General features: G+C 48.5%; 2 protein-coding genes, 1 long non-coding RNA gene and 1 other non-coding gene across 4 annotated transcripts; 1 reads left to right on the forward strand and 3 right to left on the reverse strand.

Moving 5' to 3' along the window:
• Window positions 1-312: 312 nt before the first annotated feature.
• Window positions 313-38,556, forward strand: CATSPER3 (cation channel sperm associated 3). Its single transcript, XM_058279062.2, has 8 exons — window positions 313-741; window positions 2,216-2,369; window positions 27,824-28,063; window positions 34,851-35,033; window positions 35,305-35,445; window positions 35,807-35,926; window positions 37,256-37,413; window positions 38,366-38,556. Exons 1-8 carry the CDS (start codon window positions 641-643, stop codon window positions 38,475-38,477), a joined length of 1,209 nt encoding a protein of 402 aa, XP_058135045.1. The 5' UTR covers window positions 313-640; the 3' UTR covers window positions 38,478-38,556.
• Window positions 29,615-29,717, reverse strand: LOC111759822 (U6 spliceosomal RNA). Its single transcript, XR_002793697.1, has one exon. It is a non-coding gene; the product is annotated as a U6 spliceosomal RNA (small nuclear RNA).
• Window positions 38,557-53,579: 15,023 nt separating the features above from the next.
• Window positions 53,580-58,883, reverse strand: PITX1 (paired like homeodomain 1). Its single transcript, XM_058279084.2, has 3 exons — window positions 58,660-58,883; window positions 56,098-56,330; window positions 53,580-54,130 (listed from the first exon to the last, which is right to left on the reverse strand). Exons 1-3 carry the CDS (start codon window positions 58,826-58,828, stop codon window positions 53,588-53,590), a joined length of 945 nt encoding a protein of 314 aa, XP_058135067.1. The 5' UTR covers window positions 58,829-58,883; the 3' UTR covers window positions 53,580-53,587.
• Window positions 58,884-64,572: 5,689 nt separating this feature from the next.
• On the reverse strand, window positions 64,573-65,652 carry LOC139437048 (uncharacterized). The gene is made up of 3 exons (XR_011646619.1): window positions 65,566-65,652; window positions 65,065-65,111; window positions 64,573-64,919 (listed from the first exon to the last, which is right to left on the reverse strand). It is a non-coding gene; the product is annotated as an uncharacterized lncRNA (long non-coding RNA).
• Window positions 65,653-70,394: the final 4,742 nt, after the last annotated feature.

Here is a 70,394-nt window from a genome sequence, read left to right on the forward strand (position 1 = left end):
TTTAACCTCTCATCTCAGGATGTCTGGTCTGTCCACCAGATGATATGGAGCATTTCAGGTAGGCTCTGAATAAGCTTGTCACCTCTGATTTTCTGTTGCTTTCCACTTGCTCAGCTGGAGTTCCATTCCCAGACTCTTCGCACCTAGGTGTCTTCCTCAGTGACTTCAGAAACAAATTCAGCTGTGGTTGACCGTGCTGATACAGTACACAAGAACAAGTTGGCTCCTTTGTTGCTTTCAGGGGGCCACCTTTCCCAACTCCTCTCAACATTGTAAAAGAACCTTTACATTTTTAATCTTCCTCTCTTTATTTCCCCTAACTGGGCTTTGGTGCTGTAAGATTGAAGGCATGCTGTTGGGGTTCCTGGAGATGGAAGCCCAAAGCTCCACGTTTGCTGGCTGCTAATAACCCTTTGGCCAAACTGAGATGCTTACCATCTTTCTGGGGGGAGAGGATCTGCTGATGAAACCCTCTGGGGCATACCTCCCACAGGAGTCTGCAGGCTAGTAACACTACTAGAATACCCCCAGAGTGACCTCATAAAGCCAGGATTCCCTTCATGAACCCTTCTCTGCTGCCTCGTAAGCATAGATTCTCTAAGAATCTCTAAGCAAAGAATAAAAGTTGAGAATTTGGAAAATGTCTCAAACCTTTCATCTGCAGAACCGCTCAAGAATCGTTTCTGGTTCACTGTTTGACACCACATCGAATGTGCTCTTTGTGAAATTCAAGCGCTTTAAGTAAATATCCTCCATCTTCATTACTTGCTAAGAAATGTACAAATGGCAGTGGGGGCAGGGCGTCATTGTCGTCTTAACCTCTTCCCACAGGCTGTCCTCCGCTTCCCAAATTAAGGCACACATCCTTGAAAATCTAGCTTCTCTGATTGGTGAAATTGGTGAGAGTAGAGCCAACGTTTAATATCACGCCTGGCTGGTTAAGTGAACTATTCAGCCATGCTGTTATTTAACCTGTAGACTGAATGACTAGTTTGACTAAATTTTGTCCTTCAGTAGTAACTGTGTTAAATAATTAGAAGACTTTTTTGTGGGGTGGGTGGGTGGTGGTGGTGGTTGTAGATGGTGATAAAAGTATTTGCAATCTATTATTTTTAATATTATGAGAATGGGTTGTTTTTTACATATAATGTAAAAAAGAGTAATACATGCTCAGAAAAATTGGAAAGCACAGATTTATATAAACAGGAGAAAGAATCACCTATAACCTCACCACACACAACATTTTAGCAAGTCTTCTGTGCATCTTTGTACAGTTGAGGTAATTTTGAGTAGAGAAGTTTATATTTTGTTTTGTGTTTTGCTTACCAGTAGATCAGCTAGATCATGACAAATGCATAGATGTATTTTAGTATCTATATAATATTCCATGATATGGATATGCTGTAATTTATTTAACCAGTCCTTTTGTTAGGCTTTTAAATTGTTTCCATGTCCTCACTACTGTGAATAATGCTGGGATGACCATCATGGGCCACAGTAAATATCTATATTTCAGATTGTATTCTCTTGGCATAGACTCCTATAAGAGAAATTACTGGGTCAGAGGATACGGACAGTTTAAGGCTTTTCTGAAGGGTTGTGTCAATTTACCTTGCCCTGCCAGTTTGTGAGAATCCCTCACCCAGTATACTCTTGCCAACATTAAATATTTATATTAGTCTTTGCTAATTTTATATTTGCATCTCCTTGCTTAGTAGTGCAACTGGGTATTTCTTTCATGAATCGGCTGTTTGTGTGCTTGCCTGTTTCCTTTTAGGATGTTCAGTTTTTCATAACTGATATGTTAGCTCGCTATGGGTGATTATTTGGTTATTATCAACTTTTTCCACCAGACTGATAATATTTAGTTTTGCTCACCTTGCATCTCTAGTACCTACTGTATTGTCTGGTACATAGTAATCACTCCAATAAACATTTTTTTTGGATGCTCTTTTTTCCCTGGAGAAGGAGTGGTGACCATTCCTTTTCAGAGGTCCAGGAAGAGGGAAATGAGCAATGGAGTGGGGACAAGCAATTGATAATCCCCATATTTCAGCGGTCATTCAGTCAGCATTTCATTGCTATTTGAAAGTATATGTTAATTTATATTCACAGAAGGGGAAAGCAAACCCCAGTCCCTACAAAAAGGGGTGTATTGTTTGGTGATCTAGCTCTGAGTTAAGATAACTGTACCTCTCATTCAACTTTTTGACAGGAGGAAAGATACTCAATGTCGAGCATTTGTGAAGAGAGTCACAAGGAGTCACCTCTTTAAGATAATTATGATCAGCACGGTCTCAATGAATGCCTTTTTTGTGGTCTTGTGGACCAATTATAAAATAAGATTTCGTTTGTTCAGACTTTTCGAGGTAAGCAGACAAAATGGACTCATCTTCTTTTGTTTCACATCTTTATTTCTGAAAATGTAAGAGTTTTAAAGCATTTTGTTTCAAGGAAATTTTCTGTAGAAAAATTTTAAGGACCTTCAAAATATACTTTCCAGTTTGACAAGATGGCAGCAGTAGCAGTGGTGATAGACTTTTTAATTACCTGAATCCGTTCTTAAAAACAGAGCAACAAGATAGTGAACCCCAAATCCATGGGCAACACTTTCAACAAAATGTTAACAAGGTATCCTCACTAAGAGCCACAAGAACTGCATGGTATTTTTGTCTATATGGGAAGAAGCAAAGGGAAGCCAATAAATGTTCACTGAAAGGTCTAATGAGCTGACATGAGATCAGGAAGGGTATTGCCTAATCCAATACTGGGTGAGTGCAAAAGGTTCTGAAGGGGCTAGATCATTCCAGACGCTATGAATGTTTCACACTGATCAGCCAGGGCCACATTCAAGGAAAAGAACCCTTTATTTAGGAGAAATACTGGAAGGAGAATAAAAATTGAGCAGTTTAGAGACATAGAGATGAAGGAAGAGAAGGTCCAGATAAAATTGGAGAAGGGGAACAAAGCCAGGATATCTCAAAAAGCAGGCTATCATATTTTTTAAACACAACATGAAAACAACAGAAGAGGGAGCTCTATGAATTAGAACAACCCCTACTTCTAAAAGTTTATGCATAACTTAATTTCACATAAAAGAGGGCAATAGAAAAGGATTGAGGTAAAATTCCATACACAATAAGAAAAACAAAGAATAAGATGAAGAATAATATTCCTTTAGGTAATGAAAGCCCAAAGACAGGCCTATAAGAGAGATAAAAACTATAATTTAAAAAGGTAATATTGAAGAAAATGATACAAGATATGAAAGAACTGATGTGAGGTAACAAAACTCGGGAAAAAGAATTAGAAATAAAAGAAAAATCATTTTAAAAATGAAAAGTAAATTATACTAAGAACAACAAAGCAATGGATAATAACTTAAGAAAAATAGCAAAATGGAGGAAATTTTAAAAAAATACAGGATAAGGATACAAGAGACAATGATGGACATTAAAGATGGGGGGGGAAGTCATCCAACACAAAAGTAATAAGAGTCTCTGATTTTAAAATAAAGACAAAAATAAAGCAAAGGAACAGAAAAAAAAAAAAACAACAACACTGAAAACTATAATCCAAGAAGTTACCTAAAATAAGAGATTTGAGACTATCTGTTGAAATAGAACACATTATATACCTAAGAATATGGACTCAGACAAGCAACACCAAAACATATTCTAGTAAAATTATTAGACTTTAAAGAAAGAAGGGGTGGAGGAAATGGTAAGCATCTAGCCAAAGTGGCTTATCAGAAAAAATTAGATTATCATCAGTCTTTTGTTTTTTAAAGACCAATAACTGTAGTGGATATAGATAAAAAAATCTTCATCAAACTACTAACAAATCTAAAGTACAATGTTAAAAATTGGTAACATCATAACCAAATGGAGTTTATTTTCAGATATGCTAGTTAGTTTAACATTTGAATCAAATAAATCCAGGATATTAAGAGATTAAAGAGGAACAACAATATTAGTCTAACCCATAAATGCAGGAAAAATTTTGGCAAAATTCAACAAAATTTAGCTAATCAGGCTAAAAATTTCTAGCAAACTAGAAATAAGAGACAATTTCCTAAAGGATGGCTACCCTATCAGACTTTTCTACAATAATGCTTTATGCTTAAAGAAAATGGAGTAACATAATAAAGATATTTCAGGCAAGTAAAATGAGAACCAAGGATCTAGATCCAGGAAAGCTTATTTTCAAGTGTGAAGGGCACAAACTATTTTGAATATTCGAAAACATCGGGAATATTGCTCTCATGAGCTCCTCCTGAGGAATCTACTAAATAAATTTCAGCCAACCAAAATGACTGGAGAAACATCGGTGCTAGAACTGGCAGTGAACATTAAAAACATAGTTATTTGTAGAACCAAGACTAATTGTGAGTTTAAAAGAAGAGAATATAGCATATAATGAATATATTCTCTGAAAATGAAGATATGGTATGACTATTTAAAAGTGGAAATGGGAAACAGACTTCACATCATTACAGAAAACACAATAAATTTGGAGGAAAAGAAGTATTTTTAAGAACAAAAAGGGGGGGGGGGGAGATAATGGGAAGAACCACTGCAAAAAATTTTAAACATTTTCTTTTTTTCCCCCCCATGATCTCTTTATTATTTTTTAACTGTTACATTAAAAAAATATAAGAGGTTCCCATATACTCCCAACCCCCCTCACCCCACTCCTCCCATATCAACAACCCCCCCACCACCGCAGCACACTCATTGCACTTGGTGGACACACTGGAGCACCGCTGCACCACATGGATAACAGTCCACATTGTAGTTTACACTCTTCCCCAGTCCACCCAGTGGGTTATGCAAGGATATATAATGTCCAGCATCTGCCCTGCAACATCATTCAGGACAACTCCAAGTCCCAAAAATGCCACCACGTCACATCTCTTCTTCCCTCTCCCTAATCAGATTTGTGGTGTTACTGTTAGCAGTGTTATTTTGAGATGTAATACAGAATAAAGCAAAAAAGTAATTATGGGATAGTTAAATTCTGCCAACCTCTGTGTCCTTGAGAATCAGAATACTCAAGAGATCCAGATATAGTACAGAAGAGGTTAAGTGAAAACCCTGTAGCTCTGCATTTGAATTGGAAATACAAATTCTTGAGGTAGTTCATCTTTTGTCTGTTGAAAGACCTAGAACATTGACCAGTGCAGTAGCAATTATGAATCCCTAATGCCCAGAATTTTGTGTTGAAATACCATTTCTCAGTGAAAGAAACTAGAGTTTCTTAGAAAATGGCTGATTCCAGGTCTAGAGCAGGAAATATTCAAGATGAACCAAGAATATCTTGTCATATATATAGCAATGAAGCTACCAAAAGACTACTGGTTTCATGTCAAAAGGACTCAGGAAACAATACTTAAAGATGCTCCTGCTAGCCAAAGATGGGATATTTTGAGCTTCAATAAGGGTAATGATTACAATGAATTGAAACTCATCAAATATCTTCATTTAAGATTTTAAAAAAAATTTCTCTCTCCTTCCCCAACCCCCAGTTGTCTGCTTTGCTCTCTGTGTCCATTCGCTGTGTGTTCCTCTGTGACAGCTTCTATCCTTATCAGCGGCACTGGGAATCTGTGTTTCTTTTTGTTGCGTCATCTTGTTGTGTCAGCTCTCCATGTGTGCGGTGACATTCTTTGGCAGGCTGCACTTTCTTTTGTGCTCTCCTTTTGTGGCTCTCCTTACGGGTTGTACTCCTTGCGCGTGGGGCTCCCCTACATGGGGGATACCCGTGTGTGGCACGGCACTCCTTGCGCGCATCAGCAGTGCACATGGGCCAGCTCCACACGAGTCAAGGAGGCCCGGGATTTGAACCGCAGACCTCCCATGTGGTAGGCAGATGCCCTATCCATTGGGCCAAACCCGCTTCCCCAATATCTTTAAATCTATGATTTTATAATGATACAAAAATAACCTCAACTGGTCACTTGGATGGTGATAGAGAACTTATCCTTTATCTTAAATTAAGATAAAGATTCAAGAATTCCTAATCTTTCTTATATGAACTATATTGCTGAGTAACCACAAAGTAGAAGAGGGGTATCCTCTCTTTATAGAAGTGTTCATGTTAATAAATGAAAAAGAACTGAGAGAATAGCACCATTTTCAACTACCAATGAATTAATGGACCTAGCCATTAAACATCAATTGCTGCTAATGTCATAAAAAGACTGATGGTATTATATACTTTCCTTGAAAGCAGAGCACCTATTATATTGCCAAGGAGATCAAACCTAAATTATATCAAGCCTTTGACCCGATCTGCCTACTTGCAGGCAATACAGAAGAACATGCTGAGCTGCACCATTAATGTGCAGTCAGCAAAATCCAGACAGGGAAACTCTACAGGTCAAACCATCTGGATTCTTCAACAGATAAATTACAAGGAAAGAAAAAAAGAAATGGTAGACTTAAAAGACATATCAAATAAAAAAAATATTTTTTAATGGCCAAGACTAAACTATTAGTCCTAGGGTTATATACACTGGTTTTTATAAAGAAATGCAAGGATGCAATTACAGAAAAATCAAATCAAGATAGTTGTTAATTTTGGGGGAGGGAGTTGTGATTGGGAAGGGGTACATGAAAGGTCTTCTTGGGTAGCTGGCAATGTTCTACTTCATAATCTAGGTGGTAGTTTCAAGGGTGTTGCTTGTAATAATTCAGCTATATATTTCATGTGGTTCCGTATCTGTATTATTTTATAATAAAAAGCTAAATATGCTCTATTTATTTTTATGGTGAACAAGATTTTCCTTCTTGGTGGTGATAAGGTTTAGTATCAGCATAATGTGTTACAGAGGTGGTGGAATACCCCCAATCAATGTCTGCGATGTGTGTGGAGGGGACTAAGTAATCCACTTGACATCACTTCTGTGAACATGTTGTTATGGGTGTTCCACAGAGTTTGGTCATGGCCTATAGGACATCATATTAGGGATAGAATTCAGTGGGAGTCAAGGAGAAAGAAGAGTTGAAGAACTTGGATCCTCAGAGTGCCTTTCACAGATCATATGAGTCACTAAGCATGCTTCGGTAGGGACCCTAGTTTGCAAGCCTGGGGGAAATTCTATGCTAGGAAAGAATGCAGACTTGGGCATCATATAGATTTAGGTTCAAGCCCTAGCTCTCCTACCTTCTTACTAGCTGTAAGAATTGGGAAAGTTAGTTAACCTCTTTGTGGTTCAGCTGTAACATTAGTAAAATGTTAATAATCACCATACAGGATGGCCATTGAAAATAGCACATATGAAAGTACCTAGTTGACTGTGAAACTGTGGGAAATTATTAGCACTCTTGGAGATCCCCTTGAAGGTACTGGGGAAGACCTGAGACAGCCTGGGAAGACCCATCACCTCTGGCTAACCTTATAGCTCTGTGCAAGCAGAAAATGAAGGATAAGGCAGAGTTGTAAATTTCCAGAGCATTGGACACATGCCCTGATGCACAAACAGAACCTCTAGGTAAAGAGTGGGAGATTTATTGATTCCAGGCATTTAAGGAAATCTCTGTCCAACCATTAGCTGCGCATTAAGCTAACTGTGCAGAGACTTCAGTGACCACACATGACAGAGTATACAACTTTATAGAATTAATTCAGAAAAATCACTAAACAGCAGCAACAAACCATGGACGAGTTTGATTTCCAGAGTTGCCACATTGTATTATTTTTAAAAATTATTTTTTATTTTTTAAAAAGATACTTAGATTACATAAATATTACATAAAAATAGAGGGGATTCCCATATGCTCGCTCCCTACATCTCCAACATTTTTCCACATTAACATCCTTCATTAGTGTGGTACATTTGTTAAAATTGATGAACACATTTTGGAGCATTGCCACTAAGCTTGGATTATAGTTACATTGTAGTTTACACTCTCTCCTGCACAATTTTGTAGGTTATGGCAAGATATATAATTGTATCTGTCATTGCAATGTCATTCAGGACAAATCCCAAGTCCTGAAAATGTATCCCCCATCACTGACACCCTGCACCAATGATCCTCCCTGTCATAGTTGTAACCCTACTGTGATCCAAAACTTCTTCAAAAATGAAGCCAACAAAATAACCAAATACAATTAATAAGAAAATGAAATGATAGTTATAAAAATAAGAAATGAAGTATAAAAAATAAAAAAATGGAATAATAAAAAATAATGAAAAAATATTAAATTTTTTAAACATTGTTTTTCATCACTGTAAGATCTGTTGTCTTGTATGTACAGTGACATTTTCTTCCATTTATTCCCCCAGTTTCTTACTTTTTTCATTTTGCCTTCAAAGAAGTTTTAGTTTACAGAAAAGTCACATACAGAATATAGGGGATTCCAATATACCCAGCATCCTCCCCGCTCTCCCCTTTCCCCTATTAATAACATTTTATATGTGAATGGTTCATTTGTTACAATTAATGTACAAATATTGAAACAGCTACTAACCATCATCAATGGTTTACATTTTGGCCCATACACTTTTATACATTTTGATGAAATTTAATACTTCCTGTATCCATCATTGCAAAATCATGTAAACACTTCCCTTGCCCCCCCCCAAATGCCCCATGTTCCATCTATTCTATTCCTCCCTTTCCCTCCTCTCCATTATATTACTTAAAATGTCCAATTTTCAACAAAAATATTTACAAGGCATACAAAGAAACAGAAATATATGGCCCACACCCAAGAAAGAAAGGAATCAATAGAAACGATATCTGAGGAAGCCCATATATTGGGCTTATATAACAAATATTTGAAATCAGCTATTATAGATATATTTTTTTAAAGAAAGGGAAACCATATCTAAAGAACTAAAGGGAAGTATGAGAATGATGTCTCACTAACTAGAGATTATAAATAAAGAGGAATTAATATAAAGAACTAGGGAAATGGATGTGGCTTAACCAACTGGGCTCCCATCTACCATATAGGAGATTCAGGGTTCGATGTGCAGGGCCTCCTGGTGAGGGCAAACTGGCCCACGCGGTGAGCTGGCCCATGTGGGAATGCAGCCCCACAAAGGAGTACCGCCCTGCATGGGAATGCTGCCCAGCACGGAAAGCTGCCCTGCACAGGAGTGCAGGCTGGTGCTGAGAGCTGGTGCAGCAAGATTATACAAGAGACACAGAAGAGGGAAAATAGGAAGACATAGCAGAACAGGGAGTTGAGGTAGCACAAGAGTCTAATTGCCTCTCTTCCACTCTGGAAGGTCCCAGGATCAGTTCCTGGAGCCACCTAATGAGAATACAAGCAGACACAGAAGAACACACAGTGAATGGACACAGAGAGCAGACAATAGGGGGATTGAAATAAATAAAATAAAACTTAAAAAAAAAAAAAAAAAGAACCAAATAGAAATTCTGGAGTTGAAAAGTACAATAACTGAAATGAAAATTCACCAGAGAATCTCATCAGCAGATTTGAGCTGATGGAAGAAACAATTGATAAACTTGAATATAGGTCAGTTGAGATTCTCCAACTGAGGAACTGAAAGAATAAAAAGAATGAATATAAATGGACAGAGACCTGTGGGACACCATCAGGCACACCAGCACACTATGTAATAGGAGTCCCAGAAGAAGAAAGAGACAAGGGGCAGAAAGTATATATGAAGACATAATAGCTGAAAACTTCCCAAATTTCATGAAAAACTTTAATCTGGATTTCCTAGAATATAAACAAATTCCAAGTGGGATAAACTCATATCCAGACATATCCTGCACACCTCAATCAAACTGTAGCAAGACAAACACAAAGTATTTTGAGAGGAGCAATAGAGAAGTGATTATATGTACAAAAGATCCTCAGTAAGATTAATAGATTACTTCTCATCAGAAAGGTAGTGGGATGTTATATTCAAAGAGCTGAAAGAAAAAGACCATCAACTAAGAATTCTATATCCAGAAAAACTACCCTTCAATATTGAAGGAAAGAATGTAAAATGGTGTAGCTGCTGTGGAAAAGTTTGGTGATTTCTCAAAAAAGTTAAACATAGAATTAATTACCATGTCACTTGATAATTCTACTTCTAGGCATATACCCCAAAGAATTGAAAATAGACTCAAACAGATTCTTGTAAACCACTGTTTGTATCAGCATTATTCATAAGAGCCGAAAGATGGAAACAAATGAATGGATAAGCAAAATGTGGTTTAAAAGTATAATGGACTATTATTCAGCTGTAAAAAGGAAGGCAGTTCTGTTAGGTGCTTCAACATGGATGAACCTTGAAAACATACTAAGTGAAATAAGCCAGACACAAAAGGACAGATACTGTATGATTCAACTTGAATGAAATGTCTAGAATAAGAAAATAAATGAGACAAAAGTAGATTAGATGTTACCAGGAGCTAAGGGGAGAGGGAAATGAGGAATTATTGCTTAATAGGTACAGAGTTTCTATTTGTGGTGATGAAAAAGTTTTGATAATGGATGGTGAACATTGTGAACTTAGTTCATTAATACCACTGAATTATATCAAATTATACCAAAAAAGGTTACAATCAGAAATTTTATATATGTAAGTTACCATAATAAAATTAAAAAAACTGAAGGAAAGCCAGTAAGCACATGTAAAGATGCTCAACATCATTAGTCATTAGGGATATGAAATCTAAAACCACAATGAGTTACCATGTCACATCCACTAGAATGGCTATTTAAAAGACAAACAAACACAATGAGGATGTGGAGAAATTGGAACTTGATGTATTGCTGGTGGGAATGTAAAATGGTGCAGCCACTGTGGAAGCAGTTTGGCAGTTCCTCAAAAACTTAATCAGAGATTTACCATATGATCTGGCAATTCCACTCCACAGTATATACCCTCAAAGAATTGAAAATAGGAACTCAAATAGATACTTGTCCACCAATGTTTGTAGCAGTATTATTCACAATAGCTAAAAGGTGGAAGAAAACCCAAGGGTCCATCTAAAGATGAATAGATGAAAAAAAAAACAACTGGTATACATATAATGGAATATTATTCAGTAGTAAACAGGAATAAGGGGGGAGCGGATGTAGCTCAAGCAGTTGAGTGCAGACATGGGAGGTTCTCGATTTGGTTCCTGGTGCCTCCTAAAAACACAAAAACAAACAACAAGCAAAACAAATGAAAAAACCAATTCAGGGAAGCCAATATGGCTCAGTGTTGAGCACTGGTTTTGCACATACAAGATCTTGGGTTCAATCCCTGAAGCCCAGTGTCTTAAAAAAAAGGGAATAAGGTTCTTAACAGTTGCTGCAACAAGGGTGAACCTGGAAAACCTTAGCCAAATGAAATAAGCCGGACATGATTCTACTTACATGAAATATCTGGAATGAGCAAATTCATAGAGAAAGAATATTAGACATTAACAGGAGCCATGGACAGGAGGGAATGGGGAGTTATTGCTTAATGGGTACAAAATTTGTTTGTGGAGATGAAAAAGTTTTGTTAATGTATGATGATGATTACAGTACAACATTGTAAATGTAATAAATGACACAGACTTGTACACTTAAAAATGGTTAAAATGGCCAATTATCAATCAAATTCATATGGAAGGGCAAGGGGTTGCAAATAGCCAAAAACGTTTGAAAAAGAAAAAGTTGGAGAATATGCACTTCCTTATTATAAAACTTACTACAAAACTACAGTAATAAAAAGTGCAAGGTACAAGTACAGACATGGAGACCAATGGAATGGAATTGAGAGTTCAGAAATAAACCCTCACATCTGTGGCCAATTAATTTTTAAATTTTTTTCTTTAGGAGGCACCAGGATCTGAACCTGGGACCTCCCATGTGGGAGGCAGGCACTCAACTGCTTGAGCCACATCCACTCCTTGCTCATTTTTTTTGTTTTTGCTCATTGTCTGCTCATTGTTTTTGCTTGATGTCTGCTTGTTGTTTGTTTTCTTTAGGAGGCACCAGGAACCAAACCTGGGACCTCCCACATGGAGGCAGACACTCAACTGCTTGAGCCACGCCACTCCTGACAAATGATTTTTCACAAGGGTGCTAAGTCCACCCAATGGGGAATTTCTTCAACAAATGGTGCTGGGAAATCTGGCTATCCACATGCAAAAAAAAAAAAAAAAGAAGGTGGAGTCTTTCCTCACACCATATCCAATAAGTAACTAAAAATGGACCAAAGATCTTAATAGAAGACCACAAATTATAAAACTCCTAGAAGAAAGCTTAGGAAAACCTCTTCAGGACCTTGTGTATCCAATGGAGTCTTAGATTTCACAACCAAAGCATAAGCAACAAAAGAAAAAACTAGGTAAATGAGAGTTCATCAAAATCAAAAATTTTTCTGCATCAAAGGACTTTATCAAGAGAGTGAAAGACAGCCAACAGAACAGAAGAAAATATTTGGAAATCATATCTCTGGTAAGAGTTTAATATCCAGAATATATAAAGAACTCCTACAACTTAACAATAAAAATATAAATACCCCAATGAAAAATGGGAAAAAAGACTTGAACAGACTTTTCTCTAAAGAGATATACAAATGGCCAATAAGCTTATGAAAGGATGCTGACATCATTAGCCATTATAGAAATAGAAATCAAAACCACAACCAGATAGCATTTCACAATCCATTAGAACAAGTGTTGGAGAGATTGTGGAGAAATAGGAACCTTCATACGTTTTTGGTAGGAATGTGGAAAACAGTTTGGGGTTCTTTAAAAGTTAAACATATTACTACCATATGACCTGGCAATCCCAATTCTCAGTATATACCCAAAAGAATTGAAAGCAGGGACTTGGACAGATATTTATACACCAAAATTCATAGAAACATCATTCACAATAAATGAAAGGTGGAAGCAACCTAAATGTCTATTCAGCAGATAAATGGTTAAACAAAATGTGGTATGTACCTACAATGGAATATTATTCAGCCTTGAAAAGAAATGAAGATCTGATAAATGCCACTACATGAATGAACCTTGGAAGACATAGTGTTGAGTGAAATGTCAGTCACAGAAAACAGTAATTTATGAATCAACTTACATAAAGTGGCTAGAATATGAAAATTCATAGAAACATACAGTAGAGTACAAGTTATGGGGGGGAATGCATAATAGGTACAGGGTTTCTATTTGGGGTGATGGGAAAATTTTGTCAGTGGATGGTGTTGGTAGCACAACATTGCAAATGTAATCAGCACCATTGAATTATACCCTTGAAAGAGGTTAAAATGGGAAATTTTATGTTATATATGTTACCACAACTTAACAAAACAAAACAAAAACGTGAACTGTGCAACACAAACAGTGAAACCTAACGTAAACTATGGACTTTAGTTAATAAAATAGTTATAATAATATTGGTACATTAATTGTAACAAATATACCGCACTAATGCCAAATGTTATTAAAAGGAAAAATGGTGTGTGAGTGTGTGTATGGTAACTGTACTTTCTGGATGATTTTTCTGTAAACCCACAATAGCTTTAAAAATAAAAAAGACATGAGACTAAAGAGACAGTGACAAATTAAATTCAACATGTGGGAAGCAGATTTCGCTCACCTGATAGAGCGTCCGCCTACCACATGGGAGATCCAGGGTTCAAACCCAGGGCCTTCTGATCCGTGTAGTGAGCTGGCCCATGCACAGTGCTGATGTGCACAGGGAGTGCCGTGTCACACAGGGGTGTCCCCCACCTAGGGGAGCCCCACGTGCAAGGAGTGCACCCCATAAAGAGAGACACCCCATGTGAAGAAAGTGTAGCCTGCCCAGCAGTGGCACCGCACACATGGAGAGCTGATGCAGCAAGATAACTCAACAAAAAAGAGACACAGTTTCCCAGTGCCACTGAGAAGAATACAAGTGGACACAGAAGAACACACAGCGAATGGACACAGAGCTAACAACTGGCAGGGGGAGGAGGGAAAGAAATATGTGATCCTGGACTGGATTTGATAATGAGGAGGAAAGCTCAAAAGGACATTATTGGGACATATAAAAAGTTGGAATATAGACTGAAAGCTTTCTATCTGTACTTAAGGTGGTTATATAAGTGAATACCTATATTAGTCAGCCAGTGGGATGCTGATGCAAAGTACTGGAACTCTGTTGGCTTTTATAAAGGGTGTTTATTTGGGGTAGAAATTTACAGTCAGAAGGCCCTAAAGAGTCCAACTCAAGGGAATGGACTTGGTCCAGTGGTTAGGGCATCCTTCTACCACATGGGAGGTCCGCGGTTCAAATCCCGGGCCTCCTTGACCCATGTGGAGCTGGCCCATGCGCAGTGCTGATGTGCGCAAGGAGTGCCCTGCCATGCAGGGGTGCCCCCACGTAGGGGAGCCCCATGCACAAGGAGTGCACCCCATAAGGAGAGCCACACAGTACGAAAGAAAGTGCAGCCTGCCCGAGAATGGTGCCTCCCACACGGAGAGCTGACACAACAAGATGATGCAACAAAAAAAGAAACACAGATTCCCGTGCTGCTGACAACAACAGAAACGGACAAAGAAGAACATGCAGCAAATAGACACAGAGAACAGACAACTGGGGCGGGGCGGGGTGGGGGGAAGGGGAGAGAAATTAAAAAATAAAAAGAGTCCAACTCAAAGTACCATAAGAAGTACTTTTTCATCCAAAGTCTGTTGCCATGTGTTGTTGCAAGATGGTGGGTGACATCTGAGAGGGTTCAGCCTCCCTCTTCCCTCTTAAGGCTCCAGTCCAGCTTCCTTCTAGCTCAGCTGTAGGAGGGTATAAAACTCTTCTCTTCCTGGGCTCAGCTGCTCTGGTTTCTTGACAAGGTCAGCTGTAAACTATCACGCAAATGGCTCAACTCTCCCCAGGGCTCCAGCATCAAAACCAAGTTCTCCCTTTTGCTGTCTTTTTCCGTGTGTCAGCTTTTGTGTGAGTCTGTTTTATCAGCCCATCAAGGAGGTGGGGACTCAACACTGCAAGCCCTGATGACATGGTGGAATTAAAGCTCTAATCTTAACATAATTTAAAAAGTCATCTCAGCTGAATCTAATAAAATCAAAGGGTATCGCACCCAGAGAAACAGACCAGTTTACAGACATAATCAAATATCCTTTTTTTTTTTTTTAAAAAAAGAATAAGACCCTTGTTCTTAGTAAATGTTCATGGGAGTATTAAGTGTTCAAGGAGCATGATGTATAACTTACTCTCAAACCTTTAGAAGATGAATAGATGGGTAGATAAATAGGTAGGCAGGTAGGTAGGTAGGTAGATATGGCAATTGTGACAAAATGTTAAAAGTTGGTAAAACTAGGTATTTGGGTGGGAGGTACTTGGAGTTCTCTGTATTGGGTTGGTATTATTTTTGCAACTGTCCTATAAGTTTGAAAGTATTTCAAATAAAAATTTTTTAAAAAAATTAGGTGAGGAAATGGATGTGTCTCAAGCAATTGAGCTCCCACCTGCCATGTGGGAGGTACCAGGTTTAGTTCCCAGTACCTCTTAAAGAAGACGAGCAAGACAGTGAGCTGACGTGATAGGCTGGTGCAGTAAGCTGACACAAGATGACGCAACAAGAGACACAGGAGGAAAACATAATGAGAGACAAAACAAAGCAGGGAGCGGAGATGGCTCAAGTAATTAGGTGCCTCCTTCCTACACGGGAGGTCCCAGTTCAGTTCCTGGTGCTTCCTAAAAAGAAGATCAGCACACAACAAAACAGCCACAGCAAATGCAAGCAACAAGGGGGTGGGGAGAAATAAATAAATAAAATATATCTTTAAAAAAATCAAGTGACATTAAGATATTCCCAGATAAATGAATGCTGAGGGAGTTTGCCTCTAGTAGACCTACCTTATAAGGCATAACAAAGGGAATCCTTCAGGAGTAAATGAAAGAACATGACAGTAACTGGAAGCCATACAAAGTAAAGGTGAGTAGATAGGTAAATACAAAAACCAATATTGGGTGTAGATGTGGCTCAAGCAATTGGGCGCCTGGTTCTTGGTTTGGTTCCCAGTGCCTCCTGAGGAAGACAAGTAGACAATGAGCAGATAGACAAGGGAGCCATCTCAGGGAGGGGGGAATTAAAAAAACCTTTAAAGCCAATATTATTGTATTTTTTACTTACAACACTTTTCCCTCCTATATTACTTAAAAGACTAATGCGCAAAACAAGTACAGATCTATATTAGTGGGAATATATTACATAAGGATATAATTTTTTGAGGAAAAAATGGTCTTTATTTGAATGTGACATTATTGCCCATATATAAAATCCAACTAAATCTATAAAAAAGCTACTAGAAACATCAAATGATTTCACACTTTGTCTGATACATGATCAACATAAAAATCAATTTTATTTCTGTTTCCTGGGAATACACAATCAAAAGTTGAAATAGGGAAGTGGATTCGGCTCAACAGATAGAGCATCTGCCTACTACATGGGAGGTTCAGGGTTCAAACCCAGGGCCTCCTGACCGCTGTGGTGAACTGGCCCATGCACAGTGCTGATGCGCACAAGGGAGTGCCCTGCCATGCAGGGGTGTCCCCATGTAGGGGAGACCCCCGTGCAAGGAATGTGCCCTGTAAGGAGAGCCGCCCCTGCTTGAAAAAAGTGCAGCCCGCCCAGGAGTGGCACTGCACACACACAGAGCTGACGCAGCAAGACGACGCAACAAAAAGACACAGATTCCCGGTGCCACTGACAAGAATGTAAGTGGACACAGAAGAACACACAGTGAATGGACACAGAGAGCAGGCAACTGGAGGTGGGGAGGGGGGAGAAATAAAAGATAAATCTTAAAAAAAAGAAGTTGAACTAAAAACTAATCCTTACAATAGCATTGAAAATATGTGATATGTGTGGATAAATCTGACAGAATATGTGAAAGGCATGTGCATAGAAAATATAAAATAGTACTAAGAGAAATTTTAATATACCTAAGTAAATAGATACCTTCTTCATGGGTCAGAAGACTGAATATTAAGATGTAAATTCTCCTAAATCTCAATCAAAATCCTGGCAGCCACTTTTTTATAGAAATTGCCAAACTCATTCTAAAATTTTTATTAAAACAAAAGAATCTAAAACAGCCAAAACTAATTGGAAGAAGAATAAAGTTGGATGAGTAACATAACTGATTTCATGATTATTATAAAGCTACAGTATTAAAGACAGTGTGGTCTTGACATCACATATATAGAGAAATAGACCTACACATATTTAAAAAACTGATTTTCAACAAAAGTGAAAAAGCAATTCAGTGGAGAAAGGATAGTCTCTTGAACAAATGGTACTGGAATCATTAATCATGTATATGTCAAGAAAATGAACTTCGACCCTTACCTTCTACCATATACAATAATGATAATGGATCACAGACCTAAACATAAAATCCAAAACCATAAAGCTCCTACAAGAAAACAAAAGAGAAATCTATTGTAATTTTGTAAGTTTTAGATATGACACCAGAAGTACAATCCACAAAAGAACAAATTAATAAATTGGACTTCATCATTATTAAAAGCCTTCTGCTTTTTCAAAGACATTACAAAGTGAATGAAAAGGCAAGCCACAACCTGGAAAACTAGGTCTGCAAATCCTATATCCAATAAAGAAGGTATACAAAGAACTCCCAAAACTTAATAATAAGAAAACCAATTGTGGTTTGAAACTGTATGTATCCCAGAAAAGTATGTTTAACAATTTTTTTTTCAACTTTATTTTTAAAGAAGTTTTAGATTACAAAAAAGTTACATAAAAAATGGATTCCCATATACCCCACCCCCTCCCCTGATGAGTGTGCTGCAATGATGGGGGAGGATTGTTGGTGTGGGAGGAGTGGGGTGGGGGATGGGGGTAGACAGGAACCTCATGTTTTTAAAAATGTAACCTTTTTTGTGATGTATGTATCTTCAAAAAAATACAATTTACAAAAATGGTGGGGGTGGGGAGTGGGTTATATGGGAACCTCATGTTTTTTTAATGTAACATTCTATGTGACATATTAACTTTAATAAAAAAAAAGTGTTAATAAAAAAATGGATTCCTATATACCCCACCCCCTCCCCCTCTCACATTTTCCACTATTAAAAAATCTTACAGTAGTGTGGTGCATTTGTTAGTTGATGAATAGATATGAAACATTCATACTAACCATGTCTATAGTTTACATTAAGGTTTACACTTAGCATCATAAAATTTTATAGGTTTTGACTATGTATAGTGGCCTGTATTCATCATTCCAATATCAGGCAGAACAATTCCAATGCTCTAAAAATGCCCTATATTCTACCTATTCCTCCCTCTCTCTCCAAAGAACCTCTGGGGACCACTATCTTTATATCAATATTACAAGTTCTTCTGTTACTACCATAATAATAAGTCTACTTTGGTCCATGGTTGCATACCCCCTTTATATTTGTTCATTCCTCCATCTTGAGGATTTTGGAATGGTGTTGCCTACTCTGGTACAGATTGGGAGGGGGATTAGATCCTATGGGGCAGATGGAAGGAATTGTTTTGCTTGCAGTTTAGATACACTTTGCTTTTTGGGATGGGGGTTTTTCATTATCATTTTGCTGATTGTCCTGGGTGAGTCTGATGAACTGGAGAGTAGGTGTTGGCTGCAACTCTGCTGAGATTCAGGGCTCAACCAGCATATGAACAGACCAAAGATTTAAGTCTCTGGGACATTTTATGGATATGGTGCTAATTATAGGTTCAAATAAAAGGCATAGAAGAATCATGCATAGGGAAACTATAAATGAGTCTAACTGTTACATTGGGGAAATAAATTATCATATATTCCAACTTAAGGTCCACCAATGGGGTGCCCATTTCATGGGGTTGTGTGCCTTGCCTAAAGTATCCATGTGTCTCTAGAGTCCTTGGGAATACCTGTTTGAGGCTTTGCTTACTGTAGCAGTTAGTAAGATCTGCCTGAGATGCACATAAGCGTAACATTTGGAATGACCTCCTGACTCACTTTGAAATCTCTTAGCCATAAAAACTCTTTTGTATTTGATTTTCCCTCCTTTTGATCAAGGTCTTTTTCCAAATGCATTGCTAGTCAGCACTTGGTAATAATCCCTTGATGCCAGAGAGGCTTATTCCCTGGAGTCATGTCCTGCACCAGGGGTAAGGTAGTGAGTTTATTTGCTGAGTTTGGCTTAGAGAGAGGACACATTTGAATAATAAGGAGGTTTTCAGAAGGTAAGTTTTTTTTTAACAAATCAATTCTACTGATACATATTAATAAAGCATACAATTCATACAAAGTGTACAATCAATGCTATTTGGTATAATCAGATAGTTGTGCCTCCATTTCAGTAACAATAATAAGAAATAAAAAACTAACGAAAAAATTCTTCACCCCTAATTCTCTCTATGCTTTTCCTGCTGTACATAGCTGCTATTTCTGGCTATTCTTGCACAGTTAATTATTTGTTTATTAAGCAGTTTTATGGAGATATATTCATATACCATCTATCCAAAGTGTATAATCAATGGCTTTTAATATAATCACAATGTTGTGTATTCATCACCACAAAAAATTTTAGAACAATTTCATTACTAGGAAGTAATTCTTAGGCAATAGATATTATTAGGCTAAGTTTCAATTTTTTCCCCTTTATTTTCTTTTAAATGTTACATTAAAAAAAATGAGGTCCCATATACCCCCCACCCCACCCACACCACCCCTCCCACATCAACAAACTCTTCCATCATTGTGGCACATCCACTGGCACCTGGCAAATACATTCTGGAGAACCGCTGCAGCACATGGACAGTGGTCCACATTGTAGCCCACACTCTCCCCCAGCCCACCCAGTGGTTCATGACAGGACACACAATGTCCAGCATCCATCCCTGCAGCAACACCTAGGACAACTCCAAATCCTAAAATGCCCCCACACCATATCTCTTCTTCCCTGTCCCAACCATCAGCAGTCACCGTGGCCACCCTCTCCACATCACTACTACACTTTCTTCCCTTACTAATCACAATAGTTCCCCAGCAGAACACCAGTAAGTCCACTCTAATCCATACTCTATTCCTCCATCTTGTGGACCTGGGATGGTATGTCCAGTCCCCTTCTACATCAAGAGGGGGTTTAGATTCCACATGGATGATGGATGTAATTCTCCTGCTTGCAGCTGTAGGCACTCTTGGCTCCCTGGTGTGGTGGTTGACCCTCTTCACCTCCCTGTCAGCTGGCCAGGGTAAGTCCAAGAAAGCAGAGGGTAGGAGCCACAAGTCTACTGAGGCCCAGGGCCTGGCTGTCACAATGACAGTTCAGAGATTCAGGTCTTCTGAGTATACACTAACCCCAGTGCCAACCACAGGTCTGGTAAAAGTAACAGAAGAGGCATGTGTAGAAAGGTTATGTCTGAGTCCAACTCCATCACACTCAGGAACACAAACTCCAAAGTAGGGCCAACTGACATGGCCCTGAACTCCAGAGCCATCTGCCTTGACCATAGAACCTGTGGGTTGCTGCAGCCCTCAGGAGACCCAGCACCTGGGTTTCCATCTACCTTGGCTGTTTCTGGTACCCTGTTGAGGTGTGCATAAGCATCATCCCCTGATGACCTCCTGACTCTTTGTTGGAGACTCTTAGCCATATAAACTCACTTGTCCTTTCCATTTCCCCCTTTTTATCCAAAGTCAAAAAAGCTGTTTTGAACACCTAATATTACATGTAGGCTAAGATATTCTGCCAGTCTGAGTTGACCTATTTGTTCATGGTCTTTTTGTAGTTACATCATCAGCTGGTGCTTGGTAGTAATCCCTTGGTACCAGGGAGGCTCATCCCTGGGAGTCATGTCCCACACTGAGGGGAAGGCAATGCATCTACATGCTGAGTTTGGCTTAGAAAGTGGCCACATTTGAGCAACATGGAGGCTCTCAGGAGGTAACTCTTAGGCACCCCACAGCTATAGGCCTAGTTCATATTTCAGGCACACAGGCTCATAATTGGAGCTATCAGTATCAAAGGATCATCGTTGGACTATCCATCTTTATTGGTCTTTGCCATTGCACTTGGGGGATTGTTTTTGTTCCATTGCAGAATGTGATAGAGCTCCCCTGGTCAGAAACTCAGCATTCTCTCACCTGTCATTTCCAACTGAAACCACTATGAAAATATCCAAACCTTTCTATGTACCCTGTATACATGCCCTGGAGAACTCCCTGCCAACCATGTGCCTACCACCAATAAGGTTCGTAAGTATAAGCATTAATATCAAGGACTTGGCATATTGGTCTGTTTTTTAAAATTAAGTACTGCCTATGTATTCTAGAGATTTTTGTCAACCTATTAGAGAATGTAGCAGGACTCCCCAGGATAGGAATTTAATATTTTGTTGGTTATTGTGTGGGTCTCCACTAAGATAACATCCTATGAACATATGAACACATTCTTATTCCATGGAGGCATGCCCCAGGTGAACCCTTCCCCACATATCTCCCCACCACTGACACCATGCAGTGGTGCCATAATTTCTGAAAGAACACTCCTACAATTGTATCCTCAACCATGGTCCTCTACCTCCCCAGAGTTACCCGTTCCTTCCTCCAGCCCTCCCCCTGGCTCTCTATATAGCCCAACCACCCCCAACCCTGCTCACATTCACTCCAGCATCATTGATCCCATTCACATTGCTGCAACCCCATCACCTCCATCCATTGTTAAACCTCCCCCATCTACCTTATCATAGATTCTGCCCAGATCAAGCATCAGCTTATCAGTCTTTACTCCTTTTCTGTCTCCTAGACTTTAACTCTGTGAGTCTGATCAATATCCTTAGTTCATATATGTCCTTTAGTGACTGGCTTACTTTGGTCACCATAAGGTCTTCGAGATTCATCCCTGTTTTGTATGTATCAACACTTCATTCCTTTTTTTTTTTTTTAAGATTTATTTATTTATCTAATTCCACCCTCCCCTGGTTGTCTGTTCTCTGTGTCTATTTGCTGCGTCTTGTTTCTTTGTCTGCTTCTGTTGTCGTCAGCGGCACGGGAAGCGTGGGCAGTGCCATTCCTGGGCAGGCTGCACTTTCTTTTGCTCTGTGGGGGCTCTCCTTACAAGTGCACTCCTTGCGCATGGGGCTCCCCTACGCGGGGGACACCCCTGCGTGGCACAGTACTACTTGTGCGCATCAGCACTGCGCATGGGCCAGCTCCACACGGGTCAAGGAGGCCCGGGGTTTGAACTGTGGACCTCCCATATGGTAGACAGATGCCCTAACCACTGGGCCAAGTCCGTTTCCCAAAAATATATTTTGAAATTATCAAATAATTCATATCATTCAATAAATGATATATTATCAACTAATTTGATTTAGGTATTTAAAATTTAAATTTGTTATGACAAGATACATAATGTAAGATAGAGTGTAAACTAATGTAAACTATATTCCACACTTAGTGGTGATGCTCCAGTATGTTATCATCAACCACAACAAATGTACCATACTAATGAAGGATGTCATTTATGTGGGAAAGTGTGTGATGGTAGGAGTGGAGTATGTGGGAATCTTCTATACCTTTTAAAATTTAATCTTATTTTTTCTTCTTTATTTTCTTTTAAATGTTACATTAAAAAAATATGAGGTCCCCACATACTGCCCACCTCCCTCACCCCATTCCTCCCATATAAACAATCTCTTCCATCATTGTGGCACATTCACGGCACCTGGTGAATACACCCTGGAGCACTGCTGTACCACATGGACAGTGGTCTACATTGTAGTCTGCACTCTCCCCCAGTCCACCCAGTGGGCCATGGCAGGACACACAATGTCCAGTATCTGTCCCTGCAGCACCACCCAGAACAATTCCAAATCTTGAAAATGCCCCCACATCATATCTCTTCTTCCCTCTCCCTACCATCAGCAGCTACTGTGCCACTTTCTCCACATCAATGCTACAATTTCTTCCATTACTAATCACAATATTTCCACAGCAGAACACCAGTAAGTTCGCTCTAATCCATACTCTATTCCTTCATCCTGTGGACCCTGAGATGATTATGTCCAGTCCCCCTCTACTTCAAGAGGGGGCTTAGATTCCACATGGATGATGGGGGCATTTCTCCTGCTTGCAGCTGTAGGCACGCTTGGCTCCCTGGTTTGGTGGTTGACCTTCATCACCTCCCTGTTAGCTGGCTGGGTTAAGTCCAATAAACCAGAGGGTAGGACTGCAAGTCTGCTGAGGCTCAGGGCCTGGCTGTCACATGGACAGTCCAGAGATTCAGGTCTCCCGAGTATACACCAACCCCAATGCCAACCACAGGTCTGGTAAAAGTAACAGAAGAGGCTTGTGTAGAAAGGTCACATCTGAGTCCAACTCCATCACACTCAGGAACACAAACTCCAAAGTAGGGCCAACTGACATGGTACTGAACTCCAGAGTCATCTGTCATGACCATAGAACCTGTGGGTCTCTGTAGCCCTCAGGAGAACCAGTACCTGGGTTTCTATCTACTTTGACTGTCTCTGGTACCCTGCTGAGGCATGCATAAGTGTTACCCCTCTGATGACCTCCAACTCTTTTTTGGAGACTCATAGCCATATAAACTCATTTGTCCTTTCCATTTCCCCCTTTTATCCAAAGTCAAAAAGCAGTTTTGAACACCTGATATTACATGTAGGCTAAGATATTCTGCTGGTCTGAGTTGACCCTTTTATTCAAGGTCTTTTTGTAGTTACATCATCAGCTGGTGCTTGGTAGTAATCCCTCGGTGCCAGGGAGGCTCATCCCTGGGAGTTGTGTCCCATGCTGGGGGGAAGGTAATGCATTTACATGCTGAGTTTGGCTTAGAGAGTGGCCACATTTGAGCAACATGGAGGTTCTCAGGAGGTAACTCTTAGGCACCCTGCAACTGTAGGCCTAGTTCCTATTTCAGGCATACAGGCCCATTATTGTAGCCATCAGTAGCAAGGGCTCATTGTTGGACCATCCATCTTTATTGGTCTTTGCCATTGCACTTAGGGGATTGTTGCTGTTCCATTGTAACACCCATTCTTGAAACTCAGAACAAACTAGGAAAAAAAGCAAACTTCTTCAACCTGATGAAGATCATCTATGAAAAACCTGTAGGTAACCTATACTTAATGTTGTTAGATGGAATTGTTTCCCCCTAGATTCAGGATCAAAACAAGGATGCCTTTCTCACTGCTCTTATTCAACATAGTAACAGAGGGTCTAGCTCATGTAATCAGTTTTTTAAAAAAGAATAAAACTAAAAATATCAAGGTCAGAAGGGAAGAAGTAAAACAGTCTTTATTCACACATGACATGATCCTGTATCTAGAAAATTCCAAAGAATCCACAAAGAAAAAACTACCAGGACTAAAATATGTGCTCAGCAAGTCATAGTATCATTCTACACAAATCAATGTATTTGTACATACTAACAATGAAAATCTGAAAATTCAGTTAAGAAAATGAGTACATTCAAGTAGAATAAAGAAATTTAACAAAAGTAGTGCAAGTCTTGTACTCTGAAAACTCAAAATATCATTGAGAGAAATTAAAGATGAACTAAACAAATGGAGAGCTATTTCATATTTATAATTCAGAAGGCTCAATATGGTTAAAATGGGAAATTAATCTGTAGATTCCAAATCAATAAGAAAAGGAAAAACAATCCAGCAGAAACTTTGGGAAAAGATAGAAACAAGTAATTCAAAGTTTAAACATGAAAAGATGCCCAATTTTGTTAATAATTATAGAAATGAACATTAAAATGGAAAATATACCATTTCATATTCATTGAACTGACAAAAATGAAGAAGTCTGACAGTAGGAAGTATTGACAAAGACAGAGCAATGGGGGCATTGCTGATATGAAATTGGTACAGTAACTGAAAAACAATTTGGCAATATTTAATGAAGTTGAAGATGCTCATCTCCTACAATCAATAGTTCCATTCCTAGGTATATAACTGAGAGATGCTCTTATACATGTATACAATAAAATGTGCAAGAATTTTCAAATGTAAAGGCATTCTTGGGAATAGTAAAAAAAATATTGGAAACAAGCTAAACATCACTCAACAGGTAACTGAATAAATAAATCATAGTATTTTCATAAGTGGAATTGATGAACAGTAGTGAAACTAAATGAACTAGGTTTACACCTATCAACATGGATGAATCTCACAAACGTAATTTTAAATAAAAAAAGCAAATTGCCAAAGAATACATTAGTGTATACTACTTATATACTGGATGATTACAAATGCAAAGTAATACCATGTAGTTTTAGGGATACATATGTGGTAAAAGTATAAAATATATGAGCATGATAAATTCCCTTCGTGGGAGGGGAAGGGGATTAGTTCCATAGGAGATGTCACCTAAAATGGTAATTCTTTATTTCTTAAGCTGGGTGGTAGGTATATGGTTGTTCATTATATTATTCCTTATGCTTTTTTGTGTATCCTAAAATACATAGTAATTTTTAATTTAAAATAAAGCCGTAGGTAAATGGATACATGTGGAGACCCTAAATGAAAGTACACAGGACAAATAAAAATACCAGCTGCCTTAATGTAATCCAAATGGTTGTGGCCTGTGAGACAATTTCCAGTGACAGCATCTGACATAGATTTAAAGGATGGTGTATCTCTAAAACCTTTCTACTCCCCTCCAAAAACAATTCTATCCTCTCTTCAACTCACCTCAAACTCATCTCAGTTAAAGAAATCACTATTTACCCAGATGCTCTATCTGAAAGGCTAGGAGTCTTCCTTGCTTTTGCTCTTTCCTATGCATCCCTTAGTCCATCAGCAAGCCCCATCATCACTGCTTACAAACCATAGCCACAATTGGTCCTCTTCTTTCCAACACCACCACCATCTCCCGTTCTTATCCAATGCAATCCAATACAATCCAGTGCAATCCAATCCAACCTCATCTCTTGCCTAATGACTACAATAGCCTCCCTACCTAGCCTCCCAATTGCTGTTCTTGCCAGCTCCCCCACAGTCTCTTTCCATCAAGCAGCCACAGAGATTTCTTTAAAATGTAAATCAATTCATATCACTCCCCTTTCCAAGTCTTCCAAGGTTGAGATTAAAATACAACGTACAGGCCTACAAGACCCTACACAGCCTGGCCCTGCCTGCTTCTCCCACCACATTCCCTTCTCTAGTCTAGCCATGCTGACCTTGCTGTTCTCCTTAGGGCTTTTTAAAAAAAAAAGATTTATTTATTTATTTCTCTCCTTCCCCCCACAGTTGTCTGTTCTCTGTGTGTCCATTTTGCTGCGTGTTCTTCTTTGTCTGCTTCTGTTGTTGTCAGCGGCATGGCAATCTGTGTCTCTTTTTGTTGCGTCATCTTGCTGCGTCAGTTCTCCGTGTGTGTGGCACCATTTCTGGGCAGGCTGCACTTTCTTTTGTGCTGGGCGGCTCTCCTTACGGGGCGCGCTCCTTGCGTGTGGGGCTCCCCTACGCGGGGGACACCCCTGTGTGGCAGGGCACTCCTTGTGCGCGTCAGCACTGAGCATGGGCCAGCGCCACACGGGTCAAAGAGGCCTGAGATTTGAACTGCGGACCTCCCATGTGGTAGACTAACGCTCTATCCACTGGGCCAAGTCTGCTTCCCTCACCTTAGGGCTTTTGCACTCTCAATTCACCTGCTTTCTGGAGCATTTTCCTTTTTTTTTTAGCTCCCAGTTTTTCTTATGGCTGATTCCTAACATCAGCAGGGCCGCCCCTGACCTCCTGTTTTAAAAGAGCTGTTAGGACTGCCCCTCCTCTACCTGACCAGTCCCTCTATCTCCTTTTGCGGTTTTATTTTCCTGTCTAATGCTAAATGTGTATTTGTTTAAGCATTTATTTCTGTCTCCCCAGCTAGACTGTAAGCTTCTTAGGGGCTTGAAGTTTTTTCTTATACTTTGTTGCATTTTTTTTTTAAGATTTCTTTCTTTCTTTCTCTCCCCTTTCCCACCCCCCAGTTTTCTGCTCTCTGTGTCCATTTGCTGTGTGTTTTTCTGTGTCTGCTTGTGTCAGCGGCACCCGGAATCTGTGTCTCCTTTTGTTGCGTCATCTTGCTGCGTCAGCTCTCCATGTGTGCGGCGCCACTCCTGGGCAGGCTGTACTTTTTTTTGCACTGGGTTGCATTTCTTAGTGCCTAAAATGGTGCTTCTTTGTCACATGGGAGGTGCTCAGTTGGAGCTTTTTCGATGAATGAATGAAATTGATTTGGGTGGAAATCAAGATGGCAGTCAATTTATATGACAAGGGAAAATTTGGATGACCCAGAAAGTACCTCTTGGTAAGAACAGAGCCATTGGAGTTCTAGATCCATGAAAAGAATTTGAAGAAAATTGTTCATCAAGTAAAAATGAAAAAAAGAACTTATTTAGAAAGATATTACTTTAGTTAACTAATTTTAATTATGTATGATTAACTAAATTAATAGATTAGCTATAAGTATACATCTGAGTATTTCATCTATATTCCTAAAAGTCTGTGTGTTCAGGTTGGACACAAAACTCTTGGGATTTTCTCTTTGGAAAACCTTACATTCAGGTTGCCCGACATGTGAGTTGCCTTATACAGGGGCCCTCACAGTCACTCTATCTGCCAGTAAGTCATTTCCAAGCACCTGGGGTCACACATAGCCCCAGGTTTAGGACCAAAGAGTAGGGAGGACATAGAAAGGTAATGGAGTCCAGTGCACGGCGAGTCTGCTGTGTGCAGGGACTCTGCCTGGGTTTCTCTCATGTGGGTGGTTTAGGAGAATCCTCCTTCCACCTAATTGGGTGGCCCAGGCAGAGAGAGAGGCAGGATTATAAGACTCTGCAGCCTGGCTGACCTCTCCCACCCTTGCCCCCTCTGCAGATCTCGGAGATCGTCTTTGTGTCCACTTATGGTGCTGAGTTCTTCATGAAGGTCTATGTGGACCCCATTGACTACTGGAAGGATGGCTACAACCTGCTGGATGTGATTATGATCATCATTATCTCCATCCCCTATGCCCTCCGCAAGATCAAGGGCAAGCATTATCCCTTTCTCAACATTGCTGATGGCCTTCAGTCTCTGCGCATCCTCAAGCTTATCACCTACAGCCGGGGCATCCGGGTGAGTGCCCCAGGGGTACCATGGTCCTGGGAGTACAGGCTATAGAGGCAATCTGACCACAACCCTCTGATGAGATGATAATTCTCCTACTATCTCTAGGTTACTGTGTCCTACTCTGTGATAGGTTGATCTTTGCTGATATTATCTCATTTAATCTTTTTTTTTTTTTTACTTTCTCTAAATCAATATTCTTTTTTAAAAAAATTTTCATTTAATCTTAAAACAAATGTAAGATAGGTGTAATTAGCTCCATTTTACAAATGAAGAAATTGAGACAATTAATTGTCCAAGATGAGATTTGAAAGAGGTGGCTGACTCCAGAGGCCATCTAAGCTTTTCCTCTCTCCCATGCTGCAAAATGATTTTTTTTTTTAATGACACTTGGCCCTTTGCACAACATGCCCTAGAGTCTCTGGCTTTTGGGTGGCCTTGGCTACTTGCTGCTTTTCCCAAACAGCTAAAAGTCTACTGCTTCTCTTGATGGGAATAGTCACTTTACCTCATTCAGGCAGCTCTGGAAATGCTTCTTCCACTGAGAAGTCTTCCCAGGTTGCTGAAAATGATGGGGTGACCATGCTTTTTTTGTTGTTGTTGTTGGCTCAGATTGCAGACCAAACCTCAGGGCCAATCCCTTGCCATCGACCAAGCCCTCAGACATTCAGCCTGGACACATATGTTGCCCTGGCTCTCTACCCAATATCCATGCTTCTCCAGGAAGGGGCTAGTATGGTGCTATTTGCCCAGGCACAATATGCCAGCTTATTCTGCTAAGAAACAGATCCTAGCCCAGCCCTGAGTAGCCTGCTATTTAGGGCCTTGGTGCTACACTCCGGGAGCCCCAGGCCTGGGTGGAAAAGAAAAGGGGAATATTAGAGAAGTCCTCCTGTCACACACCCACATCCATTCTCCTTTCTCCTCTCAGGTAGCCATGTGTGTGGATGTGTGTGTTTCCCCTTCCAAACAACATAGCCCATCTCCCCTTTTCTTCTTCATGGTCAAGGTTGGGGACAGAGCTTTCTGAACTCAGTCCCCACTTTCCCTTATTTCATTTATGCCTGGGCTTCTTCTCCTCCTCTCCTGAGTACCTGCCCTTTCTGAGGTTGCCAATGATCTTGTTGCCAAGTCCAGTGGCCATTCCCTTGGCATCCCTCCTGCTTTCCTTTGGTTTTCCTCCAACCTCTTAGGCATGAGTTCTCAGGTAATTTTTTTCTTTCACCCATAATCACTGTTTTCTCAGAATCGTGTCCTGAGTTCTCGTCTCTTCTCTTCTGCTTTCCAGGGGCCTTCACTGCTCATGGTGCCTCTCTCTGACATTTAGACCCAACTGCCTCCTGAACATCTCATGCTTTTCATACTCAACCTGTCTAAACTGGAGCTCATCTCTTCCCACCACCCCCCTTCAAATCTAAGAAATCTGGCTCTTACGCTTATACTTCAATTTTTAGTGATGGATATCATCCTCGTTCAGTTTCCAAGTCATAAATCTGAGTGTCAGTTTTGATTCCTTTCTCTTAAAGTCCTGTGACATAGCTTCCTAAATACATATATACTTAAAATATGGAATGCTTCACAAAGTTGGATGTCATCCCTACGTGGGGGCCTTGCTAATTTTCTCTGTGTCCTTCTAATTTTTGTATATGTGCAGCTGAAGCAAGCATAGCTTCCTAATATTTACTTATTTAATTAAAAAATTTCCAAACACTCTATACCCACCAGGCAACAGCTCTCCTTCCCCCCATCCCTTTACCCCTGGTAACTTCTACTTTCTGTCTCTATGAATTTTCTATTTCTAGATATTTCATATAAGTGAAATCATACAGTATTTGTTCTTATATGCCTTGCATATTTCACTCAGCATAATGGTTTCAAGGTTTATCCATGTTGCAGCATGTCTCAGAACTTCATTCTTTCTTATGATTGAATTGTGTGTGTGTGCGTGTATGCACACACATTTTGTTTGCCCATTCATCTGTCGATGGACACTTGGGTTGTTTCTGCCTTTTAGTTCTTGTGAATAATGCTGCTATGAACATTGACATACAAGAATCTGTTTGAGTCCCTGTTATCAGTTTCCTTGGTTATATACATAAGAGTGGGATTTCTGGGTCATATGGCAATATTTAACTTTTTGAGGAGCCGCCAAACTGTTTTCCACAGCAGCCACACCGCTTTACATTCCCACCTAAATATTTATTGACTTGTTCACTTCTTTTCATCCCAGAGTCATCCTCCTTTCTCCATCATCATCAACCTTTATCTGGACTCTGGCAGTACTTTCCTACTCTACTGAGAGCCCTCGAGCAGAAAAGCCCTAGCGGTTTGGGAAGAATTTTGGTAGTGCCCATCATGAACTCTTCATTCCACAAGAGCCTACCTGTTCCTAGGCTAGAGACAGACCCTAGCCTGTGTCCTAGAAGGCTGGGCATTGGAGGCCATGTCAGGTAGGGACAACAGTAAGGCAGGTGGGCAGGAAAAAAGACTGGGGTTCCGAGAGGTCAGTGCCAGGTGGTGGGCACCTCAGGCTGAGGGGGGATCCCGGGCTTTTCTAGGTGCTGGGCACCAAGGGAGCAGGGCCCTGAAGTGGTACAAGAGTCACCAGAGATAAGGAAGTCAAGGGACAAAGAGGCCCGGGGGATGGTGGGCCGACCATAGAGATGCTGAAGCCCCCCGGGATGACATCAGGATGACAGCAGCCAGTGAACCTGGAGGCAGAGTCCTCAAGACATGAGGGGGCGTGGAAAGCTGGAAGATCGGCTCTGCCCAGGAGCAAGGGCTTTGCCCACAGAGGCAGAGGCTCTGAGGAGAAGGCAGAGAGTAGCCTCCTGCACCTGAGGCCAGTGGGGGGTAAGCAGCCCCCCTCAAGAGAACTGCTGGGATGCGGCATTTAAGGAGGCCAGGAGAGAGGTCACCACAGACTGAGAGTGCCAGAGACCGGTGGGGTCATGGAGGAAGGAGGCGATGAGCAGTGGGCTGAGGGAGAGGAAGCTGGGGCTGTGCAGGGAGGGGAAGCAGAACGGACTAGTGGTGGGTAGAGTTGCCAACTTGGGGGCAGTGACCCAGCTCAGCACCTTGTGAGGCTGAGGGCACTGGCTCCCTGCTGAGTGGCCTGGCCCTGCCTGTGTCCTGGCAGCCTGGTTAGAGGGTGAAGGCCCGAAGGTGCCTGGGGCTCAGGGCCTAGCAGTAGGCAGCCCATCCTTCCTGCAGAGGGCAACAGCGAAGGAGCACAGCCCTCCCTGCTGGCCAAGGGCTTTATTCCAGCATTTGGCCTGGCTTATTTGGTGACCGTGGGCCTCTGCTCGGCTTTTGGCTCTTGTAGACATGCACAGAGATCCATGGGCATGCACATACAACACATATATAAACATATTCCGTGTTTGGCCTCCACGCTTTCCTGTTGTTAAGCAGAACTTTGTAACCCAACGTGGCTCCCTGGGGACCACCAGTTCCCCCTCCACCCACATACATTCTCATCTGAGGCCCTCCTGTAGCCTTTGGGATGTCATGGGATTCCAGATCACGAGGGGCACAGAAGAGACCCTGGAATAAATGCCCTCTGTACCCTGGCCTGGTGTGCTGGCCAGGGGAGCTGGAGGTGCTGAAGGTGGGGGCCTGCACTTCTGTGCTAATTTATATTAATTGAAGTCTAAATGAGCCCTTAACAGAGCGGCAGCCTCAGTGCCCAGAGGTGGCACTCTGGCACATTCTTGGCTCCCATTCCCTGATTAATTAAAACGACATTCTGCCTTCCACCTCATAGCAATAAACTGCCCCATGAGGAAATAATTCCTTGCTGTGTTGCACACAGAGAGGTTCTGTTAGTTGGGCACCTGGGGCCACACCACCCCTGTTCATTGGCATTTCAGCCAGAAAAATAACCTTCAAATGCCAGGCTCTTGTGGGAATTCCAGCCTTCCCTTCCTGCCTGCCTTTCCTTGGAGCTGGATCACTTTCTCCACCTGCAAGTGGCTGCACAAAAGGGCTTCCTTAGAGTGGTCGGGCCTGGGCACCTGCCCTGCCTGCAGGCCCTTGATGCCCCAGAGCTAGCAATGCAGAGGTGCCTTGACCCAGAGCCCAGAGCGGGTTAGATACTCCTCCAAAGAGTTCAGTGTTCTAATTCGCTAAGCTACGGAAAGTAGATACCATAAAATGTGCTGGCTTTAACTACGGGAATTTATTAGCTTACGAGCTTACAGTTTTGAAGTGTGAAATTGCCCACATCAAGACATCATCAAGGCGATGCTTTCTTAAAGATCGGCTGCCAAGGATCCTGGACTCTTCTGTCACATGACAAGGCACATGGTGGCGTCTGCTGTTCTCTCTCTTCGGGTTTCATTACTTTCAGCTTCTTGCTTCCATGACTTTCTTTTTTTCCTGAATTTTATTCTCTTATAAAGGAATCAATAAGAGGATTAAGACCTAAGCTGAATGAGGGGGCTTACATCTTAAGAGCCTATTCACCAAGAGATCCTCCTTATTAATAAAAATAGGCCCACCCCCACAGGGACAGGTTGACTTTAAGAACATACTTTTCTAGGGTATGTACACCTTCAAGCCGTCACTTTTGGGAAGCCAAAGTCAGGTACCACCTGGGGGCTGGGCTGTAGGCCTTGAAAGCCCAGTGCTTTCTCAGGGAAGGACGTTTCAGCCTGTGGAGATCTGGGGAACATCCACTGGGACAGCATTTCCATTTGTTTTTATTTATTTATTTATTTATTTATTTATTTATTTATTTATTTATAGGAGGTACTGGGACCTCATACATATGAAACAAGTGCTCAGTCACTGAGCTATATTCCCTCCACATTTTTTTTTTTTTAGGTTCCAGGACCAGGGATTGAATCCTGGACTTTGTATATGGGAAGCCAGCACTCAACCCCTGAGCCACATCAGCTCCCCCACTGGGACTGTATTTCTGTACTTCTGTGGACCTTGGAACTAACGGGGTCTGCCTATTGTGCTTAAAGAATATGGGGAGACCAGTTGTGGGGGTCCCCATGTGGAGCTTCTTGGAGAGTGTGGCCTTTTCATCTCCAAGGCTGGTTGCTTTTTTTTTTTTTTTTTTAAGATTTATTTATTTATTTATTTCTCTCCCCTCTGCCCCCCCCTCCCCCCCGCCTACCCGGTTGTCTGTTCTTTGTGTCCATTTGCTGTGTGGTCTTATTTTTGTCCGCTTCTGTTGTTGAGAGCGGCACGGGGAATCTGTGTCTCTTTTTGTTGGTCATCTTGCTGCGTCAGCTCTCCGTGTGTGCGGCGCCATTCCTGGGCAGGCTGCACTTTCTTTCGCGCTGGGCGGCTCTCCTTACGGGGAGCACTCCTTGCGCGTGAGGCTCCCCTACACGGGGGACACCCCTGCGTGGTGGGGCACTCCTCGCGCACATCAGCACTGCGCATGGGCCAGCTCCACACGGGTCAAGGAGGCCCGGGGTTTGAAACACGGACCTCCCATGTGGTAGACGGACGCCCTAACCACTGGGCCAGGTCCACTGCCAAAGCTGGTTGCTTTGACCTCTGGTGCACTGATCCCAGTGGGCTAGCCTGGAGAGGGAGGCTAGCACTCAGTGTACCCTTTCCCTGCCCCGTGCAGGCCTGATCTGCAGACCACATCTGATGGCAGCCTTTCTCTTGAGGACTTACCTCTTGAATCTTATTTGATCTTGGGAAAGAAGTTCTCTGACGAGAAGGGAGGAGGCAATTTTTTCCTCCCAGTGCAGCTCTTCTGGAACTAAACCAAAACACTGCTTTTCTTTCCCCAAGTTGATGAGAGAGGCATCTGGTATGAGTTCACTCCTGGCAGCCAGCTGCCAAATCAGTCTACGCATAGAACAGCCCCGGTGCTCTTGGCTATCTCCCTGCTTCCCAAATTACCCCAAAGAGTCAAATGTCACTGTCCTGTGTCCCATCTCTATCAACTACCTCCTTTCCTAGTGTTGAGCCAATAAATTATTTCTGTGCTTTGGGGAATTAGTGGTTGAGAATTGTGGCACAGGGGCAAAGGGCATGAGAGGTTGGTCCCAGCTCTACCATCACACTGGGGTGTGGCCATGGCCAGGACTTTTTGCTTGTGATTCCTCACCTTGAAATGGAAAGAATAATAACACCCATCTTGAAATCTGTCTGTGAAAACGTCTAGGTAGGTCAACATGTATTGAGCACCTACTACATGCAAGACTGCAGAGCAAGGAGGATGAATGAAGAGGAGCCATAGATTGTGCTCCCCAGGAGAAGGCAATAGGCTGACAATTTACAACAAATGCCTGTTCCATGAGGGGAAGACTGAGGTCACAAGATGGGGACCTGCCTGTGAAGGTGGGACCCTGACAGAAGGGGTCACATTTCTCTTGGCTGTCTTCAGTCTCACACCAAGGGTGGCTATCCTGCTACTCTTGGGCCTGGGTCAAAGAACGTTCAGGACTGACTCGCAGCTGAGAAGCAGTAGCAAGACTCCCTGGGATGACCACAGAGCTGGGCTGGGGTTCCAGTAGAGGAGTTCATCATCCTGACGGGAGGCCACCCTGACTAGAGGCAGCACACACACATGTGCCCACAGGTGACTGTGTGTGAGGGCCAGATGCCAGTGGACAACTGTTGCAATGATCCAGCCCTCAGTCTGGGTGCAGTCCTGATTCACTCTGTTCATTCATTCATCCAGTATCTATTGAACTTCCACCATGTGCTGGGCACAGTGCTGCATGCTGTGACAGGTGGGAACAGGGTTAACTCGACTTCTGTCCTCTGGGTACCACCCAGGCTGGAGCCCTTGCTTAGTACCAGTCTCCCTGCCTTGCAGACACTCATCACTGCCGTGGGGCAGACGGCCTACACTGTGGCCTCCGTGCTATTCCTGCTCTTCGTCCTGATGTTCATCTTTGCTATCTTGGGCTTCTGCCTATTTGGTGGACCGGAGAGGGGTGACCTGAATAACTGGGGGAGCCTGGCTATGGCCTTCTTCACCCTCTTCAGCTTGACCACGGTACCATGTTTGGGCATTGGTGGAACAGGGGTGGGGTCGGGGAGCTTGAGAAGGGGCTGGCCAGGTGGTGTGGACCTCACATGGGACCTTCCCCATATAGGGAATCCAGGGACTCGTCTGGGTTCCCAGGAAGCTGAGGCTGACCTTCCAGGGCTCATCGGGGAGGCAGAACCCACCTTGCCCTCAGTGGCTGGGGATCCCCTGGGTAGATGAAAAGAAAGCCTGCCTGATACTGCCTTGGCACTCAGTGTACCCTGCCTGGTATGAGCAGGTTGATGGCTGGACAGACCTACAAGAGCAGCTGGACAAGCGAGATTTTGCTCTGAGCCGGGCATTTACCATCCTCTTCATCCTGCTTGCCTCCTTCGTCTTCCTCAGCATGTTTGTAGGTGTGATGATCATCCACACTGAGGTGAGGCTGTGCTGATCAGGATCGGGTGTGGTTCGGTGTGGCAGGTGGGACCATGGGCCCAGTCCTCAGGGACAACCTGAGCTGTGTCTTCCTCCCGAGATGGAGGGAAGGTGGCCAGATGTGCCCCTTTCTACCCCAGCCCAACTCTTCTCCCTGAGGCACACACTTCCCCTGTGCTGGTGGCCACTGGGACAGTGGGGTTGGGAAGCCACTGCAGCTGCAGTTGGCAGCTTGAGTCTGGGGTGGCCCTGTATTGAGGATGGTATTCCTGCCAAGGGGCCTGAGCTACAGTGCTAGGCTAAGGAAGGAGGGGAGTATGCAGCAAGAGCCTGCGCCTGACCTCCACCCTCTGAATTTCTAGGACTCCATCAAAAAGTTTGAGCAAGAGCTAAAGTTGGAGAGGCAAACAACACTTATGGAAGAGAAACAGGTGATTCTGAAGCGGCAGCAGGAGGAGGTCAACCGGCTGATGCAGACACAGGTGGGTGATTGCCACAGGTAGGTGGACAGACAGGTCAATGGGTATGGTCATAAGAAGGGCCTTTGCACAAGCGGACTTGGCCCAGTGGTTAGGGCGTCCGTCTACCACATGGGAGGTCCATGGTTCAAACTCCGGGCCTCCTTGACCCGTGTGCAGTTGGCCTACATGCAGTGGTGATGTGTGCAAGGAGGGCCGTGCCATGCAGGGGTGTTCCCTGCATAGGGGAGCCCCACGCACAAGGAGTGCGCCCCGTAAGGAGAGCCACCCAGCGCGAAAGAAAGTGCAGCCTGCCCAGGAATGGTGCCACACATGGAGAGCTGACACAACAAGATGGCGCAACAAAAAGAAACACAGATTCCCGTGCCGCTGACACAACAGAAGCGGACAAAGAAGAACATGCAGCAAATAGACACAGAGAACAGACAACTGGGGTGGGGTGAAAGGGGAGAGAAATAAAGAAATAAATCTTTTAAAAAAAAAGGGGCCTTTGGGGCCTAGGTAGAGGCAAGTGGCCCAAGGCATCCATTCCTTAGCTGTAAGACAGGTACCTACTCCCCATAATTTTTAGAATAAGGTTTTATGCTCTGCCTATTTGTATTTCTCTGGACCTCTTGGAGTGTTGAGTCTGTGATTATAACGTCTCCCTCCTTTGTGGGTCAAACTCCACTGACAAGGCCAGGGGTCTGTGCTGGAACCCTCTTGGGACTGAGGGCTCACAGGGTCTCATGGGCCACCAGCCAGGCCTGGCACCAGCCCTCAGAATGGATGAGGACACTGAGGTGAAGTCCCTCAACCTCAGTCTTCTCATGTAGTTTTTAAAACCAAAGCAAGAATAAGCAAAAAAGGCTTGAAACTTTCTGTAGAGTATGATGCAACTGTGAGGTACTGGAGGGATTCTTCCTTTTTTAGCCAAAATGCTCTAAGCTTCTCATGCCAAGCCCTGGGCTCCCTGCTGGTCTTGAATATGCTACTCCTTTCTCCTCATCTCTCCCCAGTCTCTTTTCTGAGTTTGAAACATCTGCCTTCCTGAAGGTCTTGCCTATCTTGGGTGCGCCCAAGGTTTGTCCAGGGCAAGGTGAGGCCATGCTGAGCCAAGCTCTCACCTCTTCCTTCTTGGGCCACCTGCCCTCACGCTCAGTGATGGCTAGCTCACAAGCCTGTCTCACTCAGGCACGAGTCCAGGCTGAGGAGAAGCTGGGCTCGGGGCTGAATCTGTGACTAGGTTCTGGACTCTTCCTGGGGCTGGTCATGGAGGTCTAGGTCTCTGTGCAGTTGGGGAGTCATTTCCTTCTCCTCCTCATTGCTCTCTCATTGTCTTCCTCTCTACAGAAAAACGTTGATTGCAAAAGTTTCAGTGAGCTGGCGCAGATCTTCAAGAAGACTCTGAGGCACTCTGACCCCATGGTCTTGGATGATTTTGGCACTAGCCTACCCTTCATTGACGTCTACTTCTCCACTCTGGACAACCAGGATACTACCATCAACAAGTCAGTCCCCGCCCTGTCTGCCGGGGCCGTGGAGCCAGGCGTCTCCTGGGCCCTGGGGCTTCCTTGGTGTCTGGGCCCTGGTGGGTGTGCAGGGTAGGTAGGGTGGACTGAGACCCCTCATGGAGAGGCAGGATTCCATGAATACAGCTGGGCTGCTGTGCGGACAGGCCCACAGGTGGTGGGAATCTGCCCCTTCTGACCCTCCTGAGTTGCGCCCCGCCCCCCGCCCCCCATATTTAAATGCCTTGTCCACAACATTTCAGGCCCCTCCTCACTGATCCCTTTTCAGGGGGCAGAGAAAAGGGCATTGATGGGAGTTGGGAGCCTTGTTGCCTGGCTCAGTTCTGCCACTAGCTTCCTGGGTGACTCTGGGCAAGTCTCTGCCTCTTTCCCACTTGTCACATGAGGGGCTACTGGATGATTCAGTGAAAAGTGTGTGGAGCTCTTAGCTTGTCCCGGCCTAGGGCTTGCGTTTTGTATTAGTTAGCTGTGGTTCTGAATGGCCAGTGTGAAGCAGGAAAGGGGCAAAACCCTGCAGGGGCTGGTGGACACTGGGGAGCCACAGTGAGCCCTCGAAGGAGAAAGAACATGATAAGCCTGGCTTCTCAACAGGAGTCCCTGGAGGGCTTCATAGACAGGAGAAACTAAAAAGGAGGGGTCAGAGAACTCCCACATGTAGCCCGAGAGTGGGCCAGGTGTTGTCTGGGCATCTCCCCACAGTCACCTCACTCAGAGCCCAGGGGTGTGACATGAGATGAAATAACTTATCCAGGGGCCACCGACAGAGGTGGCAGACCCTGGACTCTAACCCAGAGTTCTTCCCTGACCCCACATGGGCTGGTGTGGTGAATGTGCAGGTGCAAGTTTAGGGCGGGTGGGGCCAGGGCTTGGGGCTGGAGCACGAGCCCCTCCCCTGAGCTCAGGCCCCATCTCTCCTTGCTCCACTTACCAGGCTTCAAGAGCTGTACTATGAGATTGTGCACGTGCTGAGCCTGATGCTTGAAGACTTGCCCCAGAAGTCTCAGTCTTCAGATAAGCAATCCCAGTCCTCAGAAAATCTCTGAGAAGTACCTGGCTGTGGGGCAGCCATGCATGGTGGGCCTCACAGGCTGCAACAGCCCCCATTAAACACAAGCTTTCTGAGTTGGCCTCCCCATAGTGGCTATGATCGTGACAGCTCCCCACATTCAGGGATTGGGTCTGGATAGGTGCCCATGAAGTCTGACTCCCTGGGACTCTCCTACCTGCCTCGCACCCACATACCCAGCCAGACCCAAGGGGTGGGAAGAAAGGCCAGAGGCCACAGCCTGGGGCCATACTGGCTCTAGCCTCCCTTACCCCAGCAGCAAGGCCCCAATGGACCCCCGGGATAGCTGCCTGAGGATCCCAGACTGCCAGGACAGGATACGCCCAAGAAGGACGTCCAGAAACCCATAGAAGTGCAGGGCCCCTTTGAGCTGGTGGGGCCCTCCTGATCCTGGGCCTCTGCAGGGACTGGTGTGTGTGGGTGTGCCTCCGCCCGGCAGAGCTGCGTCTCTCTGGGCACCCAGTGCCATGGAGACCCCACATGGAAGTCTTCTGCGAGTGCAGTGAGTGGTGATGAACGCCGCAGCACTGGCCTACCAGCCCAGCCGCTGGCTTGAGGGTGCTGCCTCCTGGCACACAAGGCCCAGTGGAGCCCCCGCCTCAGCCAGGGGCTTTGGGCTGCATTCCCGCTTATGGTTGAACAGGACCCTTCAAAGGTGGCACTTTCTGCATCATCCCTGGCTAAAAGGATTGCCAGAGCTGCCCCGGCCCTGGCACCACCCTGGTCCAGTCACGACAGAGCCACCCAAAGGCCCGGGTAGGGCAGGTGGCTGGCAATCTTCCCTCAGACTGGCCAGCCGAGGCCCGGCAGTGGCCCCTGCTCCTGCTGCTGGGGAACATGCCTGCGTCTGCTCCTCGGTACTGCCCGCCCGGACAGAGGGCAAGGCCGATTCTGGGCAGGGCTGGGGTGGGCAGTGGTGCTGACAGCTGAGAACAGAAGGGCCTCGCCCCCCACCGGGGGTCAGCTCAGCAGAAAACTCTACCCAGTGTGTAGGTGGAGCTTTCTAAGAGGGTCAAGAGTGGCTGGACAGCAGGGTCCCGTGGGTGGCCGTGCGGGCTCTGGGCCTGGAGGACAGCACCCCAAGGCCACAGGGCTTACTCCTGGCTGGAGGCAGGCCTGAGGCCATCCTGTCCTTGTCTCCGTCCTTCACCAAACCTTGGTCACAGGAAAGACAGATGAGGAGGCCCTTCCCCCGGGGGACCAGGGCCCAAACGTACCTCAAGATCAGAGGGGAGGGAAACGGACTTGGCCCAGTGGTTAGGGCGTCCGTCTACCACATGGGAGGTCCGTGTTTCAAACCCCGGGCCTCCTTGACCCGTGTGGAGCTGGCCCATGCGCAGTGCTGATGCGCGCAAGGAGTGCCCTGCCACGCAGGGGTGTCCCCCATGTAGCAGAGCCCCACACGCAAGGAGTGCACCCCGGAAGGAGAGCCACCCAGCGCGACAGAAAGTGCAGCCTGCCCAGGAATGGCGCCGCCCACACTTCCCGTGCCACTGACGACAACAGAAGTGGACAAAGAAACAAGACGCAGCAAATAGACACAGAGAACAGACAACCGGGGGGTTGGGGGGTGGGGGGGGAGAATTAAATTAAATTAAATTAATCTTTAAAAAAAAAGAAAAAAGATCAGAGTGGGGTGCCAGGGCTCCCCTGAGGTACCCACTTGGCCAGAAGTCCTCGTAGGGGGGAAGAGCAGGTGGAGGTTTGGAGCTGGGCGGCGTCTGGGGCACGTGGCTGAGCGACTCACAGCGACAGCTTCTGATGACAGGGTGGGGGTGGGGTGGAGGTTCAGGGGCTCTGGAGGGGAGCTTCTATCCTGGGACCTTAGCCAGAGAATTCCAGAAATCAGCAAGGCTCTCAGTGAAGCACGGACTGTATGCGTGTGGGTCATAACAACTGATAATGAATTTAACAGCCCTGAGAGTCATTTGTCCTTTCATCCATGCACCGGCCATTCTTTCCTGAGCTGTGCAGGTGCCAGGGCTTCTGTGATGAGAAACCCACAGCCCAGCCCTGACCCTCTCGGAGCTCACGATTGTGTGGGGGAGCCAGTAATCCAGCCAGACCGGATGAGAGAAAGTTTCCCCGAGCAAGTGACAGTAATTGTTTGAAATGCAGAGAGCACGCGCCTTTTAAAAAACTCAAATTATTCCCATTTGCAAATGTTCACACACTCTCAGAGCCAAATTGCCAAATTGAGATCTATGGAAATGATGCCAAGAAGGCTTGCTCACAAGCCTTGCTTGAAACCCATTCGCCCGCTGTGGGAGGGCTCTTGGAGGGCAGGGAATATAGCTTAGCTGCTTCTGGGGTGAACAAGGCTCTGTGCCAATACCTGGGAGGGGGATGTAGGTAGGGCGTCTTTGCCCCTCTTGGCAAGGGAGAAGCTCAGGGCCTTAGGTCCCCAGTGCCCCTGTGGCGGAGATGACTCCAGGCTGCTGGCCTCCAGGCTGTCCAGACACTCTTGACCCTCTTAGAAAGCTCCACCTACACACTGGGTAGAGTTTTCTGCTGAGCTGACCCCCGGTGGGGGGCGAGGCCCTTCTGTTCTCAGCTGTCAGCACCACTGCCCACCCCAGCCCTGCCCAGAATCGGCCTTGCCCTCTGTCCCGGGCGGGCAGTACTGAGTCAATAGGGATTTCCAGGTGCTCTGGTGAGTGCAGCCCAGTTGGCAGGGTGGGCAGGGCCCAGGCAATGGCTCCAATTCACCTCTCAGGGCTGAGGTGCAGCTGACAGGGGGACCTGCTATACTGGGTGCACCAAGGTTGCTCAGGGGATATTAAAACGCATCCACCTGCTGCCACCAAAGAATCCTGAGACTTGTCCTAGGAGTCTGGGAATGAGCAAAAGATAAAAAAAAAAGTCTGCCTCAGGCGGGGCATGGTAGAAGTACCTGCTTTGGAGTCAGACCTGGGTTCCTTAACCAGGTGGCCTTGGCCAATGTATCTGGTCTTTCTAAGCCTCAGCTATTTCCTTTAGAAATGAGCTGATAGAAGCCACCAGATACCAGGATCAAAGAAAATACACGAGAGGGTGAGCAAGGCTGCAGTCGGCTCGTGGCTCGTGCTTGCCAGCGTCAGCCCTCTACCTCTGGGTCAGCCGGCTGCCGAGGGGAGTGCTGGCTGGGGGCTGAGAGGGAGTTGCTCTCATTTGGACTGGCCCCAAGTCGAGGAAAGTATGGAGCTGAGAGCAGGAAGCAGAGGCCAGGAGCCTGCGGAAGGGGGCGGGAGTGGGTCCCCAGAGGGAGCTGGGGTGGATGGGCAGACGGCAGGCCAGGCCCAGAAGCTTGGGGCCCGGGCCCAGTAGGGCCGCCTCAGGCACCGGCCATCGCAGGCAGTGTGGGAGGGCAGGCTGCCGTGAGAGCCCAAGCACAGGCTGTCACAGAGCAGAGAACGGGGAGGGGTGATGTGCAGAGGTCCGGCCCAACTCCGCTGGCAGAATGAGCCAATGGATATTTGGTACAAAGTCCCAAAGCAGCATTTCTCTTTGGCTCCATTTGCCTGCAGAGCAAACACTGGCAGATTGGAATTCCCACTTGGGCTCTGACCAACTCAAACAGGCTTGGCCAGGACTTTGATGGATTTGCCTGGGGCAGAAGAGGCTCTGCTTGCCTAGGCCTGGCTGTGCAAAGGGGGACACTCCTCCTCAGCCCCCAGCCCGGGATCCAACAGGGCTGTCCCCAGATGGCTTGTTCACCTGTGGCTTGGTGGTGCCAGTGCTGCAATGGACTCAGGGCCCCCTTGCCTGAGTCTTTCCCTGGTCCCACCAGGCCTCCCCCTCTTGTGGGAGGGACCTGGAGTCCAAGTTGGAAGTGCTTGGAAGGTGCCTGAACCTTTTTTTCCTTTTCTTTCTATTTATTTTTACTGCATGTTGATTCCCCAGTAGGAAGCACTCCCTATATTATGGGGACCCAAATAGCAACCGGAGATATAAATATCCTGTGTATTCCAACAGCCCCTGGAAATCCAAGAGGCTGGAAAGTGCACACCTTGATGTTTTCTTCAAGTGTGGGTGAGACAGGACACCTCCTCAAACTCACTGCCCTTCATTAGGTCCAGCTTTGCTCCCACGGGGGTCTCTGCCTGTTTTGTTCTGTCCCAGGCCCCAAAATGCTTGGGTCTGCTCCATTGTCCCCAGGCTCTTTAAAGGTGTCTCTGAATTCCCAACTAGGCTACTCAGAAAGGAGAGGTGATTGTTGCTGATTCTGTTCACACGGGACATACACGGGGGAAAGGAGCTAAATGTAACGATGCAAGATTTATTAACACATGAGAGACCCCAGTCTTCCCCATACTCTGTGCAAAAGAATTTTGTCTGTGCTTGGTCAGCTATGTACCTCACCTTCCACGAGTTCTGTCTTTGCTGATGCTTTTTTAGTTTTTTTGTGATGAAGCATTAGGGGAATGGTGGATAGTCAGGTGGGAGAGCTGGAAAGAAAGGGGAGGATTCTTGCTTTTCAGGTCAGCCCCTGAGTTCTCCATGGTAGAAAAGCAGGGTAATGGGCAAAATAGAGAGGAAAGTAAGAGACCAAAGTAGCTCGGCTGATCTGTACGATAAAGAGCTGGGGCCAAGGAGGCAAGAAGGAAGTAAACAGTGATCACCAGGAGCTGGAGACTATTGGAGAGAGGCTGGAGCGTGAGACCCGGAAAGAGGAAATGCAGACTCTTAAGAGTCTTTGTGGGTTAAGAATTGGTTACCCTTCGATGTTCCTTGAGACGGGTGAGCAATGATTGGAATTATTTAAAAATGCTGTACTGTGGCTTTTTTTTTTAATGGAACCCCATGAATAGATTAGACCATGTGGAATCTGTGTTATATTTGGGTTACATAAAAGATCACTGTGTAATAGAGCTCTCTCAGGCTAGAAATTGGGAAATATTAAGAGGACTTTACCAACCGTGTATGAAGCACCCAGGTAGGATCAAAGGCTCCAGGTGAAGTGCCCCAGGGGTAGTGGCACCAAGTGTGATTGGCTTTCTGCAAAATAAAACTGAATTCTCAAAAGGGAAGTGTGGAAAAGGCAAGAGGGGGATGAAGAGCCTGTCCTAAAACTCCTGGATGAAAGAACCCATGATTGCCCCCAACTTGTATAAACTGCTAATGGAGCAAGTCTGACAGCAGAGGCTCCACTGCCCCTTCCCTGTCCCCGACTGCCTCCCTCCCTTCCACTGGGACCTTGCCGACTGAGACTGGAGACTGGGATGAAAAATACCTCCTAAAAATGTACTGTGGGGCAGAGGAGGAGGAATGAGGCCTGGACTCCAAAGGACCTCCTAAGTTCTCTCCACTGACTGTGGAAATTCCACCTTCTGTTTTGTCCACATTTCTGTTTATAAGATATTGATACTTTCCATACATAATTTGAATCTCAACAACAGTGTTAGGTATTTTCATTATTCCCATTTAATCAGTGGAAAAACTGAGGTTTGAAGACATGATGTAATGTATCCAAGGTTGTATAACTAAGAAGGGAAGAACTGGGATTCACAATCACATTTGGTTCTTTAATCACTTTCTATAATACTGTGCAATCATTGTCTAAGGAGTTATCCCCATATCATAGGTGGGAAAATTGGCACTCAGAGAGGCTGTCACTTGGCCAAGATCATCATTAAAGGGCAGAGTCAGTATCTGAAGGCAAGCCACACATTTGTGTATCAAAGTTGTCCCTTGAATTTTAAAAACCAAGTCACTTTTCCCTTCTGGCAGGCGGTGACTCTGGGAGGTGGAGAGTGCCCCCTCCTGTGGGCCTTGGTTTTCCTGCTCCCTGGCCCCTTCTCGCTGCCCGGTCGAGGCTCTGAAGTCTGCTGGTCCAGTCTGCTTGGCCCTGGGAGCCCTGGGAGCCCCAGAGTTGGACATGACAGCAGGAAGCAATCAGTGTGCGCAGATGGGGTGGTGGCTGTGGCGCCTAATCAGGAAATTACAGCTTGGGCAAAAAGAGGGGTTTGGCCTAGATGCTGCCCTTTCCTGGGTTTCAGCAATGCAGGCCCACATGGAGGCTTGGCTGGCAGACGAATGCGCTCAGCGGGCGTGAGCAGGGCTTAGCAGATGGACGTGCCAGCCCTGTCTCACAGCCGCAAGATTGGCCCCTGCAGTGGCGACCTCACAGTCATTCCTTTCTGGTGCTCTGTCGACTCGTGCCCCCCGCCCCCACTAACTCATTCTGCAAGGCCTGAGCTGCAGGCACCTGGAGGCCTGAGAGGATCTTGGCCTGAGTAGGTGGGCTTTTTACCTGACCCTTGAAGGAGCCAGCAGAAAAGGACTGAAAGAATTGTCAGGTGGGAAAGCGCCAGTTGCAGAACAGAACATACAAGACGTCATCTGTAATTTAAAAAGAAGAAATGAAATGAAAAGGAGAAATAAATAAAACCACACCCACAAAATGGCAGTGAGGTCTTTTTTCTCTTTTGAGTGGCAAAGATGATAGACAAAACCCAGTATTGGCCAGAGTACAAGGAACAGGCACCCCTGTGCACTTTGGGCAGTGCAAATAGGGGCCTGCTTGGCAGGGGCACTGGGGGAGGCTGGAAGGAGGGAGGCTGGACCTGTTGACCGAGAAAGGACTTCCTCAGGAATTCTCCAGAGATAGTAGGTCAGTGAGATGCTGAAAGACAGTTCTGTGCCTCTGAAGCAGCAGGCTACCTGAAGCCATTCAGGGCCGGAGCATCTGTAAACCTGGTCATGTCCAGGGTCTCTCCAAACTCTTACGGAAAACTCTGAGAGGCAGGTAAGTCCAGTGTCCTCTTCACAGGGGGACTCGGACTCCATGAAGGGAGGGTCATGTCCTAGGGAAGAGCCCAGCCCACGGACTGGACTCCCTGGGGGTGGGGGTGGCGGAGTGGGCGTTTGGCCTCCTCCAGGCACCTGCACGAACCTCGCCGTGGACATCCATGCCTTGAGGGGCGCGGTGAGTCTCTGTGAGCCCAGGGGGCCGGGTGAGCTTCTGCACCTGACCCTGGCCGCTCGACTGTGGAGGAGGAGAGGAGCTTTGAGGAGTTGGCACCGAGTTTGGGAGGAGCCAGGTGTTCGCCATGCATGGTGTATGCTGTGTACTCAGTATTAACCCTGGTGAGTCGGTAGGAATGCAGGGGAATTTGGGGGAATGCAGGAGGGATCCTTGGTCATGTCGAGTCTGCGGCGGGGTTGGGGTCTTTTGTGTAAATGTATCCTTTATTAAATCCGGTTTATCGTAAGGGATGTGCATGCGCCCATGTGGCATGTGTGTGCACGAAAAGGCTGTAGCATGGGTGGGGATTAGCATCATCCCATAGTGTCCTAGAAAGCTCCCAGGTTGGCCACAGGTGGGAAGAGTTTGCGGGGAGCCCCGGCTGGGCTCGCCACCGTCTGTGAGGCGGTGCAGTGGCCGCCACTTTGTGGCTGTGGTGTCTTGGAGGGTTTGCAGAACACTTTCCATGAAGTCACTGGGACGTTAAGCCCTGGGTTCAATTAAATGGGTTAATATGCTTTGTCTGATTCTGATGAACAATAATAGTATAATGTGATAATAGCAATAATGGTGCTATTAGCTGTGATTATCACACGTGTCCGCACAGTCCCAGGTACGGAGAGGAGGTGCGGCAGACATTCCCACACGCTCAGGCCCCATTTTCCACTCATAAAACCCCCTTCTTCAAAGTCTACTTTCCTATATCCATTTTTGGGACAAATTACCAACACTTAAAAAAATTGGTCCATTTTGTATGAGAGCCAAGTCCAAATTACTGTTACTTTCCCCTTTATACTTTCAAACTTAAAAAAAGAGTTGGGATGGGGAGCTGAGGGGGACACAGGGAAAGGAGAGTGAAGAGAGAAAAGTGTATGAATGAAGAAAAGGGGAAAAACAAGCCTTGTTTCAGTAAAAACGTATTTCTGGAATGATGTTCTAGTTTACTCAGGCAGAAAAATTAGAAATGGTGTGCTTAGTACTTATTAAACAGGCTAAGTAAGCATGACTATTTTTAGTAGTGTAGTAAAATGCTGGTAATTTGGGCCCCTTTAATAAAGATTCCATAATCGTGCTGGCTGAAGTGTGCGTGCGTGTGTGTGAGAGGTAAGGTAGGAGTGCAAACAGGCTGGGCTGGAGGACTGGAGGGTGGGGGACGGGGGTGAAGCGGGTGAACAAAGAACAGAGGCATGGCTCTCTGCTTAAGACAACCCTATCTGAACACTAAGCTCTCTTCACCTAGCAATCAAAGACGGATCATTACAACGTATTCTCCTCTTCGAACATTCCTATTGGCATCTACTCGTTTGACATATGTTTAAAGAAGAATATATTTGAAAACAAAAGTTTCATTTCTGTAAAAAAAAAAATCTGTAAGGTTTACTTGACATTGTTACTCACTGCGCATCCCCATCCCCAAAGAGGTTGAATCCAAGGTTGGTGACGAGACACCGCAGGTGAGGACAGGGACCCTGTGGAAAGAAAACCATTTTCTGTTCTGTGGATGTCAGGTTTTTGTATTTTTAAAATATATTTAGACAAAACAAAACAAAACCTACAACAAAGAAATAAAGAAAAAACTTTACTGTTTTACTTCATCATTTCAAAAGTAATGTGTGCTTAGTGCAAGAAAAATTTGGAAAGGACAAATGAAAAACAAAAGCAAAAACACACTCATTTCCCACCACCCAAAGGCAGCTGATATACTGAGCTCAGTACATAGGGCACTGAGTCACCACAGAGGGTGCTGGGTACACAGTGCACACCATTGGTGTGAAGTGGCACACACCTGGTTAACATTTTGTGTGCACTCAGAAACTCCTCTGTGCATATATAAGAACTAAAACGGTACTGTTTTGTAGCCTGCCTTGTTTAACTTTCTTGACAATAAAAAAGACAGTGGCAAATCTATGCTAACTTATAGAGAAAAGCCACTCACCATGGGCTGCTCTCTCTGGCCACGCAGCAGACGCTCAGTGATGGAAGCATCCTTGATGGGCCTCGACTGCTAGGCTGCACAGAGGGATGGAGAACTGGGGTGAGGGCCAGGTCGGGTCCCTGTCACTGGGTCCTCAAAGGGGCTGCTGGTTGGAGAGTGTTGGGGAAGAAAGCAGTGAAGCAGCTCTGGTAGGAGTCCTGGGTACCAGCCTCCTGATGCTGGGGCATAAATACAGACATTTTTAAAAGCAGGGCCGGGAGCTGCCTATGCTGAGGGAGTAGCAAGTGAGTAGAGGAGGAAGGGAAGAAGCAAGAGAGGGGAGAAAGGAGTGGAGAGGGAGGAAGGGCCAAGACATGTTTTGCCGAGTGTGGAAGTGAAGGAAGGCAGCCCCTCAATTCTTTTATTCAGCAAACAATTATTGAGCACCTATTGTGTGCAGACACTTTGCCAAGTGTGGCTGTCTACAGCCAGTTGATCTAGTTCACCACCCTGGCTCTCTGTGCCTGCAGCAGCCCTGCAGAGCTGCTATGCCCGGCCTCCAGGAGGCAGTGCCTGCAGGCTCTGCTGTCAGACAGGCTAGGGTTCGCGTCCCTGAAGCTGTGTGCCTTTGGATTACGTGACCTCCCCGAGCCTCAGCTTCCCCACTTATAGAATGATGCTAATAAAAGAAACAAAACATGTACAGTGCACAGCAGGGGCCGCACAGAGCAGGCCCTGTGGCTGGGTGACTAAGACAGCCAGAGCGGCATTCGTCCTCCACCAAGGCGATCTTGTGCTCTGCCTCCACCCCGGCCAAGAGCAGCTTCTTGCACCGTGCCCCTGCTCCTCTGCAGCGTCCTGATCCGTGGCACTGGAGCCCTCCAACTTGGAGGGGCACGGACACTTGTCCTGGGCACCAGCAGCCAGTCAGAAGGCAAGATCCGGGGACCTGAAAAGGCAACACAGGAATGTGATGAGTGGGTTCCTTTGGTGAGAGGGGCGAGGAGGCAGGGGCCAGCAGGGTGGGAGGAGGGCTGTGAACGCTTCAGGGCGGGGATGTGTGTGGCAGAGACTGCAATCACCCATCCAGGAAATGAGAAACTGGAACACGGAATGTAACAGGAGTTTGGATTTAACGTCCCCCCACCGCAATCCGCCCCCACCAGCGCTTCCTTAGTACCAGTTGTCGCCTTTGCTGCTCTCATATACAGCCCTGCTCTGTGAGGGCTGATCCTGGGGTCCCGCGCCTTCCCTTTCTCTCCCCAGACCACTGCAAAACCCAGATAAGACAGTGTATAGCACAGGGTGTGGGAGCATGGACCTGTTCAGAGGGCCCGAGTTCAAGTCTTGACTCCATCACTCACTAGCTGTGTGACCTTGGGCAAGTTATTTATCTTCCCTGAGCTTCAGTTTCTTCCTGTGTAAAAACCAGGACAAGTCCCTCCCTCATGAGATTGCTATGAGGAGTGGATGATATTCTTAAAAAGTACCTGGCAAGGGTCCTGACAATCAGGGCCCAACATTAGCTGCTGACAACATGATATAACCTAGAACAGAGGAATCCCCTTCCAGAGATACACAGAAGCAGTGTTCAGGAATTTTCTCCCTATGCTGCAAATTAGAGAATTAGAAAATTCTTAGAGGAGAATTTGAGGGGATGGTGCCCACCTTCCACTCCCGTGGCTCACCTCTCAGAGGACCGCCAAACTGAATGGCCTCTGGCCTGAGGCCAGTGGATGGCACAGTGGATGGCAGGAATGGGGGCTAGTTCCTCTGGGCTCCGGGGCCTGGCCCACAGCAGGTGCTGGGAAGAGACACTGTACTGATTGAGCCACAAGACCACAGGCTGGCTTACTGACGGCCACATCTAGCGAGGTTCCCCAGGAGGGAAGGAGTGGGGCAGGGGGATGGAGGAGTGGCCGTCAGCAGGACTGTCAATCGTGGCACACATTTATGACACCCAACAAAGCTAGAGGGAAACCCACAAATGACATTTTCAGAAATGACTTATTGAAATACTTAGAGAAGCCCTATTAATGCAGAAAGTGGGGAACAGGGCCCTCGAGAAAAACTGGGACATCTCACGTAACAATCGTAACAAAAATTTATACCATCAATAATAACCATTAATGCAATACGTATACTATATGCAAGCATCACAACTAATACTTTATGTGCATTATCCCCTTTAATCCTCTAACTGTGTGACATAGTTGCTGTTACTCCCTTTTACAGAAGAGGAAATAACAGCTCAGAGAAGTTAAGTCTCTTGTCCAAGGTAACTCAGAGGCAGAGCCAGAACCCAAACCCTGCTCCACAGTCTCATTGCGCTCAAAGACAGTGCTGAAGGGTTCTGTGGAGGCTGACACCAAGTAACTGGCCAGGAAACAGGGACGGCTATGAGTGGAACCTCCTCACACCCATGTCCCAGCTTGGCGGTCTTGGTGACGGAGGCTGCTGTTCCACTGGGGAGCGACAGGTTCAGCATGTGGAGCGGGTGGGCAATGCCCACTCCAAGGCAGATCTTCCAGCTGTGACTCCCCCCACCCCACTGTGGTAGCTGGCTCAGCTAAGGCTGGGGACCAGGGGCAGCCCTGCCCCCTCGGGAAGATGCGCGGTCCCTCCCTCTCAATGACCAGGCACTCCTCGGGTTGGCACAAAGGCTCATTCCATATTAGTGCCCAGGCCCTGTAAACAGCTGGTGGGCACCAGCCTTCCTGCCCTCCTGTTCCCAGTTCACGGCCTCTCTAAACCTCCCACTTTGGGCCTCTCTTTGTCAGGCCTGTTTCTCGGGGTTAGTCCCGTGTTCCCAGCAGAAATTAGGGTCTCTTCCAGGCCGAAGGCCCTCCTCTGTGTTGCCCATGGTGCTGGGCATGGGGCAGCCCTGTGCACAGGGCAGAGAGTGGGCACTAACTGGGTTGGAATACATCCCATTATTTCCTGCTGTGTGACTGTAGCCAAGGGACCCGACCTCCCTAAGCCTCCGGGCCTCGACAGTGAAGAGGAGTAATGAGGCGCCTTTCCTATAGGAAAGGTAAAGGGCTTGGGACCCTGCACAGGTTCAGTAAATGTTTGCTCTTGAAGACAGAGATGGAGCTACCTCCCCAGAGCAGCTTTGCCCAACCACCCTGTTTAAAAAAGGACTCCCACTTTTTCCTCACAGCACCCTGCTCTTTTCTTCAAAAGCACTCAGCCTAGTTTGTAATTACGCACGTGTCTGTTTACTTGTCCAGAAGAGCACGGACTGTATCTGTTTGCCACTGCTCTACCCCCAGTGCTAAGAGCAGGATCACAGTAAATGCTGAATGAATGAATGAATGAATGAATGAATGGCTCCCCCTGCCAAGTCTTCTTCAGGCAGAGCAGGACTGGGTCTTCCCACCTTTTCCCAGAAGACTTGGTTTCAGGAGGCCCCATCTCCTCTAGCCTTTACCCTCCTGCTGCAGCAGCTGGTACAGCCCGGAAGGGCTGGATGCTATCTCCTGTGCCAGCCACAACAGAGCTGGTGAGAAGAGCTGGGTGGGGCTGAGGCTGGGCCTTACACTCACCTGGGTGGCCATGGTCCGAGGTCCTCAATGGATGACGGGGTCATTCTGGGACGCTGCTGTCCTTGCACCAGGCTGAGCTGTCTGGTCTGTGGCTCCACAGCGGCGTCTCCACCAGTGCCCCACCTGGGCTCCCTCTCACCTGGGGCTGCGCCCGGCTTTCTGCAGAGGCGTCCTCTTTGCCTTCTACTTTCTTCCAGCCCCCACCTCCTTCGAGTTCTGTCCTGCCTCCTGCCCTCAACTGAGACCAGGGCCTCCTGGCCTTGGCAGATGTGTGAGGCTGGGGGAGGCACTCTGAGTCCAGATGTGATTGTGTTTATGTTTCCAGAGAGTGAGGGGTCGGAGCTCTGGACTGGAGCCGTTGGGGGAGGGGTGGTCTGGCTCGAGCCCCTTGCCCCAGCCTTCCCTCCCCCCATCTCCCTCCTCCAGACTGTGTATCTGGCTCTGTCCCTCTCAGAACCGCACTCTCCAAGTCACTCAGCATCTGGCTGGGCTACCCTCCAAGGAGGATCCCACCTCACTCCTCATCTGAGGTGAGAAGACCAGTGGAATGATGCCTGGCTTAGGGATATAAAGACGATTGGCCCAGTGTGACCTTGGCCCAGTTACACAAAGTCTTTGAGCCTGGGCCCTATCTTCTATAGGGATAACACTCCAGACCTCAAAGGCAGTGCTGACCTGCTTTGAAAATATATGCACAGGGCTCTCCAGCTATTAGCTCATGACTAAGTCCATGCCTGTGCCCCACTCCCAGCCAGGGCTTGCCTGGGTCCAGCTCCAGGGCACTGCCAATCCCTGTCACAAGGTGATTCTTAAGCAGACTACCAACCCCTCCTTCCAACCCCCGCTGCAGCTGCAAACATTTTGTTTTGCCTTCAGAAGTGACTTACTTAAGGGAAGCAGAATTTTACAGGCAGTTTACAGGCCGGTCTTGTTCAGTAGTTTCTAAAAGTGGAGGAGGGCAGAGGCAGCAGCAGCAGCTTCGGATAATGTGGGGTGGAAGGGAAGTGAGAAGTGAGTTCTGTGTGAGCCACACTTTCTCCCGCACGTCCCTGGGAAGGATCTTGGCGTTTCCGGGTACTATGGAGACAGGCAGCAGGAAGCCGCGACTAGGTCTGACCCGGCCTGCTCGCTCAATTCTCCCCGACCAGTCGCGGCCCGGCTACGAGGTGCACGTACCCGGCCCACGGGAAAACAGGCAACCTCGAGCTTAGGGAACACAAGGGCCGCGTAGCGCCCCGGAGCCTAAAGAGCCCCGTCGGGGGCAGGGAAGGGGGCTCCGGCTAAGGGCAGCCCCGCGCGCTTCGCGGAGAGACCGAGCCGCCCAGTCGGTGCACAACCAGCCGGAGCTTGGGGCTCGGGACTCCCGGTGGCGCCCGGCTGTACAGAGCAGGTCAGGAACAGTGTGGGGAAGTGGAGGCTTAGGGGCCCTGGCGGGGCCCGCCTAGACCTTTCCCTCCTACCCGCGGGGTCCCGGGTGGCGCAGTTCCCTCCGGACCCACCTCCCTCCTCGGCCGAATGAAGCAGTCAGGGCTCGGCGGTGGTCAGCACGCTCGGACTATGGTTTTAATAGACGTACATGGACAAGTCGATATAGACAGATTTATAATTCTATACAGTCAGTCCGACATACACAGGGACGCTGTAAACAGAGGCGCGGGCCGGAGAGCGGGTGTGCAAAGTGGGCGCGGCGCGGCTCCGCGGCCGCGCCCCGCGCTCTCCCGGCTCGACTCTTGCACGGCGGGCGGGAAGGAGGGGACTGTTCGCCGGGAGGGGTCCACGTCCCAGCCCGGGAGCAGAGCAGAGGGCCTAGGCGTGCGCTGGGCGCGGGGCCTGGTATGCTCTGAGAAGAGCCGTCACCATCCCTCTCGTCACGCCCGCCGTGCCAGCCGCGGCTCCGGGCCTTAAAATGGGGCTCCCGGGCAGGGGCCGGCTAGGGCTCTTCGGAGCGTGCGGGCCATGCGGGCCGTGTGCGGCTCCGCGGCAGGTCCCCGATCCCAGCCTGGGCACTGCCACCCCCAGCCCAGCGCCCGCTCCAACTCGGATCCGAATCGAGCTAAGGCGCGCTCGGGACGGCCCGGCTTGGAGAGGGCGCCTCGGCTTATATAGAGGCTGCGGGCTCTCAGGCCTGTCCGGTGAGGCGCTGGGCCCCGAGGCCCGCCCGGCTCCGCGCGTTTAGTTCGCAGGCACAGCCGACACGGCCGGCGGCGCGCAGTCCAGGCCCCGCGCGGCGGGAGCACGGCCTACGAGCGCGTCCTCTCGGGCCGCTGGGCCTCGGCGCTTGCTTACCACACCGCCGCTCTCTCTGAAGAGTGGCCCGCCGGAGCCCGAAGGAGCGAACACATCACCCGCGCCATCCCAAGGGAAATTGCAACTCATCCGTTTTTTCGCGGCACTTTTCTCCGATGTCCTTTTTGTTTTTGATATCGTTTTGTGGGTGTTTTTTTTTTTTTTTTTTGGTTTGTTTTTTTGATTTTTTGGAGGGCAGAACGGGATCCGGAGAAGCAAACACAAAACCAACCGGGAGCTGGGGGAGCTGGGGAGCAGGGGGCTGCGGGGGCGCGCGGGCCGCGGCGCGGGGAGCTGGGGCGCGCCGAGCCGCCGCCTGCGTCCTCCGCGGCCGCCCCCGCCCCCGCCCCGGCGCCGCGCCGCCCGCGGGCCCGCGTGGCCGAGCGCGGCGGTCAGCTGTTGTACTGGCACGCGTTGAGGCCGGACGCCGGGCCCTGCAGGCCGCCGTAGCCGAACGACGAGTGCTGCTTGGACTTGAGCCGCAGGCTGGCCAGGCTCGAGTTGCACGTGTCCCGGTAGACGCTGTAGGGCGAGGCGGGTGTGCCGTAGGGGCAGGCACCCGGCGACATGGCCGAGTTCAGCGAGGAGCCGGTGAGGTTATTGATGTTGTTGAGGCCCGAGCTGGGCATGCCGGGCACGGCGCCCGGGCCCATGCTCGACGGCATGGTCATGGAGGAGATGGAGCTGGGTGCCGAGAACATGGACTGCGACGACAGCGGGCTCATGGAGTTAAAGAAGGTGAAGCTCTTGGTGGAGAGCGGCGCCGGCGCCAGGCTCTTGGCGGCCCAGTTGTTGTAGGAGTAGCCGGCGGCGTACACGTCCTCGTAGGGCTGCACCAAGCCGCTGAACTGCGGCACGTAGCCTCCCTTACACAGGTCCAGCTGCTGGTTGCGCTCGCGCTTTCGCCACTTGGCTCGCCGGTTTTTGAACCAGACCTGAGGGGATGGGGCGGGAGAAGGGTCAGGGCTGCCGGGGGCGGGAAGGAACCCCCAATACCCACCCCCGCTACCCCGAGCCCTCTGTCGGCTTCCTTCTCCCCAGTATTGTTTCTTTTTTTCGGCCGATATTTTTGTCTCTGCCTTCTTTCCATAATGGTTCTTTTCTTTTCCCCAGAAAATACTATTTTTTTTCCTCGTTCAAATCTTTGCTTTCCCCAAATTAAACTCGTCTCGTCGCCTAATACGGATCTTTCTTTTGAGTTAAAAAAATACTCGTTTTCCTTCTTCCTCTCAAGCATTCTATCTTCTGCTTTCTTTCTCAAACGGATTCCTATATAGCTCCTAAATATTTCATCCTGTTCTTCTCCCTCAAATACAAAATGTATTTTCTTCCCTTAAACTTAACGATCCTCCTGCTCCCCCAATTCTTCAATCTATTTTTCATTCCTCAGATGGTCTGTTTTCTCTTTATTGGCAATATTTGGCATCTTCATTTGTCCCAAATGTTTATTTTCGTTTGGTCCACCCTGCTATCTAAAACTTTTTCTTCTCCCTCAAATGGTCTAATTTCTTCTTTTTTTATCCCCTATTTTTAAAATCCGTTCGAATCTTCCCCAAATATTTAGTTATTTCCTTCTTTCAAAAAATCTGACCTTCTGTTTCTCTTAGTTTTTTTTTCTTTTCCCAAATACTCGATCCTTTTCTTCTCCCTTAAACAATTTTTTTTTCCTGTCGCCTAAATGTATACGAAATTTTTAATTTCCTTTTGCATCTTCCTAGCTTCTCTCTAATTTCTCCCTCTACTGTCTCTGCAAACTTTGGTAGGTACCTCTTCCTTCCCAACTCCTAGTCCTCACCAATCGCTACCTATCCTCCTCCCATCCACCCCTCTGCCCTCCCGACCCTCCACCAGCCCTCCGCTGAGTTTTCCAAGCTAGTTTGCTGGATTCTTGCATCATAGCTTCTACTGGTCCTCAGTCCTCAGAATTGACATTGCCTGATTCTGTTCCCACACCGCCCTACCACCACGAACCCAGGCAGGATTAGTGAGCTCAGGATTAGTGAGTGGTGTCTCTTCACCCAGCATCCCGCCACCAGGGCCAACCTGACTGGGTTGGGGTGAGGGTTGGAGTTACGGCAGGGAGTGCAAGTGCAGTCCAGGTGGAACTTTGGTCTGGCTGGGCAGGAGCTCCCAATATATGATTTAAGGTTTGTGCACCCAAGGAAGAAATTATTCTCTTGCTGCCCTGGTGGGAAAACCTTGCTTTTTTTGGAAACCAAAGGATGAGGAGAGGAAGGGAGCAGTCTAGTCTTGGGTCTGAGACCTTACATCGATTGCAAAAGGTACTCGGCCCCAGGGCCAGTATGCAGGAGTTCCCATCATTTGACCTCATCTACAGGAAGCGGCATTAGGCAAAAGGATCTAGTTAGGACTGGCTGAATGACCAAAGGGAGAGACAGGTGGGGTAAATCCTGAGATTTTGGATGGGCTGGGTGGGGGATGGGACCACTGTCCTAGGAAGTTTCTCCAAACCCAGGCAACCTTCAGGCCTCTGCCTTTTCCTTTTGTTTTCCCAGGAGGCACCATCCGGAGGTCCTCAGTGGCTGGAAATCATCTGCCCAGAGTTCTGGTCCAGAGTATCCCAGTAACATTGGAATGGGCCCTGGGCCCTACAGGGCATGGGAGAGCCCTCTAGGGTCACTAGTCTTTAGGCTGGGGTTGTGGTGGAGCCCGAGGGTCAGGTGGGACGTGGCTCAGAGGAGTGGGGTGGGTGGGGGGGCCGTCGGAGGGGCATTAGAGGCTGGGAGACTTAGCAGCTGCTGGGTGAGCCGGAACCTAGGGTGGGGTCTCTAACTCCGCTGGAGGGAAGGCGCAGGTCTGAGCTGCGGGGTATAGGAGGGTGAAAGTCTGAGCGCTCGGGTCTAGGCTTTCCAGGGCTACGACAGAGGCGCACAGCGCTCACCCGCACACGCGGCTCGGTGAGGTTGGTCCACACAGCGATCTCCTCTCGCATGCTCATGTCGGGGTAGCGGTTCCTCTGGAACGTGGCCTCCAGCTCCTGCAACTGCTGGCTTGTGAAGTGCGTGCGTTGCCGCCGCTGCTTCTTCTTTTTGGTGGGGTCCTCCGCGCCGCCGCAGCTCGCGCCGCCGGCACCGCTGTCCTCAGTCCCTTTGGGTTCCCCGCCGCGCTCCTTGTCTGCGGCAGGCAGGACGGGGCGCCGGTCAACTCGGGCGTACGCCCTTTTGCACCCCGTCCCGGCTCCACCGAAGCACCCGCCTTCAGCGCTGGCGCATCTCCCTCCCGCCAGGGGCCCTGGAATTGGAAGGAGCGCCCCCGCCCCCCCCCAGCCTCCGACCCCTGATCGTCACGTCAGTTGGCACCTCTGGTCTGGCATGCCCAGAAGAGTCCAGGAGCGGGAGCCGCGGCCTGGGTTCCTGGCTGGGCAGGGCCTGCTCCCACGGCTTGCGCTCAGGCTCAGGCTCTGGGGCTGCGGCGGCTGTAACCAGTAAACGTGGGCTTTTTTTTTTTTTTTTGCTGCCTCTTGTGAGCAAATTTAAGGGATATCTGCCTTTCTGAACTAGGTACTAGGCAGGTTCAGCTCTTTCCAGCCAGTGGAGTCAGTGGAACAAGAGCCAAGTAGTGGCCTGCAGCCGTCCACATTCTTCACCCCAGGGTCAGGCCGGGAGCCCTACTGGGCAGGCAGGACACAAAGGGGTTCTCGGCCTTAGCTTTAGCCTCCAGTCCCAAGGCTTAGAAACACCCTCCAACTGCAGCCCAGATAGACTGTCTAGGTGACCCTGTTAAGCTGGCTGTCTCTCATTGAAAGGACACAAAACACATACAGTTATAGCAATGTTGAAACATAAAGGAAAATAATTTAAAAACAAAATATGGAAGCTCAGAAACGCTCATTGCTCTATGCCTAAAAAGACAGAAAGGGTCACAAGTGCTCAAAATAGGTAGGTAGGAACACAGAGTAAATGGAGGTTAACAACTCCGAAGTCTCCGAGCAAACATACCCCTACCTAAATACAGTGCTGTCCGTTTATAAATTCCAGGTAGAACACAGACATTTATTTCTCTGGGATTAAAAAAAAAATCAATGTACTGTTGTAGATACACTTTTAACCCCTCCCAATAGTTCCCTTGTGAAAATAATTTTTAAATTCTAGAGAAATACATTATAGTTAGATAATTTAAATATCCAAAATAACACCGCTGTAAATTGATTTTGAGAAAATCTCAGAGAAATACGCCATTTTGGATAGACTTTTAAAAATGTCCCGAATAAAGCAAATAGATATTTTAAATTTCAGAGAAATACTTATAATGTTAAATCTTTTTGATAAAAAAAAACCCAGTTAAAATTGCCAATTAACTCTCATAGATTTGGTTTTAAAAACCAATCTATAACTATATAATTTTAAAAATAAAAACAAACCAAAAACCACCCTTAAAACTTTTAAAGCAAAAGCACAGGCCAGCGTTGTTTTTTAACCAAGCAAACATAACTACTCAGTGAAAGTCACTTAGGGATGCAAAACAGAAACAAATAGAGATTTAAAACGTGGAGAGAAACACTCAGCGGTGGATTAAGAAATGAACGCAGGAAAAGGCGCCCACGGCCCGGGGATCTAGCAGCTCCGCGGCAGTTAGGTCGGCGAGCGCGGTAGTCGTTCAGAGACCGGGCAGCCGAGTACCCAGGCAGCCTGGACCCGCCAGGGACCAGTGTCCGCGACGCACACCCGCCGAGTCCCCTCGCAGCTGGGGAAAAATTCGATCTCGGACGTATAGGCAGCACTCAGGGAGACATGCCTGAGCCGAGTCGGAGGCCTGGCTAGGCGGCCTGACGGCTCAGGGGTCTGGCGGCGCACGTGGAGCCGGGATCCCTCGGTTAGGGTTCCTGCCGGCCCTGCCAGGAGCCCAGCGGGCCCCTGGGCCCACTCACTCTGGCTGCTTCTATGTCTTCCTTTTATTGGAAATTTCCGCCCCCCGCTCCCGCCCCCAGTTTGCTTTTCTGATGTTTCCCGCGCCCTCCTTTCTCTCCGGTCTCGCGCTCTCGATCGGTCGACCGCCCACGGCCTATGTGGGTGTTTGGCCGCCTCTCCGCTCTCAGGACACTTTCTCTTGTCCACTATCTCATTTCCCTTCTAGATCTGCATTGACCCCACTGCATGAGCGACGATGCAACTCCCAGTTGTGCAAACCCAACTTAAAAAAAAAAAACAACCAAAAAACTGTTTGTGCCTGAATTAGAGGGGCTGTCAGTCGTGCTCCCCACTCGTAGGTCCGTGCATCTGCCTGTCTCTTGGCGTTTGAGGACACAGAGGAAATGCCTTCATATGTGTGTTTGGGGGGTGGTGTAAATTTCCGCGTTCATCGTCAGGTCGAGAACAGGAAAGCAAAAAGTCTTGGGGCACCAGGGGGCCTGACTGCGCGGTACGGGCGTCAGGCCTGGCTCCCAGTTCCTCGTGCCCTGCGCCCGGGGAGGCTCCGCACACGCGGAAAAAGGAGCCGCTCTTACCTGGCAGCTCCGTGTCGGACGACTCGCTGGCGGAGTTCTCCAGCGTCTCGCGGGGATCGGCGGCACGAGCCAGGTGGAAGGCAGGCCCCAAGTCGTGCGGCGGCGGAGGTGGTGGCCGAAGCCCCTCCGGCAGCCGCTCCAGGCTCATGCCCCCTTTGAAGGCGTCCATGGAGGCGGGGACCGCGGCGGGCGCACCAGGGGCCGGGGCTGGGCGCGCCCCGCCGCCCTGGCTGCGACCTGCGGGGACAAGAGCTCAGCGCCTAAGCGGCGGCTCCCGGGGGCTGCCCGCGTCGGCAGCGACGTCGCGCCGGCCCCATGGACCGCGGGGCCAGGCGGGCGGTGGCGGCAGTTTCTCGCGCCGGAGCGCCCGGCTCCGCGCTCCGCGCAGCGCGCGCCCAGCTCGGTCTAAGCTACCCGCCCGGCCCCGGCTCTAGCTCCCGATCCGGGGCCGGTTTCTAAGGCTCCGGACGGCGCCGGCAGAGTCAGTCTTAAAGCGACAGAGCGCACCGCCAGGTTCCAGCAGTCCCTGCGCCAGAGGTGGTGGGTGGGGTGGGCCTGGGTGGGAGGGGGCTGGAGAGGGAGGGAGCGAGCGAGAGAAGGAGCGCGGGCGGAATCCAGCCCCGAGCCGCCCGCGCCGCTGCGCCCTCTCTGCTGCCCTCCCTCCCTGCCTCGCCCGCGCCCTCCCCCTCTGCAGGCACCTTCCCGCCGCCTCCCCGCCCCCTGCGGCCTCGCCGCGCCTCTCCCTCCTTCCCCGGTGACACACCAAGTTCTCCCTCCGCCGCACAAAAGAAACGCATCTGGCCTGCAAGTCCCGCGTGGCTCGAGCCCACCTCAAGCCCCAAATGGCTTGTTTCGGGAAGAATCAACTGTCTGGGCCGCCTGGAAGTACCCAACCCCCGGCCAGAACAGTCCCAGGATTAGTGAATGTTCGCCGAGCAGGATCGCACCGAACGGGCGACTCCGAGCCAGCGCCAGAGCGAGGGCAGAGCCCGGGGCCCACTCCAGCAGCTCCCAGCGGTGTCCTCGTCGAGGGGCCGCCGGCCCCTCCTCCCCCTGCCTCTTCTCCCGGGACCTGAGTCCGGCTGAGTGACAGCAGCCCGCTCTCTAATGGGCTCCCGGATGCTGCCTCCTAATTAGCCTGGACCCTCTCCCCCAAGGCTGCTTCTCGGGCCTCCCCCAATGCACCGCAGTCAATTTTCCGGGATTGGGATAGAAATGATGGCTTCTAATCAGACGAAACGTTTCTCTTGGCTCCGGGCCGCTGGCGAGTGCAGCGGGAGACCCCAGGAGCCCCGCCAGGCCCGCCAGCCTCTTCTGCAGAGCCTGCCTCTTTCCTTGCTTTGCACCTTCAACGGCCTCCCCACACCGGCCAGGCCCGGGCCTTGGCAGCGTTGCCCCAGCTTGGGGCCCATGCTCTGGGCTCCTAGAGCTGCAGGCACAGGCTTGGCAAGGCAGGCGACTTCCGTCTCCCAACCCAGGCTGGCAGCCGAGGCCTCCAGTCTTCCCAGCTTCTCCCCCACACAGTTGGAGCTAAGCTCGTGCACCACTTGGCCCTTGCTGGGCACCAGCAAAGACGTTACCCTCCCCACCCCCACTGGTGAGCCCCTCCCTGAGTCCTCCTGCTTCAGTGAAGTTTGTCGAGGGATTTTGCTCAATAATTGTTAACTGGCCCTGAGACTTCAGCGTCTTGAACAAACAGGCAACAGCTGGGGCCATAGGGCATGGCCCTGACCTGCTCCTGGGCACAGCCGGACCCCCAGGCTGCCCCCTCTCCCTCACCTGCTCAGCTCCACCAGCTTCTGCAGCTTGTAACCTAAGGGAGGAACTGGGGGAGGTAGCCTGGGGGAGAAGCATTTCCCTACTCTCTAGGCCCAGCACCCTCACTGCTTGGCCCAGTACATCCTCATCTGTTCCTGGGGGTCTCTGCTTGGGACAGAATGTGCAGGCTGTCAGTGTCTGGGACGCTCTGCAGGCACTGCCCTCCATTGGAGGGAGACACCCAGGCCCCAGGCTGAGCTCCTCTGTGAGGATTGCTGGGCAGGGCCGGGTGCAGGGTGGAACCAGGCCTGCCTCCCACTCCCTCATCCTCAGCCCAAGGCCGCCAGCTCTGGGCCATGGGGAGAGGGCACAGCTCCTTAGGGCCTGGCCCACTCTCACTCTGAGGCTGAGGCTAGAGAGGATGCTTCCCAAATTTGGGTTGGGGAGGCTCAGCGACCCTTGCCCTTGCCTCCCAAAGGGAAATTTCTCTAAGTTCAGGGACCCCTGAGAGGAAATGAGTTTTGGCTCTGGGGACGGGGGGACATGGGAAGTATAGTTGCCCAGCATTTGCTCTCAGCCCACCTTTTACCACATTTCTTGGCTGAGTCTCCTGCAGCAGTGCTCAAGGAGGTAGCCAGGTGGTGCAGCATGCCAGGAAGTGCCCCTTCACACACCATCCTCTGTGTAGCTGCTTCCCCCCACAGTGTGCCACCCAGCCTGTCTGGATAGAGAGTGGGTGCGGGCGCATGCACACATAGACTGCCTATTCACGCAGGTGTGCTGTGCGCACCCAGCACACATTCTCAGGGCATCCAGGCATGGGAGTGCTGAGTACAGGCTTCCAGGCACAATGTGCACACACAGCCAGGCTTCTGGGTCCCAAGGCACCCATGCTGTTTGGCTGCTAGTGGGTAGAGGGTGTGTTCTCAGCCTGCCAATTGCTGGACCAAAGTAGGAAGCACAGTGCCCCTCTGGGTGGGCATCCAGAGCTAGGGTGTCACCAGAAGAGTCATAGACCCTCCATGGGTGGGGGATGGGTATTGTTCTGTGCCTGCAGCTCCAGCTACACAGTCCTCACCGTTTATGCATTTAATGCAGTTATTGAGCACCTGCTGTGTGCCCATCTGGATCCAGGCCTCTGGCAGTGCTCCAGGCAGGCACAACGGTCCCTTTATTTGGAAATCTTGATGCCTGCTGTGTGAATGGAAAGGCCCTCACACCCTTGTGGGTGAAGCTTAGTGTCCTCAGCCCCAGAAAGCAGCTAAAGCTATTGGGGAATGGCCAGGGGAGTCTGTTTTGCTGACCTTGGGCTGTGCTGAATTAGCAGAGGCGAGGGAGTAATTGATCGAGAGAGGGGGCCTGTGGCCAGAACCTGGGCATTGGCTCGAGAAGGGACTGGGTATTCAGTGCTGTCTCTCGCTCTTTCTCAGCCACACTCTGTCTGGCCACTATCCCAATCAGGGTGGGGGCATCTTGCACAAACACATATGTCACACACAAACACACAGGGCAGTGTTCAGGAGTAAGAGCAGAGGTTCAGTTTCCCCTAGATGACCTTGGACAAGGCTTGACCTGCACTTTGTCTCAGTTCCCATGTCCAGCCATCCCTGCCTGCTGTTCCAGCCTTCAGGTCACTTGAGGATGGGATATGAGGAAGGAAGAGGGCTTATTGAACTGGAACCATGTGCCCTAGTCCCCATTCCTTTCAGGACACACAGAGCCGGCAATGATTCTGTGACTTTCGGGAAATTTGGGGTCTTAGGGTTCTGGCTGGGCTGAGCAGAGGAGGCCGGGTTGTCATGGAGACTGAAATAGTTACTAAGGGGACCCTTTCTGAGTCTGGGCTCCCTCAAAACAGACTGTGCCCAAGAGGGGTACAGTAATCTAATTTGAGAACGGTGCTTGGAGGGCCCTCATGGGGGCATCCTCCCACCTACCCATGGGGTACCGTACCCTAATCCTTGCCCTCACAATCAAGAGATTTTAGGAAAAGGGAAGGAATGTGCCATAGCCTGCCCCTGGGGCCACTCACGACTCTCTGGGACATTCCAGCTCTAAGCCTCTTAGGCTGTGGAGAAGTTCAAACTAGAAAACCCAGTTTTGGGAGTATAGCGGGGACCACCTACCTCCTTCTGCCTGACCTAACACCCCCTCCCCAATAAAAGCTCTGGTTTCTTTGAACACAAGCAATTACTGGGGAGAGGCCAAGAGAGGGTGCTCAGGTAGGGTCTGGAAATAATCTCACCGGATCCTTTAAGGGGCTGAGGCTTCCTGCCAATCTGGGTTCCCCAGCCTGTCCAGGTGGGGAGAGCTAGGATGTATTCAGGGGAGCCTGGCAGCCAGTGGGGTGGTGATGGGAGTATGGAACTGGTTTCTGGGTTGCAGGCTGGGTCAGTGGTGGTAAGGCCCGTCACTTTTCCTGGCCCATTGTTCACTGGAGCCCACCAGACACTGGTTCCTGAAAGTGGCGGAGCTGAAAGCGAGAGCGGGCCAGGAAAGGGGCTGTGGCCACTCACCTAAACGGGGCGCAGGGGGTGAGCTTTTGTTGCATCACAGGTCCTCTACCCAACAGCTGCTTTCCTGGGAAAAAGGCATTCAGCCTGGCTCAGAGGTCAACAAATGTGCCTTTACATCCTAGAGTCCAGGCAGCCTGCTTTCCATACCCAGCCCAACTCAGGGCTTGCCCAGAGGCAAGGGCAGCCTGGAGAAGGGCAGGGGGGCAGCAAGTCCCCTTTCTTTGCTGCTCCTGCAGCCAGGAGTCTTTGTCATTGCCCTAGATCTGACCAATACCCTAGACCTGCATCCTGGGCCAAGTGGACAGCAACCCGGGTTTTCCTGCTTTGATTCGCGGCAATCAGAGGCCAAGATCTGAGACCTGAGAATACCCGGGCCCTGGTTTTTTCATTAAAGTGGACTCAAAGTATTTTTAGATTCAGGGAATTCCTAAATCGGAAAACCCTGGAACCAGGATTCCAGCCTAGGTTCCCATTTCTGCGATTCAACTCTTGGGGCCCTCGAATTACCTACCACGGCAAAATCGACTCCAACTTTCCTGGCCCGTCCCTGTCAGAATTCCGAGACCCGGCTCTAGAGAAGAGAGTGTGTGTTCGGGAACCCTGCGTCAACCACCAGACCCGGGAGAAACCACGGGAATGTCTTTATTGGACTTTGTGGAAGAGCATTTGGGGTTTCTCTTAGGTGAAGGAAAAGCCCGACCCGTACGGGTGAGGGCAGCTCTGGGCGCGGGCCAGGCCGTCCTGGGCCCCGGGCGCCTCTGAGCGCTGCAGCAGGACTTCGGGGTCGGTGGCGAAGGGAGCTGGGGGTCGGGCGAATGTCTGCTGCTTTTCTGCGGCTTTGCTACCAAACCGAACGAACGAACAAAGTTATTTCGTTTAGGACAAATACCCTCTTGACGCGAAGCTACCGCCAAAGTCCGGAGCCGTGCAGAGGAGCCGAAGCTTCCGCTGCTGTTAGGGCGCCCATCCCAGGGCGCAGCGGGCAGCCCTCTCTCGAGCCCCCTTTTCCCGAGGACCCCTGCAAGGGGCTGGAGCAGCGCTTAGGGTTGCGCCCTTCAAGGGGCCAGGACCCCGAGGCTACTGCTCCCTTCGGTCGCCTGGGGTCAAAGCGCGGGGTGGGCCCACTGGTGAGGTGCGGTAGCGCCCGTCTACGGCGATTGTAACCGCGCTCGGGACGCAGGGACGAGCTTCTCGCCTGCCTCGATGGCGCCTGCCTTGTGCGCGTTGCGCTGTGTCCCGCGCCGCCGGCTGGAACGCACTCACTCGCGTAGCAAATAGCGCGAAACTCGGTTACCACCGCTCTACGCCCCTTTACCGCGGAGACCCCGCGCCCCTAACCCAGCGTCTCTTACCCCACCCGGACTGCGCTGTGTCTGCGGGGCGTCGGCTCTGGGCTCGCGCGTGGCCGGCTTTGGCTCAGGTTTCGGCTCGGGCTGGGGCCAGGGATCCAGCTCTGTCTCCGTCTCCGGCTCTGAGCGCTGCTTCGGCCCCGGCTGGTTAGCTACATCCCAGCGCGCAAGGTCGCGGATGCCTCGGCTGGGCCCGCTCCTCCCGCCGCTGCCGCCGCCCGTCGCCAGCGGGGAAGGCGGGGACACGGGCCGGGGAGGCGGGAAGGGGGGGAGGGGAAGCAAGGCGTTAGCCTGGGCTGGCGGGGAGGGGGCTGCGCGCAGACCCTTAGATTTGGGGCCCCAACCTCCCTCGGGGCTCTGACTGGGGTGAGCACCGCTCCCGACAGAGGCCCGAGGCGGAGGAGCGCGCCCCGGGACCTCGCACGCGGAAGGTGTTCCCACCGCATGCGGACGAAGCCTCCGTGGGTCTCAGCTTGGTCCCGGCGCGTTCTCTGCCAGGGCTCAGTTTCCCACCTGGCACGTAAGGGGCCCGGCCCGCTTCGCTTTAGTCCAGGTCTGATCGGAATTTCCCAAGGTCATGCCAGATGATGGTCAAGCCGGGGTTTTGAGATTCGACCCTTTCCCCTTTCTGCTCAGCCTGTGTGCAGAAGGGAGCCGGGCTTGCGTGTTGGCAGGGAGAGTCCGCCGTGCAGAGCTTGGCAGCCGTAAAGGTTTGAGGACAGACCCCAGGGCTCTCTGTGTATGGCAGGAGGGGGATGGTTGGGGAGGGGCAACCGTCTGACCTGCTCTGCGTGGGGGATTCTCCCCTTCTCCCTCCTCAGGGGCTGGGCTGGTGAGAAAAGGGGAGACCGAGCCCATGAGGAGAGACACTTCGGCGACCCCTGGCCCAGCACGCCTTCAAGCGGCCGCCCCACTCTCGGTCCAGGCACAGGGAGGCCATGCATGTGGCCTTTCGGGCCGATCCCGACTGGCAGCCATCGGGAGCTAGATGGGCAGGGCTGAGGGGAACGGGGACCTGCTCCTCACACACCCTCAGGCGTCCGGGTTCCTCAGGTTTGCCGGGTGACTAGATAACATCCTGCTTAAAGCCTGGGGTGGCGGGGGACGGGGGGAAGGGGGGACAATTGGCCTAACCCCAAGCCTGCTTCCTGAGCGCTCAGCCTGAGCCTTCGGCTGCTGGGGCCCTGGGACGAGACAGCGCGTCGGGCTGTGGCCTGTCCGCCTAGGGCCCACCCTTTGGGACAGGGACAGCAGAGCCTGCCCGCCGACGGCCACGAGGTTACCGGACAGCCGCTTCGCTGGAAGTGCCGGGAGATGGACGCGCGGCAGCCGGGCATCGATGTTGCATGAGGTGCCATCACCGGGCGGCGCCTCCCAGCTTATTAACCCCCACAGCTGCCGCCGCAGAGGCCGGGCCGCGATCCCGCCCCGGCGCCCTGCTTGTGCGCGCCTCCAGGAATGTGGAGACCCGGGGCCTCTGTTCCTATCCCCAAAGCCAGAAGCCAGAGGGATCCGAGCTCCCCAAGGCTGCCTGTGGGGTGACCCCTGTACCCTGTTCCGCGGTTTTGGAGATTCCACGGCCTCCCCGCCCCACCACCCGCTACAACAGGAACCCCTTTCCCGTGGAGTGTGCGGCTTGGTGCACACCGGGTTATAAGGGTTAAGAGAAGTCCCCAGACCACACGCTCTTTCAGACCCACCTACAGGCGGCAGGGGGAGGGGGGGGCATCGGAAACGCTATCTGCGGACTTGGACCTTGCGCGCTGCCGGGAATTCAGCCCCCGCCTCTCCTCTCGACTTCCATTGTCTTTTGTGCGTGTCTGAAAAAGGCCTGGTGGCGGGTCGGGCTGTTAAACCAAGACGCTTCCAACCTTGTCTCCAGCAGCCTCCTCCCAGCCTCCAGCGCCCCTGCATCTTTGGTATAAATGCAATCGCTCGACTTTACTGTGGAGCTCGTGGCACAGGCGCCTGACCGGGGTGGCTTGCACTCTGGCATCTGCCGCGGGACACTGCAGCCTCAGACTCCTGTGCACCAGTGACTTCCTCGGTGTTCCCCCCCCCCCCCCAGCGGGTGATTGGGATGGTGGTGGTGGTCATTCTCTCCCAGCTCCTTGTCCCAGGCAGGGCCTGTGGTGCTGAGAACGCTGGAGCATTTTGGCCCTGGGTTGGAATCTTGTCTGTGTCTCTTCTAGCTGTGTGACCTTGGGCATGTCACCTAACCTCTCCCGTTCTCTGTCTGTGAAATGGGAGAACAGGAGTGCCCACCTCACAGAGCAGATGAGGAATGAATCTATGAGACAGTGCAGGCGAGGAATCTTACACTGTGTTCTGTGGCTGCTGGACTGGCTGCTGATGGCAACACCTGTTCGGTTGCCTTGCTATTTAAAATAGTTTGCTTTTGTTTTGGTTACCTTCTTTCCCCAGGGTGGTCACCTTGGCTGAATCAGGCAGGAGCAGACCCCTTCTCTGATTTAGTAGAGCTGCCTTCCACAGCCTGCTCAACTCTAAAGAGCCTGGGACCCTGGCCCAGGAAAGCTGAGTAGGCTGCTGAGGTCTGGTGGGTGGGTGGGGCGGGGCAGCAGGGCCTGATAGGCTGGAAATCTTGATAAACTGGGTCGGTCAAACACTCTGATTTTATTTTCCCTTCTTCCAAAAATAATTTTTCACAATTTCATTTTAGGTTTTGACTTCTTAGGGCATGTGTATTTATGCTGTAAAGGTAGAGGGATAAGAAATTAGAGAGAGGAAGGGTGAGGCTGGATCCACCAAGAGCAGAAGTAATGGAGTCCTTGTACCTGAGTATCATATCACTTTAGCTTTTTTTTTTTTCAGGTGATACTGGGGATTGAACCCAGGACCTCCCACCTGCTACATGGGAAGCAGGTGCTCAACCACTGAGTTACATCTGCTCCCCTCACTTTATTTTTTTAATTTTAAAAATTTTGTCTTTATTTTTTTTAATGTTACTTCTCAGTACTTAAGCAAAGAAAAAAACCCCACAAAAAACAGAAACAGGGCAGTGGGATTGGCTTTGTCTCTCCTTCCGAACTGACCGTCTTCTAATCAGATTTTCTCTCCCTACGACAGAATTCTGAGATGAATTTGTCTTGTGGGTTCACACTGAATAGCATAATGGCTGAATATCTTCAGCCTCAGTTATGCAGAAAACCATACTGAATCTGTTTATTTATTTATTCCCCCCACAGTTGTCTGCTCTCTGTGTCCTTTTGCCATATGTTCTTTTGTGACTGCTTCTATCCTTATCAGCAGCACCAGGAATCTGTGTTTCTTTTTGTTGCATCATCTTGTGTCAGCTCTCCGTGTGTGCGGCGCCATTCCTGGGCAGGCTGCACTTTCTTTCGCGCTGGGTGGCTCTCCTTACGGGGTGCACTCCTTGCGTGTGGGGCTCCCCTACGTGGGGGACACCTCTGCATGGCAGGGCACTCCTTGCGCGCATCAGCACTGCGCATGGGCCAACTCCCCACGGGTCAAGGAAGCCCGGGGTTTGAACCGCGGACCTCCCATGGGGTAGGTGGACGCCCTATCCATTGGGCCAAGTCTGTTTCCCCATACTAAATCTTTGATCAGTGTTTCTTATTTTAATACCCAGAAAATGTAGGGGGAGTGCCCTTTTACTTCATAGCTCTTATTGCAATAGTGTTGAAACAAATATTTGCGTAATGATTTATTAAAACCTGTTGCTCCTACCAGTGTAAGCTCCTTAAGAGAAGGGCTGAGCCTCTCTTGCTCATGAGAGAACCCTGGACGGTGTGGGCAAGAGGATTTGGTTATGCTGATTGGTTAGCTGCGGCTTACACGCCCAGTCCTGAACCCATCACTTGCTGAGGAAGAGCGGCTCAGGGCTGGGGTTGGCCAGCCCAGGGTCACAGGCTCCACCCTAGAAGGGCTGGGGCATTTCTACCTCTCACAAGGAGTCATTACCGTATTCCCCCAAGAATCCTTACTGCTGTCTTGGAGCAAGTTTTCTGAGCTGGGCTGGGCTGGCCCTGGGCAGGTTCTCAGGGCACTGCTGAGGCGTGGGTGTGGGATCCACCCCAACATGATGGGGAAGCTTTGGCTCTGGTGGGGCTGTCTGAAGTCCATCAGGATTGTTCCCACACTCATTTGCGGGGGGAGGTGGGAGGGCTACCAGAAATCCTGAGGGGAGGCTCAGTGTGGATGCAGATATAGGGGCGGACCCACAGAGCAATGGAGGGTATTTATTTGTACCCCCTTGTTCATCCTTGAGAACTGGGGTTCTTAACCAGGGGTCCACAGACAAGGGGTCCGTGAGCTTGAATTGAAAATTCAAAAAAACATTATTCTTGTGGGGATGTGTTGGTGCGGGTGTGACATATTTATTAAATAATACACAGTATAGTGTGGACTTAGTAAGGGGTCTGTGGTTTTCACCTGAGTTGCAAAGAGGTCTGTGGAACAAAAAAGGTTGAGAACCCCTGCTAAGTAGGAGGGAGTTGGAGGCTCTGAAAGTAGAGATGACCCCCTGGATGAGGTAAGATGTCAATGTGCTTGAGCATTGATTATATTGTACTCTGAGCTTCCTGGCAGTCAAAGTAAAAAGTGAAACCATTTGGGCATCTCAGGTATTGTTTAAAAAAAATTTTTTTTTTTTTTTTGGCAGACGTTTCAGCACCTTCCTGGAAGAGTGGAAAGAGCCCTGGCCTGGGACCCTCCTGGACTGGCCTCTCTCAGGTCAGGAAAGGTTTAGAGAGTGCATGTTCTGTGCCTATGGTGGCAGAGACACAGAGATGGTTGGCTTCTGCTCACGTGGGTTAAGCTGAGGAGGTAGACACACAAACCCATTACCATATTTGGAGCACAATGCTGGAGAGGAAAACTGCAGCCGGGTGTAGCAGGGACTTGAGTGAAATACCAAGGAGTTGCCTGGAACATTATTTCTAGCCCTCATCAATGGTCCTTATCTCCCCTCCCTCCCCCCCCCCCCCCCCCCCCAGAAAACAGAATGTGCAAGATTCTGAGGTAAAAGAAACGGTGGTACACTTGAGAATATAAAAGAAAGGCAGTGTAGCTATGGAATAGCATTGCAAGAAGTGGGAAGTCAAAGAATGGGGGCGGAGGAGGCTGGAGAATTAAGTGGGGCCAGATATTCAGGGCTTCATCCTGCATGTTAGGAAGGTGGGATGCTATGCTGAAGGCAAAGAAGAGTAGGTGGAGGGTTTAAACTGAGAGAGTCTGGTCAGGCACATAGTTTAGAAAGATTATTCTGGCTGGAGAGAGTTGGAGGATGGATTTGGGGAGCTGGGATGGGAGCAAGTCATTACAACATCATGTATTCAACCACTCACCCATCGTCTGTTTGTCTGTCTGCCCACCTTTCTACCATGAGTACAGGAGGCCACAGCTTGCTATGGGAAATACAAAGGTGAAAGAAGTGATGGCTCCTGCCTTTCTGGAGCTGCCCCTTTGGAGGGCCTCAGTTTACCCATCTATAGAGTTAGTTTATCTCTCCCATCCTCATAGGCTCTTGCAGTCAGTGCCTCAGCTTCCCTCCCTGCCCCCCACCCCAGGATGTCTGCTTGCTGTGTGGAGAGACAGGGTAGCTGGGACTTGAAGGGGCACAGCCATGATTGCAGACAGACGATTTGGGGAGTTGGAGCGGTGAGCAACCTGATCGGAAGCTTTTAAAATAATTACCTCTGCCTGCGCTGGCTGACTGGCTGATGGCAGCCCATTAGTCCTGAGTTGGAAATTCTGAATTGTTTCATGACAATTGAAAACATGATTGGAGGCTGGGAGGGAGCTGCCCATAAAATATTTATATTTCCTTGGTGTTGTGGGGCTGCTCCCCCTCAGCCCGGGAAGCCTGGATACAGCAGCTGGTGACTTCGAAGTGACCACCGTTTGTCCTGGAGGTCCGTGGGCTGATGACCCTGGGGAGTGACAGGAACGTGTTTTCAGGCAGGGCTGTGCGGTCGGTGTGCGGCCCATGTCGCTTGTGCTGATTTCAAGCTGCGCAGCCCCCTGCTCCTGGCTCACCATGGGCGTGAGTGGGATCCAGCCTGGGACCTGAGATGTCCTGTGTGGCCCTACCTGGCCCATGTTCTCCTCAGCATCCAAGGCACCTGGAGTC

Source organism: Dasypus novemcinctus, chromosome 2 (assembly GCF_030445035.2).
Source record: "Dasypus novemcinctus isolate mDasNov1 chromosome 2, mDasNov1.1.hap2, whole genome shotgun sequence".
Classification (NCBI taxonomy): Eukaryota; Metazoa; Chordata; class Mammalia; order Cingulata; family Dasypodidae; genus Dasypus; species Dasypus novemcinctus.

Excerpts from the sequence above, each read along its gene's own strand:
- CATSPER3 (XM_058279062.2), top strand. The coding sequence starts at position 641 with ATGTCTCAAACCTTTCATCTGCAGAACCGCTCAAGAATCGTTTCTGGT. Across the intron at positions 742-2,215 it reads GTGAAATTCAAGCGCTTTAA|GAGGAAAGATACTCAATGTC; the intron begins GTAAATATCCTC and ends ACTTTTTGACAG. Across the intron at positions 28,064-34,850 it reads CCTACAGCCGGGGCATCCGG|ACACTCATCACTGCCGTGGG; the intron begins GTGAGTGCCCCA and ends CCTGCCTTGCAG.
- PITX1 (XM_058279084.2), bottom strand. The coding sequence starts at position 58,828 with ATGGACGCCTTCAAAGGGGGCATGAGCCTGGAGCGGCTGCCGGAGGGG. Across the intron at positions 56,331-58,659 it reads GTCCGACACGGAGCTGCCAG|ACAAGGAGCGCGGCGGGGAA; the intron begins GTAAGAGCGGCT and ends TGCCTGCCGCAG. Across the intron at positions 54,131-56,097 it reads TCACCGAGCCGCGTGTGCGG|GTCTGGTTCAAAAACCGGCG; the intron begins GTGAGCGCTGTG and ends CCATCCCCTCAG.